At 52.2% G+C, this 68,510-nt stretch overlaps 3 protein-coding genes across 7 annotated transcripts; 1 reads left to right on the forward strand and 2 right to left on the reverse strand.

Annotated features, from left to right (window-relative positions):
* Positions 1 to 1,639: 1,639 nt before the first annotated feature.
* G0S2 (G0/G1 switch 2) lies at positions 1,640 to 2,023 on the reverse strand. Its single transcript, XM_079327328.1, has one exon. It carries the CDS (start codon positions 1,962 to 1,964, stop codon positions 1,650 to 1,652), a length of 315 nt encoding a protein of 104 aa, XP_079183454.1. The 5' UTR covers positions 1,965 to 2,023; the 3' UTR covers positions 1,640 to 1,649.
* A 6,965-nt stretch (positions 2,024 to 8,988) lies between these two features.
* Positions 8,989 to 32,731, forward strand: LAMB3 (laminin subunit beta 3). 2 transcript variants are annotated; one of them, XM_079327270.1, is made up of 23 exons: positions 8,989 to 9,070; positions 9,627 to 9,710; positions 10,485 to 10,639; positions 18,417 to 18,531; positions 18,680 to 18,753; positions 18,858 to 19,037; positions 19,728 to 19,791; positions 20,071 to 20,246; positions 20,879 to 21,002; positions 21,258 to 21,446; positions 21,527 to 21,682; positions 22,114 to 22,316; positions 23,092 to 23,203; positions 23,605 to 23,977; positions 24,889 to 25,049; positions 25,591 to 25,799; positions 26,666 to 26,869; positions 27,426 to 27,570; positions 29,176 to 29,383; positions 30,315 to 30,456; positions 30,584 to 30,760; positions 31,685 to 31,838; positions 32,230 to 32,731. In XM_079327270.1, exons 1-23 carry the CDS (start codon positions 8,992 to 8,994, stop codon positions 32,364 to 32,366), a joined length of 3,621 nt encoding a protein of 1,206 aa, XP_079183396.1. In that variant the 5' UTR covers positions 8,989 to 8,991; the 3' UTR covers positions 32,367 to 32,731. The 2 variants fall into 2 exon arrangements, with proteins under 2 accessions (XP_079183396.1, XP_079183397.1); XM_079327271.1 differs by having other exon boundaries at positions 20,882 to 21,002.
* Positions 32,732 to 32,885: 154 nt separating this feature from the next.
* On the reverse strand, positions 32,886 to 46,200 carry CAMK1G (calcium/calmodulin dependent protein kinase IG). 4 transcript variants are annotated; one of them, XR_013776875.1, is made up of 15 exons: positions 45,850 to 46,200; positions 42,377 to 42,440; positions 42,138 to 42,255; positions 40,537 to 40,665; positions 40,198 to 40,272; positions 39,422 to 39,560; positions 39,227 to 39,350; positions 38,572 to 38,647; positions 38,055 to 38,167; positions 37,353 to 37,431; positions 36,431 to 36,518; positions 35,503 to 35,903; positions 35,017 to 35,437; positions 34,494 to 34,610; positions 32,886 to 33,612 (listed from the first exon to the last, which is right to left on the reverse strand). XR_013776875.1 is itself a non-coding variant. In XM_079327299.1 (14 exons), exons 2-13 carry the CDS (start codon positions 42,227 to 42,229, stop codon positions 34,517 to 34,519), a joined length of 1,620 nt encoding a protein of 539 aa, XP_079183425.1. In that variant the 5' UTR covers positions 42,230 to 42,255; positions 45,850 to 45,919; the 3' UTR covers positions 32,886 to 33,612; positions 34,494 to 34,516. The 4 variants fall into 4 exon arrangements, 2 of the variants coding, with proteins under 2 accessions (XP_079183425.1, XP_079183424.1); XR_013776874.1 differs by lacking the exon at positions 42,377 to 42,440; XM_079327299.1 differs by lacking the exon at positions 42,377 to 42,440 and having other exon boundaries at positions 35,017 to 35,271; positions 35,548 to 35,903; positions 45,850 to 45,919.
* Positions 46,201 to 68,510: the final 22,310 nt, after the last annotated feature.

Below are 68,510 nucleotides of genomic sequence, written 5' to 3' on the forward strand. Positions count from 1 at the left end.
ACATGGAGCTCCCTCTCCTCCCTTTCCAAGGCAGGATGGGACACCTGGGACTTGCAGAGGAGCAAGAGGGGTGATGAACAGCTCCCAGCTCACCTGGACAGGGCTGTGACTCTCACCTGTCCAAGCTGTGACTCTCACCTGCCAGGCTGTGATTCTTACCTGGACAGGACCAAAGGGTTTGTTACAGAGTAAATGAAGTATGTCTCGAAGGCTATTTTAAATTAAACTATAATTTTAATTGAGGAAAAGAAGCTTTAAATTGGATTCAAAGCTTGAGCAGAGTTTTTGTACAGATACTGGATAGGATTCTTTCTCCACTCTATGCTGCTGGGTTTGTTTTGATAACAGAAATAATTGTCAACAAAATGAGTTGTGGGTTATGTATTGTGAAAATGAAATCGTGAACTTCAGCCATATTCTGATATTTTCAGGCCCTGATCTTACCTTGTGCAGCTCAGGGAGGAGCTGTGCATTGGTTACTGAGGTCTGGCAGGGGTTTTTCATTTTCCATAATCCAATGTTTGACTCAATTGTTTTGCTTTTAGCTGGAGACTGGCACACTGCTGGTGCATCTCCCAGATTCTTTGCAAAGTGTGTATCCTGCTGTTCCCCCTGCCCTGCAGGTGTGCCTTTGGGAGATAAATAGAACTTTGTGCCCTGCTCAGCACTGGCAGGGCCTGTTTGCCTCCTCAAGTGTGGTCAGGATCACTCAGCTGTGGCTGGCTGGAGACTCTATTTGACTGACATGACACAGTCCCAAATGCAACAGGCTCTTGCTAAGCCCCAGAACATTTTTTAAATAGGTGAAAGTCCTCTAATGGTCCTGGCAGTGCTCTGAGTAGAGCCTGAAGCCTGGAACAGTTTCCACACCCTCCAGCCTGGCTGTGCCATCTCCGTGTTTTTCCACGTGTGACACCCTGTGACATCGCCAGCCAATATTACCCTGCACAATCAGCTGTCTGTGGTGCCTTTGGGAAAGATCCCAGAAAAGGTAGAAGAGTTTTGTTGGTTTTTTTAAAAGGATTTTTAGCTGTGCAGCAGCTGGAGGCTGCGGGAGGATTGCCAGAGCAAGAATGGGGTTTGGATTTATTTTAAACCAGTTCTGTGCACACATGGCCATGGCAGAGACAAATCTGTGCCATTGAACCCAGATAACCCCAGCTCCAGCTCGGGGCATGTGGCACCCGTGTGACACAAGGGCCACCTCCTCTCCTGCCAGAGGGACAGACAGACAGACAGACAGACCCAGAGCAGCCTCACTGGGCTTTATGGAGAGGGGACAACCCCCTCTGCATTGTCCCCTGGGCCCCCTGCCCCGCAAAAGGAGCCAGAGGTGTGAGCAAAACCTCTTTGCAAACCAGCACGAGGAGCCTTTGAAAATAAATGCAGCGAGAGCGACCACTGGTACCATATAAAATATTTATTGACCTTGCAAAATGGTGTAAAATGCGTCCGTAAGAAAAATAAGAAACCACGCTGTGCATCGTGCACAGGTTCATACCAACAAAAAGGTATTTTTTCCCCACTGCTGCACAGCAGCAAATATAGCCCTTCACTTGTGGCGGGTGTCAGACGTGCAGCCTCCTTCAGCCGAGCCTTGTGTCCGCGCTGGAAGCGCTGTGCGGGCGCAGTCCGGGAGCGCTGCCGGCTCAGGACGCGTGGTGCCGGGTCACCAGCGCCCTGTGCAGCGCCGGCGGAGCTTTGCCCTTGTCCAGCACCAAACCCTCCTGTTTCTGCGGCACCCGCTGCTCCCGGGCTGCCGCGGGTTTCTTCTTGTCCTCCTCCTCCTCCTCCTCCAGCCTGCCCTGCGAGCTGAAGGGGCTGCACACGGTCTCCACCAGCCCGATGACCACCCCAAAAAAGGCCAGCACGCTGCCCAGCATGTACAGCTTGACCATCTTCCTGTTGGGCTTCTGGCTGAGCATTTCTTTGGCGAAGGGGATCAGCTCGTGCATGGTTTCCATTTCTGTTTTGCAGCAGCAGGTTTAGGTGTCAGTTCTGGAAGGGAAGAGAGAGGGACGCGGGTTAAATCCAGCTGCTGTGGTGGCAGAGCTCTCCCGGCTCCCCGCAGACCCCCCGGCTGCGCTTTAAGTGGGGATCGGGGCTTTTTGCTGAAGGTTTGCTTCAGGAAAATGCAGCCACCGTGTCCCCGCGGTGCCTCGGGAGAGAGCAGAGCCTCCCCAGGACAGTGCCACCTTCACCAGGACAGTGACATCCTCCCTAGGACAGTGCCACCCTCCCCAGGCTGCAGTGAGGGGGGCACGCTCTGGTACCCAGCGTTTTGTGCACTGCATCCCTCGCCGCATCTCCATCCCATCCCCATCCCGTCCATCCCTTACCGGCTGTAGCTGCTGTGAGCGCTGCGGTGTTGCTGCGGAGCTGTGCTGGTGCTGTCGCCGGTGCTGTCGCCGGTGCTGTCGCTGTCGCGGCCGCTCCGCTGCAGCTGCTGCCCGGGGCCGCCGCCGCCTCCTCCTTTTATCGCTGCCGGGGCGGGCGGGGCGGGGGCCGGGCCGGGAGCGGGGCCCGGAGCTCGGGCCAGCCTGGCCCCCCCGCCGCTTGGCAGCTCCTGCCACTAATCCGGCCAGACGGAAAAAAAAACCCGCTTTTTTCTTCTTTTTTTTCTTTTCAACCCTTTCGTCCCCTCCTTTGCAAAAAAAAAAAAAAATAAGATTGGTCTTTTTTTTTCTTTTATCTCCTCCCTCCATTCCTCGTTCAATTTCTTTCTTCTTCCATCTCTCCTCGTGTTTTCCCATCCCTCCTTCCATTAATACTTTTTCTCTTAAAAAACTTGTGTTTTTACCCCCTCCAACAAAACCCCCCAAACTTTCTCAAAGTCTAATTCCTGAACCAGAGATCTGATGCCTGTCTCTCTGTTCAGCTCTGTACCTGCTTCTGCAATTATATTTAATAAGTTCATAGAAACTTTGCTGATTCCCTGGGTGGGAGGAGAGGTGTTTGTCCATAGCTCCCAAAACAGGGCAGTGTTTGGATCCAGGGCTTGGGGCAGTGTGAGACAAATTCAGCAAAGTGTCCCTGCCCTGCTGCTCATTCTGGTGGGGAAAGAGGTGAGAAACTGCCCCAGGGAGGCACCGGATCGGTGTCACCAGTGTCACCCAGGCCAAGGTGTTTGTGAAAGGTTCTGCAGGTGCTCATGGCAAAGGGAACAATCAGAGGATTCTGCAGGGTGTGACAGCCCTGATCTCCTGGGAGTGAGAGAAATTCTGGAAACTCCAAAGCTGGAGGAAGTTACGTCAGTTTAAAACCCACTCTTCAGTTTTCCTGCACTTGATGCTGAATCTCTGTCACCCCTGGGTGTCACCCCCTTGTGTCACTCCCTTTGTGTCCCCACTTGTGGCACCTGCAGGACGGTGCTGTTTCCATGCTGGCCAAAAGCAGGAGGCCGTGCTGCTCTGCAGCCAGGGAGTGTTGCACCAATAACCCCCGGCACTACTGATGATGCAAGAACGATTGCATCATCATCATCATCATCATCACCATCATCATCTGCTCGGGCCGCAGGGTCCATCAGAGCACAGACACTGCTCTGGCTGCAGGAATCCTGTGGATTCCATGCACATCTCAGCAGCTGCTGAAGCCACGAGGAGTTGGGATTTCCAGCAGACAATGGACTCTGGGACAGATTTCCTGGCTGATCCTGACTGAGAGGATGGGAATTGCTCTGCTGGGCAGTGTATAGAAATTAAAATACAAGTGATGTTGTAGCAGCAGTTTTAGGGAGAGGTTGGTGCATGTGGAAGGAGATAAAGCCCGAGGGAGCTTTCAAAGGATGCTGTGAAGGAGCCTGGCAGCCCCCAGAGCAGCTGGAGATGAGGGGAGCTTGTCCCCAAACCAGAGAGGGACTCCCTGCCCCCCAGCACATGCAAGACAGGCCCTGTGGCACAGAGGATGTGGCTGTGATGCCCCTGAGCTGCGTTTTACCTCAGCCCACGCAGGGGAAACCTCTGAGTGACGTAAATAAATAACAGGTGATGGAATGGCTGGTGCTGTGTTTGCTCTTCCTGCCCCAGCATCCTGCAGGTGAGGAATGTTCTTCTTTCCTCCATCCAGGTGAGGAATGTCCTCCCTTCCTCCTTTCCTTCCTCCCTTCCCTCCTCCCCAGTCCCTGATGCCTCACACACCGCTCGATTCCCTGCCCATGATATTGTGTGACTGCCGACCCGCCCCAAAAAGGGTCACTGTCCTTGAACTCGTGGGGTTTCCCCCCTGTGCTGAGCAGTGCCTGGGCTGTGTGTGAGTCACCCCCGGCTCCTCACACCCCGCACATCCCGCACATCCCGCACATCCCGCACATCCCGCACGTCCCGGGCTGGCAGCAGGCTGCCCCTGCCCCCGCAGCGCTCCAAGGAAACGCTTCTGCTGAAAACTCGGGTTTTTTTTTTTTTTTTTGCAAGTTTTGAGTCTGCTTAGGAAATTGTATTGCATGACTGGCTGTAAAAGTTGCTAAAGACTTGTCTATCCCTCCTCAGCGTCTGGGGTTTTTTGCTTTAAATAAAGAGTCCTTATCTTCTCTGCCAACTTGGCAGCCGGGGTTGCAGCTGATTCCTGAGTTCGGGCTGTGTTTTTTCTCTTCTGTAGCACTCAAAAAAAAAAAAAAAAAATGGCCATCGGAGAAAAGATAGCTGGAGGAGACAGCGACCAGACAGGGCAAGTTCAAGGTCACGGTTCCTCTCCGAGATCATTTTGCTGACCCTTCCCAGCCCCAGGGAGAGGCGGGGGCTGCCCCGGCCCTGCTCAGTCCCAGCCCCTGGCACAGAGGTCACTGTGGAGTGTTGGAATTGTGACTTTTCACCTAAAAAAGTGATTTTTTTTTTTTTTTTCCAGGCAGGGTTTTTGTTGCCTGCTGAACCTTATGTTTGCAAGCCTTTTCTTGAGGGCTGGCAAGGGCATTTTTGTCCACTAAATACTGATGGAGATGTCCATGCATTCCCAAAGTACTGAGAGCTGGAGCTTCTGGCTAACACAGCTCAGGATAACTTTGAGCATTAACCAGTCAGCTGATAATCATCTCTGGCAAACACTTCTCATAGTAGCACTCAGATTGTGTTGATCTAATTTAACAACATTTAATTAATTTTGGTTTGTATTTCAGCAACAAAGCCTATGCAAGCTCGTTGTGTGGACATTTAAATTGAATTAAGTGTGGATAAAACGATTAATGATTAACACCAAATTACACTAATTTTAGCTGTTCTAAATCTTATTTAGGAGAGTCTGCACAAGGATATTGTCAGGTTTAATCACAACTTTGATTAAACCAGGCTTTGTGGCAGGGGGAACTGCACGGGCTTAACGTCATTGGCAGGGAAGAGCTCTGCCTGAACTTCCAAAGCCACGTCAGCAGCAGTGGCTTAACCTAAATCCTGCAGGGAGGGGAGGCTGGGATGTTTGGCAGCCAGGGGATGATGGTGATGATGATGATGGTGATTATGATGATGATGATGATGATGATGATGATGATGATGGTCCCCAGCACTGGGAGATCTGCTTGGAGCTGCTCTGGAGGAGGCTGAGGTGCTGCTCCTGGCTCTGCACGGGAATATCCTTGGCCACGCTCTGGGGAATGGAGCTTGGGAGTGCTGCCAGCCCTGGGGAGGGCTCCAGGTGCCCCAGCTCCCATTTCAGTGGCCCGGGGCTGGCACACTCCCTGCTGGCCCGGGCAGGGGCTCGGCAGGCGCTGGACACGCTGTGGGTGCGTGCTGGAGCTCGAGAACTGCCCTGAAAGGGGCTGGGAGGGAAAGGGAGCTGCCCCTCCTGCCAGAACACCCCCATAGCGAGCACCAGGACATTTCCAGGACATCTGATCCACTCAGGCACAAGCTGCTGTGGGCAGTGTCACCCTGAAACACTCGAGGGAGCAAGGATGGAAAAAGGAAAGCCTAAAGCCCAGCAAGGCACGTTAAAGGTCCTGTTGAAAATAATGAAATGATGTAGGTTTGGTTCCTTTAGCCCAGAGGAGCCTCCCCCAGGCCGTGATGGACACAGGGTGAGGAGCTCTGGCCACGTGGCTGGGCTGTGGTGACCTGGACACTGTGCTGACCTGCTCTGCTCTGAGGAGCGATTGCTGCCCTGGACAGGGCACAGAGGCACAGCCACAGGTCCCCAGCATTGTCCTGCTCTGTGGAAGGGATTTTGGGACAAAACACTGAGCCAGCCTCAGCCCCTGGGTCCCTGAACATGGCACAACCCCGCACAGAGCTGCACCAGAGCTGCACCAGAGCTGCACCAGAGCTGCACAGAGCTGCACCAGAACTGCACAGAGCTGCACCAGAGCTGCACAGAGCTGCACCAGAGCTGCACAGAGCTGCTGCCTCCTCCCCACATGGGCACTGCTGGGCTCTGTCTGTGACCAGTGTGAGCCCCAGGGGCTGTGCCCACCCCTCAGCCCAGCCTGGGAGGGCAGCAAAGGTGGGATCAGGTTCTGTTTTACCTGAGCTCAAAGCTCATGCACAGCCTTGCTGCAGGTGCAGCATTTTGGGGGGAGCAGGCAGCCAGGAGCAAACAGTGTGTCTGTGTCACACACAGGGACAATCTGTGCCTAAAAGGTGGCTCTAAAATATCCCATTAATTTAAACTTCTGCCCTGGATGCTGCAGGGGGAGGCTGTGGAGGGTTTTCTGGCTGGCACTAGAGGTGCAGAGACCCCTCCTTTCCACCACCTGGAAAAGCCAAAACCCTTCATAGGGGAGCTGGACGCTTTCCTAATGGAATATTTTCCTGTTTAGAAAATGGGGACGTGACAAAAATAACGCTGTTCCCCTGCAAGGATAATTTTATCAAGGTCCTGGTGGAAGCAGGCACAGTGCCAGCCTGTGCCCTGCCAGCTCTGCCCTGTGTCCCTGTGCCCAGCCCCTCCTGCTCCAGGGGGATACTGGGGGTACTGGGGCATTCTGTGCTGACCCCTTGTGGGTCAGGGCACTGGGAGCTTCATGGGGTGGGGAAAGGAGCTGGGGGAAAAGGAAAACCAAATTTAAGGGCAAATCCTGAGCCTTTGCTTTGCTTACAAGTGGTGTTGAAGGGATTTGGGATGAATGCTCTGCTGCAGGTCCTGAGTTCTGTGCTGGGCACAGCTGTCCCTCCATGGCAGCACAGGCCATGGCCCAGCTGTGCCCACAGCTGGAGCTGGGCAGGGGCTGCAGAGCGAGCCTGGGGTCACAGGGTTGCTGCACTTTGGAGCCAGCTCCCAGAGTGATTGGAATCCAAAGCTAAAGTAGGTCAGTGGCGTCTCAGTTCAAAGTTTTATTTGCCTTCAGAGCAGGTTTTCAGAACAGGAATTGGAATTTCGTCAGGAATTCCTGAAATGCTTTTAAAGGAGATCATGGTAATTAGCAAAGCCAGTGATTTAAATCATCTCTGTTGAAATAAGGAGGCAGTTTGTTGATCAGGTTTGAATTAAAATGGGAAATGAAAAGATTAGGTGGAGGAAAACCACTTTCGTTACTGACACCATTAATCTTGCAACTGAGACAGTTGTCAGAAAGTTACAACACGAGACATAATTTCTTATCCCTGACAAAACCCTCCTAAGTTTTCCTGCCTGGCACAGCTCAGTCCTGCAGCAGAGGGCTCCATGTCCTGCTCGTGTGATGTCCCTGGGCATGGGGAGCAGCAGCAGCAGCGCTCACCTGCTCCTGGAGAGAGATTTCTGCACAGCAATGTCCTGGAGAAGAGATTTCTGCACAGCAATGTCCTGGAGAAGAGGATTTCTGCAGAGCAATGTCCCCTCCATGGCGCAGGGGATGTCCCGTGACTCAGCCCGGTTTCCTGCAGGAGTTAATGGTGTTTGTTTTGCAGGGAATGTCTCGCCCAACCCTCTGAGGGCTGTGGGCACAGCCTGGCTCAGGTTAGCTCATGCTGAGCTGGAGAGGAAGTCGAGCCCTGTGAGCATCCCCCTGTCTGTCCCACCGATCCCAGACTGCTCCATGGACATTTCAATTGCTGTGCTGCTATTTTACCATCACTTACAATCTCCACCTGTAACACATTCCCTGCCTGCTGCCCAGGACAAGGCAGCCTGGAGCTGTTCCAGCCCCCTGACTCCCACCAGAGCCCTGGATCAGGGATCTCCAGGCACTGCCACCCGCTCGCAGCTGGTTTTCTCCTTTCCCATTTCCATGGATATTCTGTAAACGAGCCTTCTCCTCGGTTTTGTTCCTGTTAGAACTTGTGGAACTCGCAATCGCAGGTGATGTTTGCTCTGGCAAGCCTGGGCTCGGTGGGAACCGAGGGGTTCTCTCCCCCCCGTGCAGAGCCCTGTGGGCAGCTCGGGGCCCGTCCCATCGCTCCCTTTCCCTTTCAGACATCCCAGGGTTTCTTCTGGCGCCCCCCGAGCCGCCGGGGCGGGGGCTGGGGAAGGAATGCGGCGTTACCGCATTGCCGAGCGCGCCCAGGTGAGCCACACCTCGGCCCGCCTTCCGCACACCGTAGCCTCAGGGACTACATTTATTTTTTATTTTTTCCAGCTCTGTTCGTCCCCCTGCTCGAGCCTGTGTCACTCGGGGTGGGGATGGGAGGGGGTGACACCGACACCAACGCGACAGGAGCAGACACCTGGAGTCACCTGGCTGAGCCCTCACCAGGGTGGGAGGGGAGGTGACTTTGGCGTTATTTCACTCAAGTAAATAAAGTTTTTCTGAGGATGAAAAGCTGTTTTAGCTGAAATTCAGCGTGTGAGCACTGCTGGGGTGGTGGTGGCTGCGCTCTCAGCAGCCCTCACTTCAAGCAGATTTTTAAAAGTTCCTTACTTTGCTGCCGCAATAAAATAATAATAAAGTTATGCTGCGGTTTCCATCAGTCCTTTACACGATGAGCCGCTGAACTCCCGGTGCAAATCCTGCCCGGGCGGGTGGGCGAGCAGAGCCGGCTCCAGGTAGCCCCGCTGGGTTAAACTGGGCTTTCCCCGCTGGGTTAAACTGGGCTTTCCCCGCTGGGTTAAACTGGGCTCTCCCCGCTGCTGTGCCCGTCTGGAGCTGGCATGAGCTATGCGCTAGCAGGGTGTGGATGTCTGGGGATCCCTGAATCACTCCTTTATCATCACTGCACCTTCTCCGCAGGTGAGGCAGCGCGTTTAAAGCCTGCGAGGCTCCGTCGAGCTCAGAGGCTCTCGGGGCTGCCGGGGGGACAGCGGGGCACAGGGTAGGTGAGGTTTGGGGCTGGTGCTGGTGCTGGTGCTGGCAGCATTTCCTCTCCTGGGCTGTCCCTTGGGCTCCTTTCCCTGTAGGAGACACTCACGGGAGGGTTTTATGGATTTCTCGTCTTCCGGGCATGAGGCGAGTGTGGGTGCGGGATCGAGTCTGAAAGAGCGAAGCGAGGGTGGGGCTGGAGCACAGGGAAGGAAGGGGTGGCTGGGGCTGGACGGGCTGTGTGTGCTCACGCCATCCCTTCCCTTCCAGCCCCGCATTTCCTCCTGCCACCAGCGGGGCTGGGGCAGGGGCTGGTTGCCTCACAGGCAAATTCAGTTTGAGCGCCTGATTTTCCTCTTTATTATTCTTGATCCCCCCGCCCCGGCATGTTATTCTGTGTAGATTAATTAAAAGTATCTCCCTGCCAAGTGAGAAGGAAGGAGGACCTGGACTGAGCTTTTGAACTGATGTTTCCTGTCCTTTTCAGTCTCTGCAAACTTCCCCAGGTGTGTCTGTGGCCGAATGGAGCCTCTGTGCCAGCTGTGGCCGTGGGCAGTGCTTGTCCTGCTGGGTAAGGCTCACTCACAGTGCTCCAGAAGAGCAGGGGTGCAGCTGCTAAACAGCAACGCTGCTGCTGGGAGATTGGTCATAGTGCTGGGGGTTGGCAGGAGGCTGCAGCTCTCTGTCCTGAGCAGCAGGGATGGCTCTGGGGACAGGGACACCAGCCTGGGCTGGCTCTGGGGACAGGGACACCAACCTGAGCTGGCTCTGGGGACAGGAGACATCACCAGGACTGGCTTTGGGGACAGGGACACCAACCTGAGCTGGCTCTGGGGACAGGAGACATCACCAGGACTGGCTTTGGGGACAGGGACACCAACCTGAGCTGGCTCTGGGGACAGGAGACATCACCAGGACTGGCTTTGGGGACAGGGACACCAACCTGGGCTGACTCTGGGGACAGGAGACATCAGTCTGGGCTGGCTCTGGGGCAGGGGACACCAACCTGAGCTGGCTCTGGGGACAGGAGACATCACCAGGGCTGGCTCAGGGGACAGAGACACCAATCTGGGCTGGTCAGTTTGATGGCCAAAGCACAGAGCACCCCTGCAGCCCCAAACCTGGGGCCAGGGCAAGGAAGTGCTTTGGAAGTAAGTCTTAGTACAAAGCACTGTTATTAAAATAAAGGTACCTCGGGGTGAAACTCCCTTCTCTTTGTTGGCACAGGCTCTGGGGGGTTGTCCAGGTATGGCCTCATGGTTTGGTGCAGCAAACAGTTCTGGGGGGCTGGTTGGTGCCTGTGCCTCCCTGGCACCAGCCCTGATCCCTTTTCCTGCCGTTGCAGCTGCCCCACAGCTGCTGGGAGCACAGAGAGCCTGTTCCCAGGGAGCCTGCTACCCTGCCCCCGGGGACCTGCTGCTGGGACGAGCCCCTCACCTGAGAGCCTCCTCCACCTGCGGCCTCAGCCAGCCTGAGACCTACTGCACACCCCATGGACAGGTACAGCCCTGCTCACCCTGCACCCCAAACCTCCCCAGGGGATGGGAATGCCTTCATCCCTCCCATCCTCACCCACTGGCAGGGATGTGCCCAGGCTGGGGGGCTCTGAGCTGGGAGCTGTCCCTGCTCGTGGCAGGCGGGTGGAATGGGAGGAGATTTAAGGTGCTTTCCAACCCAAATCATTTTGTGTGGCTGAGATTTGTCCCCCCACAGCCCTGCAGGGCCATTGCTCCACCTGGGAGAGGAACTGAGCATGCAAGCAGGGACAGCAAGGTTCTGCCATGAGCAGTGTGTGAAATGTCCCAAACCCTCGTGGACATTTTAGTTATAAACTAAACTCATATTTTACTTGTCATAAATGGGAACATCTCAGGCCTTTCACAAAGACTTGGAAAAGCTGCTGAAGTGAACAACTGTTTGCAATCACTGCTGTGTGGGGGCAGGAGATCCTGCTGGGGGACAATGCTGCATCCAGCTGCAGACTCCCAGAGCTGCCAGCGAGGCACAGGAAGAGTTTGAGGATAAATCTGCCTGAGCACAGAGCTGAGAGCTGCAGGGGTGAAGTGTCCCTGGTGGGAGAACTTCCTACAGCCTTGCTGGGGCTGCTGTTAACCCCAAAGTGCCTTGGGAGGAGCCTGAGGGTTCAGTGCAGGACAGGCAGAAAGGGTCCTGGAAGAGATGCTCCAGAGGAAAGGAGGTGGCAGCTCTCCAGTGGAGCTCTGTTTTCTGGAGCAGTGAGTCAGCGTCCTGCTTTTAATTCCCCTGCAAACTGAAGGCCAAGATGTGGCTGTGAGTGGATTTGTTGTGGAGCCAGTGGTGTTCTGGCTGGGCTGGAGAGGTTTCCACTCATCCCTGAGCTCAGGGATGGCCCAGAGGGGTGTGAGCATCAAATCCTCCTGAATGCTGGGCTGGCTGCAGCATCTCTCCTCCCTCAGGTCCATTTCTAGGCTGACAGTCACAGTCAGGCATTTCCTCCACTCCCTTTCTCTGGAGCTCTTCTGCTGCTCTCAGGGATCAGGATTTGTGCTCACCACACAAAGAAACTGTTTCCCGTGGCTTAATTAGTTTTTCCTTCCGAATTTCTGCTTATAGATGAGGAAAATTTCTCATAAATGTGCCTCTGATGAGGCACTGACTTGTGGCAGTGGCTTTTATTTGAAAAGGGGGCATGGGGGCCTTGTGCTTGGGAAGTGAGTGTGGACAAAACCCTGATTAAGCTGCTCATCCCAACAGCAGCTGGAATGGGATGCTGACCCCCTTTGCTGACCCTGGGAGCTCTTTTAAAGGCATCACTGTGATCTCTGCATCATTTGGAATCTTTGAAGTGGAGCCTGGCCATGTCTGCTGGCTGTGCTACCCCAGGAGCAGGAGTGACCTGCTGGGTGCAGGGTTAGGCAGTGGGGGCTCCTGGAGGAAGGCAGGGAGCGAGGCTGCAGTTTTCTTTTCCAGGCTACAAGTCCCCAAACTACTTGGTTTTCATATCCCCCATCCCTTACAAGTACCAGGGTTAAGGGGATATAGATCATTAACATAATTAACATTATGTTGAGTTGGATTCTCCAGTTCTTGCTCTGGGAATGGGATCTTTGCTTCCTTACATTTTGCTCCTTTCCTTTATTGAAAAGACAGATTCAGAGTTACAGATAGCAAATCCCCCAATTTCTGTTCTGCAGCTGTAATTGCTGATGGAGGTTTGATTATAGCAACTCTCAACTTGGGAGAAATCCCCACGGGTTCAACATTTCCTAATTTTCCCCTCCCTTTCCCTACTTCCCTAATTTAAGCAAAACTGAACTCGATTTCCCTATTCCCATCCTATAAAAAGCAAGCAGGTTTAATTTATAGACTCCTAGGACCCTTTTTTGGTTGCAAGCCTTGCTCTTGTTCCGCTGCCAAATAGGTACAAATCTGGAGGTGGTTTTGCAACCTCAGCAGAGGGCATGAGATGAGGGGTTGCTGTGGCTGCTGCAGTGCCCTGCTGGCCCCAGGGCCCTCTTTTGCAACTCTGGTGGTCACTCATCAACTTCAGCCTCTGCTCCATTGTCTGCCCCAGCTGCAGATCCCTCTAACCTTTATACTTTGCACTCCTGATTGCTCCATCGCTGGCGGGGGGCTCGGTGAAATGCAGAAAGGACACTCAGCACTGCCATTTATAGCACAGGGCAGCGAGCAGGGCAGGGGGGGAGTGGGAGCAGGCAGGCCAATGGTCTGCTCTGGAAATCACTCAGTGCTTGGGAGGTGCTGCTGGAGCCAGCTGGGCAGGGAAACTGAAAATAAAACAGGAAAGGAAGCGAGGGTGGGTTTGAAGACAGGGAGGTGCTGAGGGAAAGGCTCGGTGTGAAAGACTGTGATGGACTGAGGTGTGAGTCAAGCCAGTCAACACTTCTCTCCTTTAATTATAGGACATAACTTATGTAAATATGCGTGTTACATATGTAAATATGTGTGTTGTATATTTAAATATGTATGTACATATGTAAATGTATGCACAGCACTGAGGAGCAGGGAGCAGCTCCCAATGGAACCTCCAGCTAAAGGGAGGCACGGGGGGCTCTCCTATTCACCCTGAGCATCCCTGTGAGATCCTGGAGAGCAGGAGGGGAGCAGAGCTCTGTCCCTGAGCTGCTGGTGTGGAGCAGGCTGGGGGTGAGACTGGGGCTCCTCACCCTCCAGCCCTGGGACACTTTTGATATTTAAAATGTTGTTTGCATAGGATTTTCTGCCTTCTGATCTTTGTGGGCACTCGGTGGATGTGGAGGGTGGGTGGTCACTCTATCAGCTCTGGTGTCAGGGTGACATGACGATGGGGGATTGAGAGGAGAGCTTCCAGGGGAGCCTGTGGGAGCCAGAGGAAGGAGATGTGAGCCCTCTGGAGCTCCTGGCACAGCACAGGGGTCCCTGCTGCTGATGGATGGTGGCAGCTGCTCTGCAGCATCTCTGGAGCCTCAGCACCAGCTCCTCTTTGGCTGCTCCCAAAAATACCAGCCAATGTCTGCCAGGAGGGAAGTGCCAGACAGGTTTGGAGCCTGGCTAGTGCCTGCATCTGCTGGGCCACCTGCCTGAGTCACTCAGGGAGCTCGGAGCCCACCCCACAGGCTGTGCTGCCCACTCACCTTGTTCCACACCCAGCAAGGTTTACAGGGACACTGCACCCACATGGGACAGCTGGGGCTGGATGGGACCGAAGCATGGCTTCCAGTTGGGGTTTTTGTTCATAAAGTCAGGGGTTTGCACTGAGTAATTAGTGCTCCTGATGTGCTGAAGGTAATACAACCACCACGGCTGCTGCTCAGTGCTTATCTCATCAGGCACGCCCTGCTCTTTGCTGCACGGATCTGCCCCTACCTGCTGAAGAAAAATCCTATTTCCCATGATTTTTTTCCCCTCCTCCCTTCCCTGTATCTCATTTTTTTGGCTGCAGATTGACACATGCTGGAGACATCTCGTCAGTGCCTGGCAGCCGAGCTGCAGAGGCAGCAGGACCCGGGTGGGGTGTGGGATAAGCTGGTGCAGTTTGGGGTTTGCAGCCTGTCAAACCATCCTGGCAGATTTCAGATGAAATTCTGCTGATGTGAGAACAGATGGGGTGAGGAAAACAGCACCCACGTGCTTGCTTAAAGGAACTTCATTTCCTTGAGCCTCATCCCTGGGATGTTTGTCCAGCTCGTGTTTTTACCCATCTCTGCTGCCCCCTCTGAATCTGGGCTAAAGCCAAGCTGGGGGGCAGAGCCTCTCTGTGTTTTGAGCATAACCTCACTGATTTTGGGTGGCATTTCCACCCAGCCAGGCAAGCAAGTGACACTGGTGTCATGGCAAAGAGAACCTCTTTGGGCCAGGCTGGGATTTTGGGGTGTCCTTGTGGGAACTGGACTCAGTGATCCCATGGCTCCCCAGATCTGTGTTCCAAAACTGAATCCCAGTCCAGTTTAGTGAATACCAGTTGCTCACTGGGAGGTTTAACCATGATGACAGAGCCATGGGAACTTCTGCTGCCTTTTCCCATGGCAGATGTATGAATTTCATCCCAGGCATGACAAGCCCTGCTCCACGAGCCTGGCACAGCCATGTCCTGCAGATAACACTGCTGGAATAGAGACTGTCCTGCAGAAAATGGGTTGGGATAGGGAATTACATAACTTGGCTTTGCAGCTGCCTTTGTCCCCCATGTAACTTACAGCTGGTCTCACCCCATTGTTTAATAACCCGAAATCTCAGTGTATGTATAAATTTCAGATTGTTCCCTGATAAAATTGGAATGGCAATTGCTGTCCCCATGGAATATTGGTTGTGCAAGAGCTGCCTGGTGGGAGGCTGAGTGCCAGGAGCCTGACAGACAGTGCTGAATCCCTGCCACCAGCTGGGACCCCCGAGGTCTCTGTTCCATGGCTCAGCTTCCCTTCCTGCTGGTGAATTAGTGCAGTTTATTTTGGGCCAAGCTCCTGTGCCAGGAGGTTTTTATTTCAAGGGCTCTCTGCTCATGCTAAAATGGCAGCAGGAGCTCCTGAAATAACTTGGGTCAGGTTGAAATCGTGTGAGATCTGCTGCCCTGCACGAGCAGAGAGGCTGCTCAGGAGCTGGGTCACAAGGCCAGGCCAGGAGTAGAGCAGAACTGTCACCTGGGCATTTCCAAGCTGCTCTTTGTGGACTTTTCCCCCTTTCCATTTATTTCTGAGACATGACTCTATTTATTCTGAGCTCAGTAGTCTTCCCTCCCACAGAACTGTGAATTATCTTTCAAAAGTCTGGAATTAATTTCCCTTAATCCCTGAAGCTCCAAACCCCATATTTTGGGTGACTGGTGTAGCTTGGAGGCACAGAGGGTGAGAAGTGATTTCCTGGCAGACCCACAAGCTCTCTTACCTTCCTAAAATGGCCCTGGCAGCCCTTCCCCAGCACAGTTCTGTGCCTGGCAGGGAGGCAGCACTGCCCCGGGGTGGCTGACCCACAGTAGATCCCAAAATCTTCCTTGCCGTTTATCACATAATTGCCATTTATCACATAATTTCCATTTATCACATAGTGCTGCAGCACTGTGTGCTCCTGGCCCAGCTCCCAGGGATCCACTGAGCCTGGTTAAAAAAATAAAAATGGAAAAGAGCTGGGAAAAGGTACATGCTGGTAAATCTCTCCTCATTTTGGGCTGTCATTTTTGGTAATTCCCTCTGTCCCAAGGAACTTTGAGACACATAGTCACAGCTGGTAAGAGCAAATCCTGCTATTGTGCAATACAGGAGTTTCACAATTTACTCCGAGGAGGCAAAACGAATTTGGCTTCCAGCGTTAATTTTAGTCTTAATTAAAAAAAAAAACTGAGAAAAAAGTGGGGGAAAAAAAGGCGATTTTTGCACCCAGCCAGCCCTGGGCTGCCTGGGAAGGGTTTGTCTCACACAGTTGAAGCCACATCTTGATTTAGCACCACGTTGGAAGTGGGGCTGCAGCTGCATTGTGCCTCTGTCCTGCCTGTGTGAATGATCTCATAAGTATGCACGAGTCACTGCTAATGAATAATTTAACCGAGATTAACCTTTCCCCTCGCAGAAAACCTTCCTTTCTCCTTTGCTAAGCACAGTCAGAACTGTGGGAAGTTTAATCACCGTTGGCAATTGTTCAGTAGATTATTTCTGTGGATAATTCCTGCAGCTCCCTGACAATTTGCTGCTCGTGGCCATTATCTGAAATGAGCTCTGCCTAGACCTGATTAAATTATTTGTGATTTTCACTGGTAGAGCCAGGGAAATTGCATGATTATGTATTTTCAGTGCTATGTTTGCTTACTTTGTGATATTGTTATAAATATTGTAGTTTGCCAAGTCCTGTGCTGGGGTATTTATAGACAGAGAACATAAAGATTGTGGAAAATATGGAAACAGATGGGTTTCAAGGGAGTATCTCACTGTGCACCCAGATGGGGAAGGGTTCCCAGGCCTGGGACAGAGCAGATTCAGGTCTGGGCTGAGTTAGGAATGACAGCACAGACTAATTTTTATAAACCTCAAATTAATTTTTAAAGGGGAAACCAGAAATTGTGGTGTCACAGTGGCCCAGTGGCTGCCACCTCCTGCTGCTCTCCTGAGCACAGACCTGTCCCTTCCCAGGCCCTGCTCAGGGATTTGGCTCCTCTTTTAGCACAGGGTGACTGTGAGGTGCTGCTCGTCACTTGTCACCTCCCATGTCCCTGCTGTCACTGAAAGCTGATTCCTCTCTGGGCTCCCAAACCTGCCCGTGGCCCTGCTGTCACTGCAGCCCTGCCAGCCCTGCCAGGGGATCTCATTGCCCTCGCTGTGCCAGCTGTGCCCCTGCCAGGCCCTGTCCCCTCCTGTCCCCCAGACCCACTCTGCACCCAGGGTGACCTTTCTGAGCCGCCAGGGCTGGCTCCTGCCATCTCTGCAAGCTCTGCTCCATGCTCCCTAATCCCCCAGGCTCTGGGATGTGTCAGTGTGACAGACGTGTCCCACTGCTCCATTTGGGAGGCTCCTCTGCTGCTCAGGCCACTGACAGCTCAGAATCCCAAAAGGTTTGGGTTGGAGGAGAGGATGCAGTTCCAGTGCCCTGTCACGGACACCTTCCAATATCGCAGGGTGCTCCAAGCCCTATCCAACCTGGTCTTGGACACTTCCAGGGATGGGGCAGCCACAGTTTCTTGGGATAACCTGTTTCCCACCAGGCTGGAGGTGCTGAGCCCTTCATTTCATGCCCTGAGCAGAATATTTCCCCTCCCAGTGGCCTCTGCAATCTCTGGAGTTTGTTCCACTCCAGGTGCTTCAGTTGGGCCTCCTTGTGTCCCCCAGGGATAATACTGTGGGATCTGGCACTACCTCCTAATTCCCCACCACCTCCCAATTCCCCACCTCCTAATTCCCCACCACCTCCCAATTCCCCACCACCTCCCAATTCCCCATCATCTCCTAATTCCCCATTCCCAGGCCCTTCCCTTCCCCACCTCGGTCTCACCTGGGTCTCCATCCCAGTTTCCCGGTGGTCCTCGCCCATCCTGCTCTCCCACCCTGTGCTGCCTGTCCCCTTGGCTGCTGCCCAGCCCTTCCCCACTCCCGGCTCCTGCTCAACCCCTCCCCTGCTCTCTGCCCGTTCCTGAGCTGGCTCAGGAGCCCCGCGGTGGTGGCTGCTGGTGCCTGCAGGGAGCGTTGCCTGGTTAGTGACATTTTTGGGTAATTGTTTGCTCCCCGGGGACCGTTTTCTCCCATCTCCACATTCCCCGCGCTAAATCTCTGTTTATTCCTTGGATTACTTGCACAAGTGAAGGGCTGAACTTTGAGCCACTCGACTTCCACCCCCTGGCCTCTCACCCACTGCTCGCTCCTGCTCTGCTCCCCGGGGAGAGCCCTGGGGGCCGAGCATCACCCGGAGCCCTGGATAGGAGAGAAAGGCTCCTCTGTCCCCCAGACAGCTCTGCTGTGTGGAAAGGGCAAACCAATCCTGAAAAGCTGCAAAGGGCTTTCTATCGAGTGTTGGCCTTGTGGAAACCAGGGGGGTTGCTTAAAAAAACAGCAATTTTGATGGTTCGTCAACAATTTGTGTTAGTCAAAAGCATTTTGGGTTTATAGTCCATAAAACCTTGAGATGTGGTTTTTACCAAGGTGTGGAGGGGAGCACTTGAGGCCTGTGTTGGCAGTCTTGTCATCGTGATCTTCATCTCTTTCTAACTGAGCTGTGCTGATGCTCCTTGGTCCTTACCACATCCACCCTGCCCTTCCTGCTCATCCCTGGGATCACATTTGGGATGTTGGGATGGTCACTCCTGCTGTCCTTTCTTTTGCAGTGGAGCATGAAATGCTGCAGGTGTGACTCGAGGCTGCCCCACAGCTACAACGGGCACCGTGTGGAGAACGTGCTGTCCTCGGCCGGCCGCGCGCGCTGGTGGCAGTCCCAGAACGGTGAGGGACACAAACAGTGACATGCCCAAGGGGAAGAGGGAATGGTGTTGAGTTCTGTGGATGGGGAGGAAAGAGGAAATGGCTGACCTGACTGGTTGTTATTGTCCCCACGTCCCCAGAGTGTCCCTGAGACTGTCTGTGCCCGCAGGTGTTGAGCGCGTGTCCCTGCAGCTGGACCTGGAGCAGATGTTCCAGTTGGACAGCGTCGTGCTGCACTTCAGGGTTGGTGTCTGTGGGCAGCTCCTCTGCCCGTGAGGTGTCACCCGGTGGTCCCAGCCCGTGATGCCAGCCTGTGTGTCTGTCTGTGTGTCTGTCCATGCCTGCAGTCGCCACCTGCAGCGATGCTGATCGAGCGCTCCGTGGACGCTGGCAGGACCTGGCAGGTGCTGCAGTACCTGGCCTCTGACTGTGCCACCGCCTTCCCCCGCGTGCCCCATGGACCCCCCGAGGGCTGGCAGGACCCCCGGTGCCAGGAGCTGCGGGGGCACCCCGTGCATGGGGGCACGGTACGGACTGGGGGTGGCAGGGACCCCACTGTGGCCCTGGAGCTGGGGTGGGTGGAAACCTCGAACACCTTGTGTGGGATGGAGGGAATGGAAACCTCGTACACCTGGTGTGGGATGGGGGGAATGGAAACCTTGTACACCTGGTGTGGGATGGAGGGAATGGAAACCTCGTACACCTGGTGTGGGACTGGGGGGATGGAAACCTTGTACACCTGGTGTGGGATGGGGGGAATGGAAACCTCGTACACCTGGTGTGGGATGGGGGGAATGGAAACCTGGTATACCTGGTGAGGGATGGGGGGGATGGAAGCTTTGCACACCTGGTGAGGGATAGGGGGGATGGAAGCTTTGCACACCTGGTGAGGGATAGGGGGGATGGAAGCTTTGAACACCTGATGAGGGGTGGGGGGGGATGGAAGCCTGGCACACCTAGTGAGGGATGGGGCCTGTGGCACCCAGCATTGCTCAGGGCAGTCCTTGGGAAGGTTCCTGCTCCTCTGGCAGGAAAGCCCTCCCTGCTCTGTGATGGGTGAGCTGTTGTGTTGGACTTACTGTAAAATCCTTTGCAGTTCTAAAGGCTGTCCCTGTGCTTAGTGGCAAAGGCAAGTCCAGAGCACACAGTGCCCAGAGCAGGAGCAGAGAGCAGCTCGAGTTTCCTGCTTTTTAACCTCTGTTTTTTTCCCCTCTAAGGTGAAATTCAGTGTCCAAGACCTGGGGTCTACAATCAGCTCGTCATACAGCCAAGCCATAGAGAGTAAGCAATGGGCCTCATCCAGAGTGGAGAGGGGAGAGGGGAATGAGGCTCCTTGTGGTTCTCCCTGCAGGATGGGGAGTGCTGAGCTGGAGTAACCCCTGGGGGACCCTCAGCTGCACGTCTGGGCTCTCAAGGAGCATCATTTGGTCACTGCTGCTGGCTCAGCTGCTGCTCTTTGTGCCAATTCCTCCTTCCCTCGCTCCAAACCCTCCCCATCAATTGCAAGGAGCTTCTGCTGGGCACCTGCTGCCCCTCACACCCACCCCCTGTCCCCAACAGAGCTGGGGCCCTTCACCAACCTGCGTATCAACTTCACGGAGCTGCCCCACATCCCCCGCCAGGGCTACCACTCACCCAGCACCTTCTACGCCGTGACAGAGATGCAGGTGCTGGGGAGCTGCTTCTGCCATGGCCATGCTGAGCGCTGCACCCCTGCAGGGAACCAGCACAGTGTGGTGAGTGTGGGCTGCAGGGACATGGGCACTGCTGGGATGGCTCCATGGGCTGCAGGGGCACTGCTGGGATGGCTCCATGGGCTGCAGGGACATGGGCACTGCTGGGATGGCTCCATGGGCTGCCAGGGGCACTGCAGGGATGGCTCCATGGGCTGCCAGGGGTATGGGCACTGCTGGGATGGCTCCATGGGCTGCAGGGACATGGGCATGGCTGGGATGGCTCCATGGGCTGCAGGGACATGGGTACTGCTGGGATGGCTCCATGGGCTGCCAGGGGCATGGGCACAGCTGGGATGGCTCCATGGGCTGCAGGGGCATGGGCACTGCTGGGATGGCTCCATGGGCTGCAGGGGCATGGGCATGGCTGGGATGGCTCCATGGGCTGCCAGGGGTCTGGGGACCATGAGGATGTCTCTGCTGTGGGCTGCCAGCAGTCTGGGCATGACTGGCATGGCTCCACTGCCTGTCTGGGGTGCTCCTGGGGATATAGTGACCATATGGTCACCAGTCATAGTGACCATATGTGGCTGTGGGAGGCTCTTCCATGGGCAAGAGCTGGAGGGGCAGCGGGAGGGTGAGGGTTTATCCTGATCACTGTCCCCAGGGTGGGTGACAGGGTGTCTGTCACACAGCAGGTGCCTGGGCACTGCGTGTGCCAGCACAACACGGCCGGGCCGCACTGTGAGCGCTGCTCTGCCCTGTTCAACGCCCGGCCCTGGGCACCCGCCGAGGACAGCGACCCCCACGAGTGCCAGCGTACGGCCAGCGCTGCCCCCGCCCCAAATCCTGCCCAGCCCGCAGCTCCCAGCCCCTTCCTGGGACTCTGTGGGGCTGGGGGGGTGGCACGGTGCCTCTCCTGGGCTGCAGCAGTGCCCTGACCCTGGCGCCACTCTGTCACCGTGTCACTGTGTCACACAGGAGCCTTGGGCACCCTCTAGTGCCACTGCTGCTGCTGCCAGAGGGGCTTGCACGGTTCCAGCTCCCATTGAGCCATTTTCTGGGTTTTTTTAGGATGCGACTGCAATGGTCACTCGTCCTCGTGCCACTTTGACCCCGAGCTGTACCAGGCCAGTGGCGGGGCCAGCGGGGGGGTGTGTGACCACTGCCAGCACAACACCGAGGGCAACAACTGCGAGCGCTGCAAAACCAACTATTTCCGTAACCCGCGGCAGGAGCTGAGCCACCCCGAGGCCTGCCTGCGTGAGTGACACCCCAAAACCCCCCATCACCTCCCCCAGGACCTGCCCCCCTCAGCTGGGATATCTCTTGCCCATTTGCAGCCTGTGAGTGTGACCCGGATGGCACCGTGCCCGGCTCTGCCTGTGACCCGGGGACAGGGCGCTGTGTCTGCAAGGACAATGTGCAGGGGGACCACTGCCACCTCTGCAAGCCAGGCTTTGCCCAGCTGGCTGCTGCCAACCCCGCTGGGTGCCGCAGTGAGTACCCCCAGGACATCCCCTGCCCCCGGGGTGCCCCCTCCAAAAGGAACCCGGGTCCTGCCCAGCTTTGCTTTGGGGTTTTCAAGCCAAGGGTCTGGTTTGTTAAGGTTTATAAAAGCTCCTTGTTCAGTCTGGGGGTGGTTTCAGGTGTAAATTTAGCAAAAGCACAGGGCAGGTGGGGTTTGGGAGTGTCCCCAGGGCTCAGGAGGTGATGCCATGCAGAGCATGGGTCAGGTCACTCCTGTGACCCCTGGGCTGGGGGATGCTGAGGCCCCTCGGGCTCCAATTCCTGCTGCAGCACTTGGGGGGCTGTCAAAGTGACATGCAGATCTCCTCGGGTGGGAAGGGAGAGAGGCAGAGCCCCTCTTTGTGGGGCTGTGGCTCCTCCAAAGGCTGCTCCTGCCACAGCCAACCCCTCCCTGTTGCAGGATGCACCTGCAATGCCCTGGGGACGCGGCAGGACACGGTGTCACCCTGTGACGGTGACAGTGGCAGCTGCTTCTGCCTGCCCAACGTGGTGGGCAGTGACTGCGGGCAGTGCGCGGCCGGGCACTGGGGGCTGGCCAGCGGGCAGGGCTGCCAGCCCTGTGCCTGCCACCCCCACGGCTCCCACAGCCCCCACTGCAACCAGGTACCCCCAGCCCACCTGGGCATTCCCTTCCCTTCCCTTCCCTTCCCTTCCCTTCCCTTCCCTTCCCTTCCCTTCCCTTCCCTTCCCTTCCCTTCCCTTCCCTTCCCTTCCCTTCCCTTCCCTTCCCTTCCCTTCCCTTCCCTTCCCTTCCCTGTCCCATCCATAGGAACCTTGACAAAAACAGCCGTGTGCTCCCCAGTGCATCCCACTCCTATTTTCCTTCTCCTAATTCTTAGAAAACACCACAGCAGATTATTAAGGAAAATGAAAGAAGGTGGTAATTATTGAGGCAAGATTAAGTCACTTTAACAAGCTTGATATTTATCAAGGAAGTGCTAATAAGACATCTTCATACAGGCGAGGGAAGTTAATTACGCTCATTTGTCAATGAAAAGCATGTGTGCCACTTCAGGCATAAGAGGCAACTGGGAAAATTAAAGTTAAATGTAAAAAAGCTCCAAACATGACAAATTCTAAGAGCCTAAGATAGGTTCCAAACAAGCTCAGCGTGGGGAGGAGACCTGAGATGGCAAAGCAGCTGCTCGTGGGCGATCGCTTTGTTTTTGAAACAAGGCTGAGCACCCTCCTCGTGGTGCTGGGGCTGTTTGGAGCCTGTTTGCATCCTGTGCCTGAGCTGCAGCCTGGCACGGGCACCTCGGGCACAGACCCAGAGGAGGACATGGCCCATGGGCTGGTTGTGGTGGCAGGAGCAGCTGGGGGAGGGCTCTGCCAGGGAAGTGTCCGGCAGGGGTGTCCTTGATGTGTCCCCTCTCAGTTCACAGGACAGTGCCCATGCAGGGATGGCTTCACAGGACAGACATGCTCGGCCCTGGGGCAGCAGCAGTGCCCAGCCAGGCACTACAGGGATGCACGGGGAGGGTGCACAGGTATGCCTTTGGTGTTTCCTGGGGGACACCATGGATTACTGGGGAAAAGGAGCAGCTGGCCCATGTGCTGGCATCCCTATCCCTGTGCTGCTTGGTGAGAGAGATTTCCTCTCTGGAACAGCCTCCCAGTTCATCTCCAGTATCCACCAGCGCCCTCCCAGCAGCTTTGGGCAAGTCCTGGGCCATGCTGGGCTGGCCCTGTAGGGTCAGGGGCTGTGCCAGCTCTGGGACCTGGGGCTCTTCCCATTCCTCTACCTGTGCCACCTTGGTCCCAGCAGCTGGGAGGGGATGGATGTCAGCTTGGGTTGGGACCTCATTAACCCTAATTAAGGCATTGGTTTTATACAGACACAAAGTTAATCACCACCACCTTCTCTCTCCCTGCCCCTCTCCCATCCCAGAGTGCGACTGCGACTTCCAGGGCACGGAGGAGCCGGGCTGTGACAGGGCCACGGGCCGGTGCCTGTGCCGGGCTGGGGTCAGCGGGCCCCGCTGTGACCAGTGCCAGCCGGGCCACTGTGGCTCCTACCCCGGCTGCCAGCTGTGCCACCCCTGCTTCCACACCCACAGCGGGGACATGCAGCGCCTGCGCCAGCGCCAGGCCGGGCTGGCCAACGCCACGGCGCGGCTGCCGCCGGCCACGGGCGAATCCCGGCTCGGCCCCCGCCTCTCGCGGGCGCTGCAGAACCTGCAGCAGGCACAGGCCATGCTGGAGCGCCCCGCTGGCACCCTGCAGGGGCTGCAGCAGGCGGGCAGCACGCTCGCTGCCATCAGGTGAGGGATGGGCGCGTGTCCCTGCTCCGAGGAGCTGCGGGGGTTTCTCTGTGAGCCACTTGCACGGGTTCTGCTCTGGTCCTGCTCTGGTTCTGCTTTGGTTCTGCTTTGGTGCTGCTTTGGTCCTGCTTTGGTCTGGCTTTGGTCTGGTTTGGGTCCTGCTCTGGTCCTGCTCTGGTCCTGCTCTGGTCCTCCTTTGGTCCTGCTCTGGTCCTGCTCTGGTCCTGCTCTGGTCCTGCTTTGGTTCTGCTTTGGTCCTGCTCTGGTCCTGCTCTGGTCCTGCTCTGGTCCTGCTTTGGTTCTGCTTTGGTTCTGCTCTGGTCCTGCTTTGGTCCTGCTTTGGTTCTGCTTTGGTTCTGCTTTGGTTCTGCTCTGGTTCTGCCCCTGCCAAGCCTGGCTGTGTTCACAAGGGCAGCAGGGAAGCAGCAGAGAAGCGATTTGCCGTGTGCCTGTCCTGTGCACAGTGTCCCTGAGGCAGGGGAAGTGTGTGCAGTGCATGGTGGCACTCAAGGCTGTGTGGTGGCACTCAGGGTGGCACGGTGGCATACAGGGTGTCATGGTGGTTCTCAGGGCTGTGTGGTGGCTCTCAGGGCTTTGTGGTGGCATTCAGGGTGGCATGGTGGCTCTCAGGGCTGTGTGGTGGCTCTCAGGGATGAGTGGTGGCTCTCCCAGGGCACATCCAGCATTCTGGTCCCTGTGTGGACATGGCCCTGCTGTGGAGGGTCTGCAGCCCAGCTCCTCCCTCTGCAAACCTGTGAGGCCCTGGCTGTCCTCGCTGTCTCTGGGCTCAGAAGTGTCCCTTTGCCAGGTGCTGGCAGTGCCCCAGCATGGGTGGCCCTCTCAGCCCTGCTCTCTGTCTGCAGGTATTTTGCTCTCTACCTAATTCACGTTTTGTTCTTTTTCTCTCCCAGAGAGCAGGTCCGAGGCATAAATCCCGACCTTCATTTCCTGGATGACACTGCCTCGTTATCCAGGGAGCTCCAAGTCCTCAACAGCAGCTTGATTGCCACCAGCTCCCAGTACCAGAGCAAGAAGACCCAGTTTGAAAGCAGCCGCAGCACGGACCTGGCAGGTACAGCTCTGCAGCATCTCTTAATTTGCAGTCATTAATTTACCTCAGCCTGGCTGCCTGGGGTTTCCCCCTGGTGGATGAGAAGGGTTTTTTTACCCCGAACAGCCTCAGAACAGCAAACAGATCTCCTGTCCCAGTGACAGGGATGCTCCCTGCTACATGACCTGCCTTTCACACTCCGGGGATTTGCTCTGGTGTTTAGGGGCTGGCAGCTCATTCTGTGTTCCTGCTCCCCACCAGCACAATCTCTGCTGCCAGGGAGGGGTGGGAAGGGGCCAGCCCTGCTGGGAGAGTGTCACTGGATCCACGAGGCACCAAGAGCACAGAGGTTGTGCACAGATGGAAGGGACTTTTACCCCCAGCCCTGTGTTCAGTCCTTCAGGAGACCTCGAGCTCGCTGAGGGCATGGCTGAAAGGTGTTTGGAATGAAAAGGAGTTTTTGGTGACTCATCCCTGGCTGCACCCTCTCCCGTGCAGGGCAGAGAGCCTCCCCGAGGGGCTGCACTGCATTTCTGAGTCATTTGTGCCATTTATCCCACAGGAGCCTTCCAGACCATCCGCTCTGCCTACCAGAGCTCCAGCAGTGCCAGCAGCCTGGCGCAGGGTGCCCAGGGGCTGCTGGCCCAGGCCAGGGAGAGCCGCCGGAGCGCCGCGGGGCTGGAGCGGGACCTGGCTGCAGACACGGCCCAGCTGGTGGCCCTGCAGGGCCAGCTGGCCTCAGCCCCCGACCTCACCCCTGCCATCAACCAGGTGAAGATGCAAAGAAGGTTTTTCGCTGCTCCTGCTTTCCAAGGGGTCCTGCAGAGCTCAGCAGGCAGGAGTCTCATCCTCTCCTCAGGCGTGGCAGGACACATCTCTGCCCACACTCAGCTGGAGAATTGGCTGAGCACCCCTTGCCCGGGGATCCCAAAGAACTGCCCCCCACCCCCTCCCAGCCCTGCTCTGGCGACTCTCTCCTGTCACTTCTTGTATTCCAAGGCCCACTTTAATTCTGGATGAGGTTTCTCTTATTTCTCCTTCTCTGCTTTGTCATTGCCATGGAGATCCATCCATCCTGGTGTTGGTTGCTGTGGAGACCACCAGCCTCCCCTCTCTGCTGCTGGGGGCACCAGCACGTTCTGAGCCACCAGCCTGGCCTGGTCCTGCTGCTCTGTGGGTTTGGGGGCAGCTCTGCCAGATGCTGCAGTCAGAGCTGCTGCTGCTTCTCGTCCAGTTCTCTCCCAAACCATGCAGGGCAGATGGGTTTTCTGCAGAGATGTTTGCTCCACACATTGCTGTTACACATCGTGAGCCAATGGGGCTTGGCTCCTGCTTTGCTCCTTTTTGTGCTCCAGTTTGGGCTGGTGAGGCTGTGCTGAGCTGGTGTCACTGGCTCAGATGAGGACATCCAGCTCTGGCTGCCCTTCTCTGATGGTGGCACATCTGCAGTGTGGCTGTGCCACCTGTGTCACTGCCAGCCCGCTGGGCTCCCTCCTGTGCTCACAGAGCTCCTGCAGTGTGAGCTCAGCAGTTCCCAGCTCTCTGGGAACAGAGAACATCCCTTAGGGCTGTGCTGGCTCTCTGCAGTCACCGAGCTGTGCCCAGCTGTTCTCTCCAGCTGTTCTCTCCCTGCCCAGGTGTGCGGAGGAGCCCGAGTGGAGCCGTGCACCCCTGCCCGCTGCCCGGGGCTGCTGTGCCCTCGGGACAACAGCTCTGTCTGTGGGGCTGGCCAGCCCTGCCACGGCCTCTTCCCCCTGGCCAGTGGGGCCCTGGCTGCAGCCGGGCAAGCGGCCAAGGAGTTCAGCAGCCTGAGCACCCGGCTCCAGGACACGGCACAGCTGGTGAGTGTGGGCACTGCCTGTCCCCTGTCAGACAGCACAGAGGGAGGGGTACCCACCTCACACTCAGTGTGAGGCTTGATGCCTTGGGCATCTTCAGAAATGCTGGGATTTTGGAGTAGGAGGCTCCTTGCTGGGTGTGTGGGTCCTGCCTCCCCAGCTGAAGGCATCTGAGGGGAACTGGACACACCGCAAGGAATTCTCTCTCCCTCATATGGCAGAAGGGCTGGGAATTTGGAAAACTCTCTGCAGGTTTGGTGCATTTGATAGAGTGTTCAAGAAGATTTTGCAGCTTCTTTCTGTGCATTGCAAAGAGAAAGTGAGATTTCAAAGTAATTCAAAATCCATCTCAAAGGCATTTTTAAAAGCTAAATGGTGCTGTCCCTCTTTGAGAGCTTCCTTTGCAGATCCAACCCTCAGCCTTTAACATTTACAGTGCTCTAAAGCTCTGGCACGGTGAAAACAGGGATCAGCATCGTGCCTGGCCCAGGCCAGAGCTGAGGCAGAGCTGTGGGCTCTGGATCCAGCAGAGGCACCACCAGGCTGTTGCTGTGTGCAGGTCAAGACCACGGAGCTGTCGGCGAGTCAGATCCAGAGCAGCACGCGGCGGCTGGCGGAGCAGCTGGCGGGGACCAGGACGCAGATCCAGGGGGATGTGGGGCGCGTGCGGCAGCTCCTGCAGCGCCTGCGCGGCTTCCTGGCAGGTACCTGGAGGAGCTGGAACAGAGACTACACAGAGTTAAGGGGAATAAAATGGGTATTTACTGAGAGGCCTTCGAAAGCCACACCCTGCAGTACCAGAGCCAGTATCCTGTCTGTGATGCCAGTTTAATGTCACGATCTGCTCAACCCCAGTGGGAGTCGTGATGGTTTGTTCAACCCCAGGGTGAAAAAGACAAAAGCAAGAGACTCAGGTTTTGATCAGCAGAAAGCAGCAATGCAGTTTATTGTGTGAAAACAATTCAGTTTTGTGATAGGAGAGAGAGAGAGAGAGGTAAAGGAAACGAAGTAAAATGGGAGAGTGAGAGAGAGAAAGAATGGGATGTAGCTTCCAACAGAAGGGACGCATCCTCGTGGTCGTCTGACAATAGACTCGTCTTCAATCCATTGGGGAGAAAGAGATCTCGAAGTTTCTTTAGGAAAGTCACTTTTTATAGTCCTTTTCCAAAGTGAGTGACCTCATGGGAAGATTTATAGACTATTGTATGCAGAGATTGTCACTCCTTGAAGCAAGTGCAAGAACAGGGTGCCGTAACCAGCACCCTGCTTGAGAGCAGCGCCATGGCAGCACCAGGCACAGCTACAGACAGTCCTGGGCAGCATCCACCTGGGCCAAGCCAGAACTCAGGTCAGAGTGAGCGACAGGGTTCCAGGGTCTCAGTCTCTGATGATGGTTGTGTTTGAAGAAACTGTCCTTGAGTCAATAGCTGGAATTGGACTATTTTGTCTTAATCACCCCAAGCACAATGGAAAAGCATACCCAGGCAGAACAGAAAACTCAGAACTTAAGGCATCACCTGTGGCACTGCAGGGCTTGGGCAGCTCTGGGCATGGACACAGCCAGTGTGAGCAGTGAGCAGGGAAGCACTGAGCTTGGGAAACAGCTCCAAGGTCACCGAGTCCAAGCTGTGCCAAATCCCCACATTGTCACCAGTGCAGAGCACTGAGTGCCACGTCCAGGTGTTCCCTGGGCACTGCAGGGATGGGCATTGGCAGCCAGCAGGGACCTGATGCAGAGAGGTTTTCTGGCCACACTTGCAGATGCAGACAGACAGACAGATGACCCTTCTCTGGAGCAGGCTGTTAATCAGATGAGAATTCCTTGTTGTTCTGCAAAGTGATGGGATGACTTATTGTTCACAGACAGATTGTAATAACATAATGAGCCTCCTGAGCATTAGCTGAATAAGAAAATCAGGTCATTTGGTGCTGACTGGTGTTAATGATGAGTGAAGATATTTCTGAGCTAATCGCTGGGCTAATGTCCCTTGGGCTCTGCCTGCCTCTGATTTATTAATTTGTATTTGTGAAATGAAAAAAGGTTTGTCTTGAATCACACTCTCATCTGCTCAGTGAGAGCTGCCTGGTTGCTCTGGGCTCAGCCATGGTGTTATCATTGCCAAATCCAAGGTATCACTTCAGCTGCTTCCTGAAAGTTTTGCTGGTGTGAATGAGAAGTGAATGGAATTCAAAGATTAATTCAGAAGGGATCCTGGCAGCTGGAATGTGGAGATGTGTGTGGGATGTGCATGGGTGGCTGCCCTCCTCCTCCCACCTTCCCTGATGCCATGTGTGTGCTGGCTCTGCAGACAAGGACACGGATCCTGCCTCTATCCAGGAAATCAGCGAGTCAGTTCTGTCCCTGCGCCTCCCCACGGACGCTGCTGCAGTCCGGAGGAGAATGGCCGAGATCCAGAGGCTGGCGACGGCGCTGCAGTGCCCGGAGGACATCCTTGCCCAGACGGCCGAGGACATCGCCAGGGCCAAGAGGCTGCAGCAGGAGGCAGAGCAGGCCAGGTCGGTGGGGGTTCAAGGCTCCTGGCAGCTGAGGGTGCCTTGGCTGGGTGGAACTGGTGGTTCTCAGCTGGGGTCAAATCTCACTCTGCCCGAGCTGTCCTGACTTGCACAATCTGAAGTTTTAGGCCAGGATCTTCTGTGTCCATCCAGCACTTAAAAGAATGAATCTGCAATCTTCAGATGCCTTCCTGGGGCCCCAGGGTGAATAAATCTCCCAAGAATAGATCCCAATATAGATACCAGGACAAGAAGGGCTTTATCAAATGCAGTGGAGGCTCTTCTCTTATCTTGAGTGCCTGTGCTGGGAGCTGACAGCGTTGCCCTTGTATTAGTTGGTTTGGGTGACCTACATCCTAATTGCACAAGAGAGCACGGGGAGAGTCAGTGGGCTATTTGTTTTCTGGGTGAAAGTTGGGAGAATTATTCCACGGTCCCTTAAAAAGTAATTACAGGGTGTCCTTGCCAATTTGGAGCATCTGCTTTATCACAAGTTGACTTGCAGCAATACTCCAGCAAGAAGATGAGCAGGATAAATCTGTAAACTCCCTGGCAGTGTCTGGCACCTGCTTAACCTGCTGGAAGTGATGAGACAGGGGAGCCTGGCTTTCTCCAGAGCTCTGTCACCCAGAGCAGTCCCACCATGAGCAGAACACTGGTCATTGGAACTGCCTCCCTTTGATACCTTGTCATGCACCATGAAATAAACTCCCCTTCTTAGCTGGTCTCCTCTGCCTGAGGCTGTGAGATGGAGCTGATGTTCCTCTCACAAGGAAACCTGCTGGAGTGCAGACCTGTGGGTTTTGGGGGTGGGACATCGCAACCTCCCCCGCAACAATCCTCTTGCTTCCCAAGCTCCCTGATTTTACCTCTGTGCCCTCGACTCTGTGCCCTTATCCACGCTCACTCCTGGCTGCTTCCCACCTGTCCCCAGGAACCGTGCGAAGGCCGTGGAGGGCAGCGTGGAGGAGGTGCTGGGGACCCTGCAGCGAGCCAGCACCGTGCTGCTGGAGGCCCAGGGGGCCCTCAGGGGCTCGGGCTCCTCGCTGCGCTTCATCCAGGAGCGCCTGGACGAGGTGAGGGATGCAGCTCCCAAAAACCATCCCGAGCCGCCGTTCCCGTCCCGTGCTGCAGCCAGCAGAGCTGTCCCTGCACAGGGAGGGTTTGGATGTGGAAACACCACGGGGATTCGTGTGCCTGCAGATCGAGGCTGTCCTTGGGCCGGCTGAGAAGAACGTGGTGGCCATGGGGGCCGGGCTGGCCGGGCTGGCCGAGCGGCTCTCGCAGCTGCAGCGGGGCACGGAGCAGAACCGCCTGCGGGCCGGGGACACGCGGGACACGGCGGGGACAGCGGCACAGCGGGCCAGCAGCGCCCAGCAGGTACCAGCCCACTGGGACATGATGGGGACAGCAGCACAGAGGGCCAGCTGTGCCCAGCAGGTACCAGCCCACTGGGACATGATGGGGACAGCAGCACAGAGGGCCAGCTGTGCCCAGCAGGTACCAGCCCACTGGGACATGGCAGGGCCAGCAGCACCCAGCAGGTACCAGCCCACTGGGACATGGCAGGGCCAGCAGCGCCCAGCAGGTACCAGCCCAATGGGACATGGCAGGGCCAGCAGCGCCCAGCAGGTACCAGCCCACTGGGACATGGCAGGGCCAGCAGCTCCCAGCAGGTACAAGCCTAATGGGACATGATGGGGACAGCAGCACAGAGGGCCAGCTGTGCCCAGCAGGTACCAGCCCACTGGGACATGGTGGGGACAGTGGCACAGAGGACCAGCAGTGCCCAGCAGGTACCAGCTCGGGGTGTGCCCAATGGGACACAGCAGGGCCAGCAGTGCCCAGCAGGTACCAGCCCACTGGGACATGGCAGGGCCAGCAGTGCCCAGCAGGTACCAGCTCACTGTGACGTGGCAGGGCCAGCAGTGCCCAGCAGGTAGCAGCTCGGGCTGTGCCCGCTGCCAGCACAGCACTGCCAGCTGTGCCCTGCTCTGAGCAAGGCCAGACCTTCCTGTGCAGGTCCTGTCTGCTGTGCTGGCACACCACAGCATCGTCCCACTGCTGTATTCTCCAGAGTCATTTCCTAATGCCCTTTGCAGGGAACTCTGGGCTGTCCTGCCTGAGGTAGAGCAGCTCGTGGAGCTGTGTCAGTCCTTGAGTGCATCATAAACTGTCACACATTGCTAACAGAGACAAAGCTCTGGTGCTGTTCCATTTAATATCCAAACAGGGCTCATCGCTGGAAATGCCCCTTGTGCACAGCCTGGATCTCACCTGCAGTGTTTGTTTGCTTTTGTCCAGGCTTTTGCCCAGGTGAAGGAGCTGTACCTGGAGCTGCAGAGCAGGATGGGGCAGGGCCCAGCGCTGGGGGAGCAGGGCAAGAGGGTGCAGAGCATCAGCCAGGAGGCACAGGCTCTCCTCCAGGACACCATGGGCATCATGCTCAGGATGGAAAGTAAGGCTCTCACAAACTCAGTCGCACCCTGGAGGAGAGCTTGGACTGCTGTGGGGTGAGGGGAAGGAGTGAGGAGGCAGACAATGTGTTTTGGGCTGTGAGGGAGGGATTTGGGCTGTAGCTGGTGGTGCTGGGCCAGGAAATGGGGAGTTTTCACAGGTGCCACCATGAAGGGAAGCCCTGCCTGCAGTGCCACTGTGCTCCCTTTTTCTTCCACTCGCTCACTTGCATTTTTGGCACTCAGAACTAATGGGAGTGGTGTTTTAGGGGTGTTTAGAGGTGGGAAGCAGAGGGAGTGCAGGATGTTGGTTTTCTGTCAGAGCTGTGTAGGAGTGAGGTGGAGGCTCAGCCCAAACCCACCTCTTAACCCTTCCCTGCCCTCTCTCCTCAGCTTTAGAGTCAGAAATTCAGGAAGGCAACGAGGCTCTGGTGTCCAGGATGTCACGACTGTCGGGGCTGGAGGAGCAGGTGGGGAGGATCCGGGACAGCATCAAGAGCAAAGTCGCCTACTACGAGAGCTGCTCCTGAGCAGCCCCTGCCCCAGGGCACACACACACTGCTGCAGCATCCCCATTCCCCACTGCAGCTCTCCTGTGCCCAGTATCCCTATTTTTAGCTAGTTAATTTTCCAAACCTCTGGAAAATAGCTGCACTGAACCAAAGGAGCAGCCCCATGGAGTGAGTTGGACTGGCCAAAGCTGCCCAGTGGTTGGAGGAAAAAGGGGGGAGAGACATTAGGCTCCCATGGCAAATAAACACATCCACAGGTTGTTATTTCCAGAGGGCTTTATACACCAGGACATTATATTCTTTCTTCTTTTAGCCAATTCAAGCTCTTTAAGCTGAATTTCACTGTTCAAATTAAAGCCCTCCTGTGGGGTCTTCTAAAGCTTTTTATCTGTGCTGCAGTTAATTCTTCAAACATGCCGTGGCTTCAGTACTTCCCTCTGAGATCTTCCTTCAAATAAGCAGATCAGAGAAATGGAGAATTTTATCTCCCTCTGTACAAAATACCTATATTTATGCAAATTAGAGAAACACAGGCTCACAGTCAAAGGTGAAGTCAGATGTCTTGTTTGATTTTCTGCCACAATCTGCTTATTTACCACAGAACAGTTTGCCAGAAAAACACCAGCGGGAGCAGATCTGGGATGCACAGGGAAAGCTTTAGGAGGGACTTAACAGACCATTTCCACATCAGATTTCTATGAATAACCAAGAGGCACTTTACAAAACAAATCTCAGCTTTATTAAGCAAGTGTTCATTGTGCAATTACAGCCTTGGAAGGGGAGCTCAGACCTTGCTGTGTTACTGTCAGACACAGGGAGGTTTCTAGCAGGTTCTCTCCTGTTGCAGCTGCAGTGGGGGCTGAGCAGCCTGGGCAGCTGAACTCCAGAGTGCCAAAGCCTGGGGTGAGGGCTGTAAAAATAAATGGAGCTGCCATGGGAGTAAAGCTCTGCCTGGCTTTGGTTTGTGGGGTGGGTGTTGTGCATTTGTGCATTGACAACTAAACGGGGTACAGCAAACAGAAGCTGGTAGCACTGGTGATGCCCTATGGTAATGTACACTGGTGTGGGAGCAGGAGCTTCCCGAGCCTCCTCCCAGCTGCAATGGTCAGAAACAGCCCGAGCTCGCTGCAGGGATGGATCCTGGCCCTGCTGTGCCCCTGTCCCCAGCTGGGCACTGCTCTCAGAGCTGCTGGCCTCCAGTCCTGCTCACACTGGCGCTGCCTGGCTCTGAAGTGCAGGAAAGAGTGAAAGAGCCCTTCGGGTTCTGCAAGAGAGAGAATTCCAGGTGAGGATTGGGCTTTGTTTCACTGCCCTGCAGAAGTGCTGCTAACGAGCTGCAGTGAGGCAGGGGACAGCTGGGTTCCCTCTGATGGCTCCTACAAAGCACTGATTGTTGGAATGGGCTCTTTGGAGTCTGCACTGGCTCTGACTCGCATTTGTCTCTGCTGTTAATCCTTTGTGCGTGGCAGTCCTGGTCAAACAGCCTCATCAGCAGAGACTGGCACAGGACATGAGAGGAGGGAGCTCACTTGATGTCGCCTTTGAGGAGAGCTCTGCCAGCAGGAGCTCACCTTGGGGACGTTCCTTGGAGCAGGATCTAACAGCGAGGCTCCTCACTGCTCACCCTCAAAGTGGTGCAAATGATGACAGGATCAAACCTGCATTATTTTACTCTGCTTTTCAAAAGGAGCCTCTCTGGGCTCTGCTCACAAAGGCATTCAAGCCTGTCTGGGCCAAATCTGGGAAAGAGATGTGCTGAGCCCTGGAGTTGCAGCTCTGTCAGCCCTTTGCTCTTGGCCACAGCTGAACAGCCCCAGTCCCTGCTGAGGGACACGTTTGCATCAGCGTTTTTCCCAGTGAATAGCTTGAAATCATTGTAGAGTTTGGTATGACAAACCCATGCTTGGCTTCCTCTCTCATGTTCCTCATGGTGCTGTGAAATTTGGACTCTGAGTCCTGGCCCTGATGGAAGCTGAGAGCTGAGCCATTGCTGGAGGGGTGCTTTGGGGAAAGAGTTTTTTTCCCTTGCAAAAATGTGTGTTCATTTATTTCATGTACAGTCACTGTGCTATCTGTGCCTTTCCCTTTTTCCTGCCTAACTGGGTTAATTAAGAGCAGTTGATGACCAAGTTGCAGGGCACTCACCTCTGAACAAGTGTCGACCTCCATCACATGATCAAACAAACTCCAGTTTGCCCAGTGCCACAGTGAGACGAGTGTTTGCCGGTTTTCATTGGGACAAGAACCTCTGACTTGAAGTGACTGGTTGGGAATGGGTGAGAGGGAACAGAAAGAAGAGAAACAGCAATTATTTCAGATTGTTCTGCAGGGGCATTGTGGTGTCAGTGCACAGAACATCAGCTGTGAGAGCAGAGCAGGGCTGGGTGCAGTCCCTGCAGACCAGGCAGGGTCTGAACCATTGGTCACTGTTCTGGAAAACCAGAGTGCTCCAGTCCCTGGGGGCTGTGCCCCCCAGCCTGGGCACCCTGCTAATACCAGGGACACCCAGGAGAGCCTGGGCTGGGCACAGCCTCCAGCCAAAAAAAGCATTGGCTCATCCCTCCCCTTGTCCTCCCCCTGGGCACAGCTCCTGTGCCAGTGCCAGTGCCAGGGATGGCTGTTCCCACACAATTCACTGGAAGTTAATGGGAATGACCTGGATACCTACTGGGATTTTGAAGACTTTTTGACCAGCACTGTCTCAGAGCAGGAGGGAGCCTTTGTCTTCTCGTGGCCCACACAGGAGGGGCTGCAGCCACAGGAGCTCCTGCCCGGGGGGCTGTGGGTGTCTGGCAGGGCCAGGCTGCTGTTCCTGGGCAGGGGTCCCTCCTCTGGGGGGCTGGAGGTGTCTGGAAGGGCCAGGCTGCTGTTCCTGGGCAGGGGTCCCTCCTCTGGGGGGCTGGGGGTGTGTGGCAGGGCCAGGCTGCTGTTCTTGGGCTGGGGTCCCTCCTCTGGGGGGCTGTGGGATTCTGGCAGGGCCTGGCTGCTGTTCTTGGGCTGGGGTCCCTCCTCTGGGGGGCTGTGGGATTCTGGCAGGGTCTGGCTGCTGTTCTTGGGCTGGGGTCCCTCCTCTGGGGGGCTGTGGGATTCTGGCAGGGTCTGGCTGCTGTTCTTGGGCTGGGGTCCCTCCTCTGGGGGGCTGTGGGATTCTGGCAGGGTCTGGCTGCTGTTCTTGGGCTGGGGTCCCTCCTCTGGGGGGCTGGGGGTGTCTGGAAGGGCCAGGCTGCTGTTCCTGGACTGGGGTCCCTCCTCTGGGGGGCTGGGGGTGTCTGGCAGGGCCTGGCTGCTGTCCTTGGGCTGGGGTCCCTCCTCTGGGGGGTGTGGCAGCTTTTCCCCCCCCACTGCCATGTCCTGAGCGGGTCTGGGTGGGTTTGGGTGCCCCCGTGCCGTGTCCTTGTCATTGGTTGGCGCTGCTGGCAGGGGGGTCCCCGTGGGGCTGCTGGCCCTGGGGGGCTCTGAGCTCTCTGGGGCAGGGACAGAGCCCTCAGCTGCCCCGTGGCCACTCATGTGCAGCTTCTTCATGTGGTGCACGACGGCTGCGGCGTTGAAGGCTTGCTGGGGAAGGAGACAAAACCTCCAGTGAGGTGCTGATGCCAGGACACTGTCCCCCCCGTCCCCCTCCCCAGGTGACACCAGGCACAGCCCTGCCAGCACAGTTTGGGACAGACACTGTCCCCCCAGGTGACACCAAGCACAGCTCTGATTTTGGGATGGACACATTCCTGCCACAAACACCACGTTTTCCACCGACTGCAAGCTGCTGAAGCTTTTGGAGTTCACAGCTGCTTCCAGCCCTGGAAAACGGGCACAGCTGGAAATGACCCCCTGCCCTCTACTCTCCTGGGGAGGCCCCTGCAGCTCCATGCTTGTGCTGAATCCCCCAGCTCACTCTGCAGCAGGAATATTGCTCCAAACATCCTGTGACCATCGAGTGCAGGCAATTCCAGCTTTGGAGGATCCAGCTTTGGAGGATCCAGCTTTGGGGTGCTTACCCTCCCCTCTGAAGCCCTGCTCAGTGCTGGCTGACAGCAACTGGTGCTTGTTGGTGAAATGGCTGTGGGCTCCAGGCAGCAGCCACTTACCCTCCATTTGCTCTTTGCAAAGTTTTTCTGGATCTGAGCACTGACAGATGGGTAGATGTCACGGTGAAGGGCTGTATTTCCATTAATCCTGCAGATGGAAGAGAAGAAAATGGGCTCGTAGGCAGATGGCATTTGTAAGGCATTCCACATTCTGGAGGCACTGAACTGCTTTGTACGTTCAATCAGCAATAATTAAACCCAAAGGAAAAACAGCAACAAAATGTAACACAAACACACACTTCAAAGCCTGGGAAAGCTCAGGGTGGGATTTCTCCTCTGCCTCTGTTTGTGGAGGCAAATATGCACAAATTGCATCTTTAATTATTCATGGTTTGCTTTCTTTGCACACAAGAAGGAGGCAGCCAGGAGCGCGGGGGAGGCGATGACGTTAATGATGGGGTGGGGGACACTCCTGTTCTGGGGACAATCCTGTTCTGGGGACACTCCTGATTGTGGGGACATTCCTGTTCTGGTGACAGTCCTGATTGTGGGGACAATCCTGTTCTGGGGACACTCCTGGTCCTCGGGACACTCCTGATTGTGGGGACACTCCTGTTCTGGTGACAGTCCTGTTCTGGGGACAATCCTGTTCTGAGGTCACTCCTGATTGTGGGGTCACTCCTATTCTGGGGACACTCCTGTTCTTGGGATATTTCTGTTCTGGGGACATTTCTGTTCCTGGGGACAATCCTTTTCTAGGGACAATCCTGTTCTGGGGACAATCCTGATTGTGGGGACAATCCTGTTCCCAGGGACAATCCTGTCCTGGAGATAATCCTGTTCAGGGGACACTCCTGATCCTGGGGACAATCCCGATCCTGGGGACAATCCTGGGACACTCCTGTCCCTGTCCCACGGAGCACAGGGAGCACACAGAGCAGACCTGGGGCTGCAGAATCCCCGTGGCCACCCCGACCCTCACCACGGGTGCCGCAGCGCCTCCTCGCACGTGAACCTGGCGCTCGGGTTCTTCTCCAGCAAATGTCGGATGAAGTCCTTGGCTGTTTGGGAGAGGGGAAAAGCAGAGACAAGGTCAGCTTCTGTTTCAGCTCTGGATGGAGCAAACTTCACTCTTAGCTTGTGCAAATTGGAGTTGAATTATTCACCTAAAAAATAACGCTAAAAACCATGAAGTGCAAACTGAGCAGATTTAGAAGTTGCCCTGAAGAGCTCTTACATCTCTCCCCTTTTCTCCCCCTTGTTTTTCTTGCAGGAAGGATCGTGATGTTTGTTATTAAACCCCAGCACACCCCCTGCTAGGTCTGTTTGTTTGTATAAAAGATTGATGTTGAAATAAGCTGTGAGGATGCTGCCTGCAGTGAGCTGTGCACGGGGGAGCTCCACGAGCAGCTTGGGCTGGTGAAGTGGTGGCTGAAGGACAGAGGAAAAAAGTGGGGAAGAAATCCCCAGAGTTTCCCTTCTTACAGAATCACAGAGTGGTTTGAGTTGGAAGGAGCCTTAAAGCTAATCCAATGCCATCCCTGTCATGGCAGGGACACCTCCCACTGTCCCAGGTGGCTCCAGTCTGGCCTTGGACACCTCCAAGGGAAGTCTGAGCCCACTCAGAGCTCAGCAATCATTTGTAAAAATCAGGTTTACATTGACCCCAGCCCCAGAGCTTTACCTGACTCGGAGATGTCATCCCAGAAGGGAGACTCGAACTCGTAGTAGCCTTCCTTAATCTTTTCAAAGAGTTTGGATTCAGTCTCTTCATAGAAAGGAGGGTACCCACAGAGCCTGAAACAGAGCACAGAGCCAGGGGCCCTTCAGTGCCACCACAAAGTGGGCACAGCCTCTCTGCAGCCCATGGAGGGCACAGCAGTGAGGAGTGACAGGGGAGCTGCTCTCCCTCAAAAGAGTTAAAAACTTCACTGCAGCAGCGAGAGGACAAAGCCACAGCTGGTACCGAGCTGAGCAGTGTGGGAGGAAATGAAACAAAAAGTACCCGGGAAGATGGGGATGGTATTTGTAGGGAACTGGTGAAAAACAAAGCATAGGATGAGGCACGGAATAGAGCAAATATGATTCCTTTCATCTCCACTCCTGCACTGCATTCCCACATCCCTTCAATTGCTGCCTTTGGGAGGAATTCAGTGCAGGGGGAGTGGGGAGAGCACGGGGATGCTGCTGCTGCTACTCACAGGATGTAGGTGATGACCCCGATGGACCAGCAGTCCACGGCTTTGCTGTAGGGCTTCTGGGCCAGCACTTCGGGGGCTGCAGGACAGCAAAACCATAGGGGAATTCTGAGCAATAATGGATTATCCAGCACTGGGGAAAGCGGGAGTTTCAGCCAGGAGCAGCCCCATCTCCCAGCTGAATTGCTCTGTGGTTTTTGTGTGTGTTTTATGCCACTATATAGAAAGAACCACAGACAATCTCTGCCTGCATGCTGAGGTTTAACCAGGGAGCTGCATCCAGCCAATGCAGTCTGGTGGGAATTAAATAAAATCCCATTGCATTAAAATTATTTTAATTTTCCAATAAATATATTATATTAATATTAATATATATTTTATATATTTTTATTTATATTATATATTTTTTAATTTCTATATTAATTACTAATACATATATTTTGCCCTCAAAATTACCCTTTTCTTTTCATCTTTAAAATATTGAGATTTTTCAGTCTCTGCACTCGTTTATAAGGTCTGTGCAGTGCATCTGTGAGTCCCAGGTTGTTATCAACATATTGACATATTTCTTTCCCTTCTCCCAGGGAATGTTCTGGATGTGCACAACCTTTTTTCCAGGAAATCCACCAGCCAAGCCCACTGCTTCCCTTTGGCTCACCCACATATCCTGGAGTCCCACAGGCCGTGGACATGATCCCGTTCTGCTCCATTTTCGACAAGCCAAAATCCGTGATCATGATTTTGGAGTTCTCCTCGGGGGTGAGGTACAGGAGGTTCTCAGGCTGGGAACACAGAGGGGTGAAATTCGGGGTAGGAAATGGCAAAGAGGAGCAGGAGGTGGGGCAGGGCTCACCTTCAGGTCCCGGTGCACGATGCCGTTCTCGTGCAGGTATTTCACAGCTGTCAGCACCTGGTGGATCACCAGGCTCGCGTCCTTCTCCGTGTACACACCCCGCTCCAAGATCCTGTCAAACAGCTCTCCCCCAGACACCCTGTGGAGAGGGCAGCTTAGAAAGAAAAGGACTGGGAAAAACGTGAACAGCACCTTTGTGTTAGCTCAGCTGTGATCCTGCTCCTTTTGCAGGAGATTTTGGGAGGCTGAGGCTGGTGGAGGCTCCAGGCTGCCAGTGAGGGTTGCTGGTGAATCTGGGTGATTTGGGAGAGGTTGTGAGGCAAATCCTGGTAAGGCTGAGCTGCAGGTATCCAGCCCTGCCTCGGGCTCCACTCCACAGGTGGTTTTGTTCTTTACAAGGGTTTTGTTCTTTACTGAATTTGCAGTTTAGCAGCAGCAGCTCAGAGCTCTTCCCCTGCTGCTGACACGGTGCCCAGTTCCATTTCTAGAAACCCTGCGTGGCACAGCTTTAATTAGAAATACTTCTGTCTCTGCCCTGCTAAACTGTGAGGAATTAATTTGCATAAATCGATCCAAACCATGGTTCAGAAAGTTGCTGTTAGAGTGGGGATGGGCCCAGGTGCCCCAAGGAGCCTCAGGGTCAGGTCCAGCCTTGGCAATGAGGGTGTTTGAAGAGGGACTCTGGTGCTGAAATCCCACACATCCCCCTGCTCCTGCCCTGTCCCTCTGTGTGAATTTCCTGAATTTCCCAAGGAAATGGCTCTGCTGGTACTCACAGCTGCATCACCAGGTAGAAGTGGGTTGTGCTCTCATAAATATCTTCTAAAGTCACGATGTTTTCGTGCTTTATTCTGCAAAGGGAAATGTGGGTCAGAAACAGATCCTGGCAAGGACAGAAGGGGTTCTGAGGTGGAGAATCCAGCAGTGATCCTGCTTTGATCTACAGGGAAAATTCACTGGGGTGTTCTGGGGTTGCTGTGCCCCCCTGCATGGCAGAGCATCACTGATGCCCATCCAATTCCCTTTGGAGCACCAGGCACCATCAGTTGGTGGACCAAACCCTTTATTTAAAGTACTCAACACATCAGGAATGTTCCTTGGACTGTCACACTCACTTTTTCAGCACTGCTATTTCATTCTCCAAGCTGCTGTCCCTGTTGAGAGGAGACTTCTTGATGCATTTCAGAGCAAAGAGCTTGCCAGTGCTTTTCTGCTTCACCAGGAAAACTTCTGAGAAGGCTCCTCTGCAGAGAGGGGGAGAATCTGCATTTCAGTGGGTGCTGCTTTGGGGACAGGGAGGGACTGACAGAGAGGGGAAATAGCACAGGAAAACTGTGTGGTGGGGACTTCAAGTGGATGCTGATTCTAAAGCTGGAGCTGCACTGGAGCAGCCCCAAAGCTAGGGAAAGGTTATGCAGTGTAAATAAAACCTCAAAGTTTTTTTCTGTGGAGAAATTATTCTGCACAGTCCACCAGGGAGCTGGGTTGGTGTCACCCAACATTCTGCACCTCTGAAATGAAAAACAGCAGGATAACCTCAGTTAATCTTTAAATTCAGCCTCTGGTTGCTCTCCTGTCTGCAGAGGCTGCTGCTCCCTGTGTCCCCTTGGTGACAGAGTGACAGTGAGCCCTGAGCAGTGGGAGCAGGTATTTATAACCTGCCTAAAGCCCCCAATCCTGTTACAGCTCTGTCCTGGGGAGCTGAGCACGAGGCTGGGGCAGTGACAGTGACACTGTGTCTCACTAATCCTCATCAATCCAGCAGCTCCTTAACTGGGGCCATGAAATGGGGCTTGCTCTGAGCCTGCAAAGCCCTGCAGGGAGCTGAGGGCAGGCAAGGAAGGGCAGTGCTGGGGACCCTGGGGGACAGTGATAACAACTCTGAGGTGGTTTTAAGTCCCAGATCTTCATTTCAGTTCTTCAGAGAGCTGAAGTGATGCATGTGGGAAAAAAAAAATCCCAATTTCTAATGCTACATTTTCCTATTAAAGCAATAGTAGGAAATCAACAACCTACAAACCAGCTGCTGGGGCATCTGTTCTACATCTCTGTCCCAAACAGTTTATAATAATTATGCCCCTTATTAAAAATGATGAATCAACAAGTGGATTAGGAGAGAATAAAGCTTTTTCTAACCTCATTCCTTTAGTGAAAGCTGCTGGATAATTCAATTAATCTCTGAGGCTGACAAGGCATGGAATTTGGAGTAGCTGCTTCTTTGGGAGCTTTGTCATAGGCCCAGAAGTCACAGAAAATTTGCCCATGACAGAACTTGCTGGTGGAGGTAATTCAATTCCTCCCCCACCACCTTGGAAATGTTTTGTTGTCTCATCCCCATGAATAGGCAAATTAAGCTGTTAAGGCACAGGGAAGGATTGTACAACTCCAACATCCTTGTTTTTGTTTCATTCCCCAACTGAGTCAGGCTTCCCGAGCTAAATATACAACGTGTTATTGCAATTCCTCTGACCTTGCAGCAGCAGGAGAGGGGCAAAAACCTTCTGGTGCAAGAATCCATTGGGGTCAGAGGGGCTGGAGGGGAGGGCAGGGGGCACCTGGAGCTGTGCCTGGGGGATTTGGGGCTGTTTGGGAAGGGTGAGCCAGGAATGGCAGCAGCAGCATCCTGGGCAGGGGGTCCCTGGGATATTGGCCAGGGGTCCCTGGGACATTGGCCAGGGCCAGGAGGGTCTGGGGGGCCAGGACTGGGGGCACTCACGATCCCAGGGCCTCCATGAAGATGAAGGTTTTGCGGATGTTGCTGGTCTGCTTCTTCCAGGAGCCGCTGCCATCCTCTTCCTTGCGCCCCATCTCCTCCAGAGTGGAAGCAGGGGATGCTGTGAGGAGCAGGAGGAGAGGTCACTGCTGTGGTTTGTGTCTGCAGGAAGCCCAGGACTCCCCAGTTCCATTAGAATTAGAGCTGGCCAAGGTCTGGGAGGTGCAAAACGCTCCACAAACCTCTTAGAGCTCGTAATGAGATCGGCTCTAAGGGCTGGAGGGACACTGGAAGGTGAGAGAGAACCTGGAGACAGGGGAAAATGGGATCTAAAAATGACCCTGGGCTGCAGGGGAGCATCCCTGGGAGTGAGGATCATCCCTGGACACGTGGAGCATCCCTGGGATTGGGGAGCATCCCTGGACATGTGGAGCATCCCTGGGATTGGGGAGCATCCCTGGACATGTGGAGCATCCCTGGGATTGGGGAGCATCCCTGGACATGTGGAGCATCCTGGACATGTGGAGCATCCCCCAAGCAGGATCAGAGCCAAAGGCTGTGGGGCACAGCTGAGCCTCCAGAAGACACAGCCAAAGCTTTCATGGGTGTTTTTCATCCTTTTGGAAAAGGCAGAAGTATTAAAGTACAGAAAAAGCTGAAAGGTCTCTTTTCATGAGAGACAGCTTAGATATTGGATTCCTCCTGAACCTACTTTATCTCCTTAATTAGCACGTTTGCAGGGTTTTCAGCTCCTTGACACAATTTTTAAAGGTTAATTTAACATTATTGAAACAAAAATTGACTTGATTGTAAACAGTTGAAGGCTTCAGTCCATAAAATCACTAAAGGCCTCCTGAACTTGACCTTTATTTACCTCCTGGTTTGTGATGCCTGTGTAACTCACAGAAACACAGCTCCTTCTAGAACCCAGAACCCAGCCTTATCTTGCTGTTTGAAAGCAGGGAAGTTGAAAAGTCCTACACAAAAGTGCTGATCAATCATCAGAAACATTTCTGACAATTATTTTAAATCCCTAAACAATATTCTCTTTGCAGTCATCTGCCCATCCCAAATCTATAGATCTGGAATATTACAGAAAGTGAATTTGCTGGCAGAGGCATTCAGCTGGTGATGGCAGGTGAGTTTTATCCACTCTAAATAAAGATCAGAGCTGGGCTGGCAGGGTGGTGCTGAGTGACAGGGAGCACTGGGAGGAACTCTCCATTCCTCTCCCAGGCTGCTGTCAACCAGAGAACATGAGATGAAAAAAGAGGAAAAAAACCCAAGTAGGTCAGCCTGGCCCTGGGGACAAGTGGCATTTTGGGCTCCTGTGCTGAAGTTTGTCCTGGTTGGGATCAGCTCTGTGGGACAGAGGGGACAGGGCACAGAAACCCTCCTGCACTGGGCAGAGGTGACTGTCCCCACCACTGGGGGACAGGGGGGTGATGCACACTCAGTACTGAGAATTTGGCCCATCCAAGCCCAAGGGTTAAATTTTCCCAATCCTGACTCGTTTCATCTCCATCCCCAGAGTATTTTGATGTTTAACTCCTTGTGAATTCAACAAGTTCCTTATTTTAAAGCGAATTTTGCTCCCAAGGGAAGGTAGTACCATGTTTTCTTCGCTCTCCTGTGAATCATCTGCCTGTCTCAGAGTTGCTCCTGCTGTCACTCTGTGTGGCAGTTGGTGCTGGGGACAGGCTGCATGAGCAGCCCTCACTCCCTACACGTGGATTTGATTTCCTGCTTTCTCAGATTTTCTGTGCCATCATCAGCAAGTCATTTCCTGCCTGCCCTCGCCTCTCTGCGAGGAAGGGGAGTAAATGCTGCTATTCTGAGAGCAAAATAATGCAATGTTTGAGTTCCTGAGACGTAAAGCTGCATATGGCAGGGGGTGGAATGGTCTCTAAGGTCCCTTCCAGCCCCAGTGCTGTGATTCTGTGTGTGCTCAGGTGATGGACACTGTCCCACTCTGCTCCTGCTGGGTCACACCCTTCCCATGGTTTCGGCTCTTTTTGGGGAAGAGTTTGCCAAGGGGTTGGTGCAGGGCACAGCTGCCTCTGGGTCCTGCCACGATGATGGGATCAGGAGAATGTGAATTCCCTGAGTCTCTGGGAGCTCATTTTTGTCTCTCACTCTGCTTAAATCACCTGTTGCACTTCACAGCAGTTGGTCACAATGCAATGTTTGATCTTTTTGTTGTTCATCTTTTATTTGTTCAAGCTCTGGTGCAACAAATCCCAAAACCCCAAAATGGTTTTGGGTGGGAAGGGACCTCAAAGCTCATCCAGTGCCACCCCTGCCATGGCAGGGACATCTCCCACTGTCCCAGGTGTTCCAGCCTGGCCTTGGGCACTGCCAGGGACTCAGAGGCACCTGTGCCCTCACCTTTCCTTCTGCTGGTGCCCAAACCTGCATTTCTGGATGGGCACTCTCAGCTGGAGGGGCTTCCCACAGGAGTGAGCACATGGCAGAGCTGGGCAGACCCCTCATGCTGAGGCTGGCAGCTTTTCCTGCCCTGCCCTGTGCCCATCTCACCCTGCTGAGCCCTCCTTGCCCTGGCAGCTCCACCTGGCACTGTCCAGGTGTGCCTGGGGACAGACCCAGCCCAGCAGGGGGATGCACACTGACAGCACCCGTGGGCACTGGGAATTCCCATTATTTCAATTCCCAACAAGGGCTGTGGTGCCCTTTGCCCATTCACCCCTTGGCAGTGCAAGCACACCTTGTGCTGTGGTTGTGTAATGAGGTTGAAAAGCTCATTAACTAATGCAGGTGACAACCTGAGCTGAGGATTGAGTGCACAGCACAGCTTTAATCTGTGGAGCTTCCCCCTACCCCAGTATAACAAACACAGCAACACCCAGGGCTTCAGCTGAGTTTATATCAGAGATAGAAGATAATAAACAAGTCTGATATGAATGTCTGACCTTTGGGCTCTCCCACAGCCCGAGCCAACAAAGTGCTCTGCTCTGTCTGAGCCAGCACGACACTGCTCAGAGTGCAGGGATGTTATTATGACCTTGCTTAAATCTTTCCTGAGGAAATTTGTTCTGCTTCCACATCCCACAGCAACAAATCCATCTGCAGGCAGACCCTGCTCCTGAATGGATGCTCTGCATTAGCAGAATGATTGTAAGTCATGATTAATGGTCTCGTGACAAACTTCCATGTGCAGGGTGAACAGACATGCAGCTTTCAGGGGTTCGCCTTAGGAATTAGAAGTTTATAGGAAAAAAAAAGGAGAATACAAATTCAAAGAGCTTTGATTAAAAAAAAAAAATACAGCAAAGCAAACAAACCTGCATGTGAATGAATGAATGAATGAAGTGCAGGGCAGCCTCTGTGTTCAGGGACAAAAGAAGAAGAAATTGAAACCACGAGCTCGCCATTAAAAACAAACCCACGTCAAAGCTCCTGTGTTGCCCCCACCACACCATCCATTCCAAGGCAACTTGGGGAGCACTTGCAAAATCTCCATTTTCATTATAAACATCCCAGGTTCTCTAATATACTTTGGATGTAAAATGTAAATGAAAGGCAGCTTTCTACGAAATACAAGCTGCAGGATACCACAGAGGAGAAGTCCTCTGGTATTTTCCTGTTACAAGATCAAACCCATTTTAAAGCCAAGCAGGTGAGCAGGGATCCCACCTGCTTCACTGCGAGAGAAGGAACAGCAAATGGCTCATAAGGAAAGAATATTTTTGCTTACCCAAGTCAGCACAGACAAAGCAACTCCTGTTGGCTGCCGGCGCTCAGCTCCGAGTCTGCGGGGATTAGAGCTCGGTGAGGAGGAGGAGGAGGAGGAGATGGAGCCGAGCTGGTAGGCAGGGAGTCAGCAGGGGCACGGGGACGGTGCAGCAGGGCTGGGAGCAGGGCTGGGAGTCCCGGATCCCAGCAGGCTCAGGATGGAGCTGGGCGTGCAGCAGCCGCTCCTCGCCGCCGCTACCGCTTGGTGGCTGGCACATCCCCGCTGGGATGCAAAAGAGGATTTGCCTCCCTCACACCAACCCCGAGTGCTCAGGGCGTGGAAACCACCCTGTCTGCCTTGGGATGGCTCTGTTGGATTGGCAGTTCTGTGGGGCTGCCCTGGGACAGGGCTGTCCCAGCCCTGGGACAGTGGGGATGCTCCTCATTCACCGCCTGCAAACAGCACAAAGCCCTGCAGAACAATCACTGAGCCAGGTTCATCTCCATGCCCCGAATTCAGGGTTATTTCACCCCACACAATGGCTCTGTTTTAACATTCAAAACCTCCCTGTGACTGCCTGCTCAAGCACAGCACACATGAATAGAGGAAATATTAATAATTCTTTGAATCTTTTCTCTAGTGTGGGAGTTTTAGAGCTGGCAATAACAACTTTACTGACTGCATTCTCAGTTGATTTACACTGCCATCTAGAATAATGCATGGAAAAAGTCCATATCATTGGGAAGTTTAGTTTTATGTCAGGAATAAATCAGCTCTGAGGCAATACTTGAAAATCACATTATTTTCCTCAGTATATTTTCCCTCAGCAGCTTGGTTCCAAGGCAGAGTCTCTTTGCTGGTCGGGCTCCATCTCTGGGAACTCCACTGGGATTTTGGCCAGGATTCCTGGGTGTGAGTTTGAACATGCAGGTTTCCTTTAATGCAAGGTTTGGGTGGAATTTACATGGATTTTACCAAGAAAGTAAAGTCACTGTAAGGCCTCTCTAAAGCTGGGGAGTGAGGAGGAGCCATTCCCAGTGCTGGGGGAGACACCAGAGGCAGAGTGATGTGAGGAGTTTTATTAGGGGGTTAATTAGGGGGTTTATTAGGTTTATTAGAGGGGTTTATTAGTGGATTTTTAGGGGGTTATTGGGGGGTTTATTTGGTTTAATGGAGGTTTATTTGAGTTTCTTAGGGGTTTTTTGGGATAGGTTATTTGATTTTTAGAGGGATTTACTGAGGGTATATTAGAGGGGTTCATTGTGGGGTTTATTTGGTTTATTGGAGGGATATTTTTAGATTTATTAGTTTGGTTTTTTTTTTTGTGGGCAGGTTATTTGGCTTATTAAAGGGGTTTATTTGGTTTATTAGGAGGTTTGGGGGTTTATTAGAGGGGTTTATTGAAGGTTTTAGGGGGGGTTTACTGAGGAGTTTATTAAGGGGGTTCATTGGGGGGTTTATTTGGTTTATTGGGGGGTTTACTAGAAGGGTTTATTGAGGAGTTTATTAGGGGGTTTTGGGGGGTTTATGATGTTTTTTTGGGGGGTTTGTTAGGGGTTCACATCCACCCTGGGATGGTTTGGAGGAGCCCAGGGCACAGTGAGGAGCACAAAGGGGAGCTCTGCCCCTGGAGCAGTTTGCAGGGCAGGTGGCTGGACAGAGCTGGGTGCCCAAGCCTTGCCTTGCTCTGCCAGAACTCACTGTGAACATCTCAGAAACCCACAGCAAGAGCCCCAGTGCAGCAGGGCCCTGCTGGGGATGCTCAGCAGCCAGAGGAGGAAGAAACATTGCTGAGGAAAGGGAGGGAGAGCAGAACTCTTCAGCTGCAGCATTCCCAGAGCCTGGCCTTCAGAAACACTGAGAGAAAAACACCAACAACCTGCAGGAGAGAGGGGGGAGAGCTGCCTGAGGCTCAGCTGAGCAGGAATCGATGGAGATGGTGGCTCCTGACCTTGCCTGGTGGAAATCTGGGACAGCAGCAAGGCAGTTCAGGGACTCGTGCAGAGCTCTCTGTGGGCTCGAGCTAAAATAGCAGTTATTAACCAAAGGCAGCAGAACCTGAGCACTGCTGGCTGTGCTGGTGTGAATCACTCTGAGGGGGTGTAGGGAACAGCAGAAGGTTCAACACAGCAGCCCCTGTGCACTGGGGAAGGTGCTGGTGTCCCCATCCCCTGGGAGAAACACCTGCAACACGCAAAGAATGAGGAAAGAAAAAAAAATATCTCCTGGGTGTCATAAAAAAGATGGAGAGGGACTTTTTACAGAGGCAGCTGGTGAGAGGACAAGGAGGAGTGGTTTGAAAGTAAGAGGGAAGATTTAGAGTGGGTGTTGGGAGGGAATTCCTCCCTGGGAGGGTGTAGAGCCCTGGCTGCCCCTGGATCCCTGGAAGGGTCCAAGGCCAGGACATTGGGGCTGGAGCCTGGGACAGTGGAAATGGGAAACAGAAGATCTTTAACATCCCTCCCCACCCAAACTCTCTGTGAGAGGGGAACAGGGCCCTTAGGCAAGGCCTGTGTGTCCAGGGTGGGTTCTGGGGGAGGATTTTGAACACCCTGAATGGAAACACACCCTCAGCAAGCAAACCCAGAGAGCCAGGGCTGGCTGGAGCTGTAAACCTTGGCTCTGGCTGAGCACAGGGGCAGTGCCAGGTGTACCCTGGGGACATGAGCTGCTGGTGGCTGTGGCACTGCTGGATTCCATGTTCCTGAGGGTCTTTCCCAGCCTAAAGCTTTCTGTGATTGTGTGGTGGGGTCTGGGACAGCCCTGCCCAGCTGGAGCATCCCAGGAGCTCCGGGCTGGTGCCAGCAGAGAGCACTGCAGCACAGCCAATGGAGCCACCTGGCCTTTGGAGCAAAAGCAAACGGGAGGAAAAGTCCCTCTTGAAAGAAAAGTTGTAAGAACACGAGTGGTGCAGTTGGGATTTTGAACAGTTGGCCAGGGGAAGGAGTTGTAGCAGAACTCCTGGAAATAATGTGCAATTCCATTCTTCTCAGTCTGGGAGCATTATTTGCTTTTCTTGTTGCCTTCAAACAGGGATTCTGTAAAGCAGGGAGGCTTCTCCATCCATGGCATGACTGGGAATGGGTTGAGGTGGGTCTGGATGCTGATTCTTTGAGTTTCAGTTGGAAAGAGCTGCTCTTTTTTTCCAGGCTTTATTTTTTTTTAATTCAATGGATAAATTGGTGAATGAGTTACCCAAAGAACTCAGACTCAGGTTTTGCACGTTCTCCTTAACCTGGGAATTCTGGTCCTGGAAACTACATGGTAACTATTCATTTAAAAATGGCAAAGAATCATGTAACTAGCTCCTGATGAGCATTACTGTTAATTACCCTGTTCAGTGGCACATTTACTGCACAGCTTCATTATCTGTCCCTAAATAATTCCATCCATCTTCTGCATCCCCATCATTTCCATAGAAAACTGGTTTTTTTGGGACACATCCCAACCCCCTGTAAAAACCACCACCCCAAAATTTACCCACCAATCAGAGCTGGGGGGTTTGGGGCTGTGTTTCCCCAACCTGAGTGACATTTGGTGTGAGAGTCCCCACGAGGAGAGGTTGGCTGGGCACCCTTGGCCGTCCTGTGTGGAATTCCAGCCTCACATTCCCAATCCACACAAACAGTTCATACCCAGAGCTGATGAAGAGGAAGCCAATTAGGGACCTAAAAGGGCCTTTCATTGGCCTTTTGAAAAATTCAGTGCTAATTATGCAGGTTTGAATAGATGTTTACTCAAGGGGTTAATTATGCATCCGTGAAGAGCAAAACTTCATTTATTTCATCTGGGGAGGCTCAGGGAGCTGTGGCTGCTGCAGGCTCTGGTGCTGGGGTGCCTTGGGAAGTTCAAACCCTGCAGTTCCTGCTCAGCCAGGCTGGGAAGGTGGAGAGCTGCTCTAGGGCAGTCTGGGCTGGGCTTTATTTCATATCTTGCCCTCTGGGCTGCTGCGACACCAGAGCTGTCCCCAGGTTTTGGGATTCCCTGGAAGCTTCACCTGGGAGCAGAGCACAGTGGGAATGGGAGATCACACCCTCCAGTGCCTGCTCTGACACCTCCCTGCTCTGTGCCCCACTGGGGAGAAGCTTCAACACCTCAGTCCTCACAAAAAAAGCAACAGGAGCAATGGAATTCAGAATTTCCAGAGCCATTCCTTTCACACTTTGTGATTGCTGTTAAAACCCAGACCTATTAAGGCATTCCCAGCAAAAGAAATCTTTCAGGATGCTGAAATCTGCCTGAAAGACTTTTCCAGGAGCAATTTTTCTTTGTCAGCTTATTATTGTGAGCAGTAAATAATCAAGGAGATAACTGTAGTGTAGAATTTGGTTTGGGGAAGAATCCAATTAGATTTCTCTGGGCTTGTCTCATACAGGATTATGCATGTTTCAGTTCAGGTTTTTTTCCTCCCGGGCCACATAACAGCTTTAAAACACTTTTTCTATTTTATCAGTGATTACAGGCTTAAGAACATGAGGAAAAAAAAAAAAACCCTCCTGTAAGTGAAACACCAACACCATCTTGATGTCTGTTGCTTCTCAGCAGGTTCTGAAGAATTTGGGACAAGTACAGAGAGGAGCTCATCCCCAGGGAGGAGGAGCAGGCACAGAGCAGGACACCAGGGCTCCTTTCTGCACCAGCACAAGTGTTTGTTTTCCTTTCTGAGTGATGACAAGCGAGGAAACAAGAGCTGAATCTCACATCTGCTCCAAAGACTCCTCTTACTCTCTGCAAGTAGCCAAAACATATCAGGAGCTGGGAAGACAACACGTCGGAGGGATTTGTGCTTTTTTTTCGTCAGCTTGCGGGGAAGTGGAAGAGAGATGACAAAACATTTCAGGAGCAGCCTCAGAGTCCATCTCAGCATGTGGAAGGGCTGAGAAAGGCAGGGGACACTGGGGACTGCACTCCAGCAGCCCTGGCTGGAGCTCTGGATGTCACCCCCATGTCTGTCCTGAGTCCTGGGGACCACCAGCACTGGGAATGTCACCTGGGACACTGGAAATGTCACCTGGGACACTGAAAATGTCACCTGGGACACTGAGAATGTCACCTGCTCCTGAGATGGATGAGATGTGGAGAAGAGGAAATTGCAAGGAGCAATTCCAGCTCTGGAAGGGCTGCAGGGACCCCAGAGAGGGACCCTTGAAGGACCCTTGAGGGACCTGCAGGGACAGGACAAGGGGGAACAGCTTCACACTGACCAAAGGGAAATTGAGGTTGGAGATGGGGAAGAAATCCTTGCCTGGGAGGGTGGGCAGGCCCTGGCTGCCCCTGGGTTCCTGGCAGTGCCCAAGGCCAGGCTGGACAGTGAGTTTGGAGCAGCCTGGGACAGTGGGAGGTGTCCCTGCACCCCACAGCAGCTCAGGCTGTGCACAGGACTCTGTGCTGTTCTCCTGCTCAAACCCTTCACAGGATCTGATGCTGCTCTGCCTCTCCCCTGGGGAGTTGGATTTCTCCAGGGCAGAGTCCTGCTGCAGCCAGAGTGGCCATTATAGACCATAAACCTCAGGTTGGCTGCAAAATATTGACTCTCTGAGCAGAGGATTTGCCACAGGATGGCTTTTGGTGGGGAGGATGAGGGAGGGTCTCCTGGGATGTTGTGGGGACAGAGCAGAGCTGGGCTGTCTTCATGCTCACCCCCAGCCCTCTGTGCATCACGTCCTGCCCATGAAATCCTGTTTATCAGCAAAAGTTCATTGGAACATTCATAATCTCAGTGTTTGTTTGCTTCTCTCCCCACACTGCACAAACCCACACTCGCTCTTCCCCTCAGGAAAAACGAATTAAACAAGAAGGAAGAGAAAACCAGACCATTTTCCCGAGGCCACAGAATTGCTCAGATATCCATTTCAAGGTGTTTATTGCAGCCTTTCATCCCCTTCCCCGATTGTTGAGGCTGAATTCCTTGCCTGGCAACAGATGGGATACCAATTTATTTTTAGCAATTTGTTTACTTTGATTGAACCCTTAAACACCACCCTGCTTTTAAGTCCTGGAATCACCTCAGGGGTTGGCAAGGTGGGCTGAGCTCTGCACGAGGAAATTCAGGAAAGGAGCTCCTGGTGGTGGGGAACCATCCCAGCTCCATGAAAACCATGTTTGACTTCTCATCCTGGGCTGTGTTAGAGCCATGCCCTGCCATGAGCTCTGAGTTATTAATCTGATTTTACAGGAGGAGCATCCTTAGCCTGGCTTCTCCATGAATCCCACACAAGTCATGAAAATGCCTCAAACAGCCCCAATTTCAAATCTTTGCTAAAATTACTCTTCGAGGCACAGGGAGCTGCTTTAGACCTCCCCTTTTGTGTCTCCCCACAAATGGCTTTTAATAATTAAGTGTAATGGAGGAGCTCTGATTGGATTCCTCAGTCAGATGGTTAATTAGGTATTTCTAAATAAGTTACAAAATGTGTTCCTCTGGACTCAATTCCTTTTGCTTTATCCAAACTAAAATGCACTGTTCTCCAGAGAGTTCTTGTTTGAGAATTGACTGAAGATAATTATTTCAGATAATTAAGATGACTGAGCAAAGTAATTTAATTTTCTTCCCTGCCTCTCCCTCCCTCAAAGAAATGTAAATGTCTGCAGAACATCTGATCGATAAAAGAACCTTTCCAAAGGTTAACTTGGCCAAGTGTGTTGTTAAGCTGGGGAGACCAGCATGGAGTGAAATCCAGCAGAGATATTTGGAAAAGTACTGAAATTTCCAATGGAATTATTCCACCCACCAAAATGGTTTTTTTCGGAGTTGATTTTTTTCCCCTAATTTTTCATCTTGGCCAAGGGCAGAGCAAGGACCAAGAGCTGAACGTCTATGGCCAAATGATTCTGTTGAAATCTGCTCTGGGCAGACCCAGCAGGTGAAGGAGATGCAGATGAGGAGGCAAAGGTGAATTGTGTTCAAACAGGGAGTTCCCTGCAGCAAACCTCCTTTGGCAAAGCCTGTGCTGGGACAGAAAATGGATCTTGGGGCTCGTGGAGAACTGGATAAGCTCCGTGAGGAAATGCACTTGAGGCTTTTCCTTTCTTTTCCTGTCTTGTTTTCTTGCTCTTTTACTCTCTCTGAGAGTCTGGCTGCTGCACAGATGGAAGGGGTGGGTAGGGAGGTCTGGCCTCCCAGTGCCCCAAGGTATTTGTGCAGGGGGTTGGGGATATTTACACCAAACCCATTTTTACTGTTCCCTTTCCCTGGAACTGTGGTTCTTGAGCTGCAAGTGGAGAAAGTGCTCAGCCTCTCATTGCAGACATCAAAAAATAGCAATGCTAAGTCCTAAGCAGCTTTTGGGATTTCAGTTTTATCCAATCCTGTGCGCTGGGCTGTGCCCTAAGCTCAGAGCTGCTCTCAGCTGGGTCAGACCTGCCTGAGCTGGGGCTGCAGGGGGAGCTCAGAGGGACCAGCCCTGCCCAGGGCCCTGAGCTGTGAGCAGGGGAGGAACCTCTCACTGCTGCAAACCTTGCTGAGAAGTGGCTCTAAATGTTACATACTGAATGCTAGATACTAGAAACTAAATACTAATTATTAAATACTAAATAGTAGATACTAAATACTAAATAGTAGATACTAAATACTAAATGCTAAATGCTAAACATTAAATACTAAGTGCAAAATGCTAAATGCTAGACACTAAATAATAGATATTAAATACTAAATATGAGATACTAAATACTAAACATGAGATACCAGATTTACAAATAGTAAACGCTACATACTAAATACTAAATACTAGATATTAAATTGTTAATACTAGATACTAAATACTAAATGCTAGATACAAGTACTAGATACTAGATACTAGATACTAGATACTAAACAGATACTAGACAGTAAATACCAAATGCTAGATACTAAATACTAGGTACTAGATACTAAATAATAGATACTAGATACTAAATGCTAAATACTAGATATTAAATTCTAAATACTAGATACTAAATAGTAGCTATTAAACACTAAATACTAAATCATGGTGTCTGTGTCCATGTGAAATCCTCCCAGACCCCCTGCAGCTCCAGGAGGGCAGAATCCCTCTCCTGAGTTATCCTGGCCCTGCTGTGGTCCCCAGGCTCTCCTGGCAGCCCCTGCTGCTCCTCAGGCAGTTTGGGATGAGCAGAAATTGGGGTTGTGTCAGTGGCTCTGCTCTGTGGGGAGGGCAGAGCTGGACAGAGCACCCCAAGCTCTGCAGAGTGTTTGGGAACAGTGCCTGGCCCCCCATAGCACCAGCTTGGGAATTTCCCAGAGCTGAACTGGGTTTTTTCAGTCCAAATCCACTCACTAATGGCTGCACACTCCTATTAAAGCTTCCTGTGGTGTGTTCATTATCATTTCTGTTCTACAAGGGCCACTCACCAAAGCACAAACACTTCAGTGCCCTGGCAGTGCTCGGCTTTGAAGCTGCTGGGGAGGTGAATTCCAAAGATCTGCTGTCTTAATTAGAACAAGAGGTTACAGAGATGTTAATACCTGATCTTGCAGGGCTGGCAGAAAGGATTAAAGTTTGTGGAATCAGATGCCTGTAAAGCAGAGGGTTCTGGATGCTGTGGGGTTTTTTTCCTGAGCTCACATTCACAGATTGTGGCTGAAGGAGCTCCCTGGTGCTGGGCTGTGCTGGGGACCGGGTGGGAGCAGCCAGGAGGGCCTGGATCCCCCCAGCCCAGAGCAGCCAGGAGGTTCTGCCTGACTCTTTCAGGGGATCTGTGTGTGACAAGTCACGCTCAGCCTGTCTCAAGGTGGTAAAAATCTTGCAGCAATTAATTAACTTATTGTATTTTATGATGTTTGCTGTGCCTCCTTGGCACCCAGAGGATCTCAGCTCTTTGATCCGGAGGGTGTGATTTATTGGGCAATTACACATCCCCACACCATCACTCATGCTGGGAAGAGGTGCTGTGATCTCATCAGTCTGGGGAAACGTGACATGGGAGGACTTTTATCAAATGGAGGGGGGCTGATGGATGGAGGAGTCAGGGAAGTATTGATTCCAGCCAATATATTATTTTCTACATTAATATCGTGCAGACAGTGGCAGATAGAGACCCTGCACTGGTGCTGGTGCTCCCTCCATGATGAGGAATTACCCTTCTGTGCAGTTTCACTGCAGTGAGGGATGGTGTTCTGGGACACTCAATGAGTTCTGAGGGCAATGTTTGTCCTTTAATTATGAAAGAAAGAGGCAAAACGCACACAATAGTTTTTCTTGTGCTATCAGGCAGAGAGAACGTGAGGGGAATCCTGTGGGAATGTGGAGCTCCCTGGGAGTGCTGCTGGGATGGCTCAGGATCTGTGCTCAGGAGTTTCCTGGGATGGGTGTGGGATGGCAGAGTGAGCACAGCCAGGGCAGCCTGTGGCTTTTTGTCTCTCCAATTCCAGGAGCTCCCATGAGCTTCTCCAGGGGCTTTAAAAGCAGCAGTGGCTGGGGCAGCCACCTGTAGATAAACATCATTGCAGGTCTTGGTGAAAGCTGAGATCAGAAGATTTTTAGTCTTGGTTTGGTTTAGTCTTGATTTGGTTTAGCCTCTCCTGACTCAGATCCAGAACAGGATGTGGGTTTTCCTTCTGTCACAGTTTCCTTTAATTCAAGGTCATCCCTGTGAGTTGAGCAGAGCTCTGCTGTGTGTGACTGATGTGTTCCCCCTGCTATCAGTTCTACCGTGTAATTCTGCATTTATTAACGGAGCTCCAGAGTTCTGCCCGTATTCATCAGCACCAGATGGTGATAAGAAGGATTTGTGGTTTAAAAATTACCATCCTCCTTTTCTTCCCTAGCCCCCAACAACAACAGGAAAGGGGGGGGATTAATCTTAGACTAAAAGTCTTTGGTTCTTGGCTGGCTCGGAAGTCATTAGGAGATAACCAGGAATGAGACTGAGCTGAGAGCCCTTGACTTGTGCTGGCTGATGAAAAGGTGAAGGATCTGCAGAATTCTGGGGTTGGTTGGGCTCAGGCAGCTTTGTCCAAGGTCCTGTTGTCCAAACAGGGAAGATTTTCACCCGAGTTTCTGTGTCGGAGGGGTGGGGGTGAGTTTGAGCTCTTTGAATAAAACACAAAGGAGGTTTTCTCAGAGCCCTCGTTCTGTTTGTCCGTCTGGGGCAGGACAGACAGCCCTGCGGGAGGATCCCTTGTCCTGCCCGGGTTCTGCAGCACAGCCCAGGGTCGCTGTATTCTCCCCGCTCCCCACTGGAGGTCACTGGAACATTGTTCACCATTGTCCCCTAGAACAAAGGAGCTGAGAAGCTGACGTTTGGCGAAATCAATGTTCGAAAATTTCGGAGATTTTTATCAGTTTCACGTATGAAAATAAATCTCCAAATTGCTCATAATCCCCGTGTGTAATGGGTATTTTATAAACACTTCTTATGCCCCGAGGAGACATCAACAGAGGCTTTATTTTACAAAAGTATGACTCAACTGCCAGGAATTTTGAGAAAAGCTCCTCTAATGGGTTCTCTGTGTCCCAGCTCTCTTTGTCATGCCCTGATGGATGTGTCAGAAGTTCTAAAATGCACCTGAAGCCATTCTGTGGTTACCAGCAGGAAACCTAAAAGTTGCCATTGCCAGTCCCAGCATCGCGTTTGTGTTAGAAATGCTGGGGAGAGGATGAGCAGCTTGAGTTTTGCAAAGGTCATTTTATAAAAATTAGTTCAGATTATGGAAGCAACTTTATTTATTTTTTCCCCTCTGTCCTGGTGCAAGCAGCTGTCCCTGCCCACTCAGATTTTTTGGAAGCCTGCTCAGATCCCTCCAGTCTCAGAACTTCCCAGGCATGACAGCACTCAGCACTCAGTGCTGGAGCAGGAGCAGCTGATGAACGAACAGCAGCTAATTATCAATAATAAAAAAAGTTTGGCAACTCGTCACAGACCCATCAGTGCAAACCAAAGCTGCTTCTCAACCCGTCTATCAAAGCACAGTTGCTGTTAATGATAGACTGAATAATAATTAGTATTAACTCAAAGGATCCCTTTCTATTTCCCAGTGATATTTAAAGCCAAGCAACAGACTCCTGGCTTTGGGTGAGCTCCAGCTTCAATATAGCTCTGGGATTTATATTTCAGTCTTTAGATGTAAAGAGAATTTGTGAAATGTAGCAGCTTATGGCAAAGCCGGTGCCATTTGCTGGAAGTGCAGCCGGTGCTCAGAGCCCGGGCTCGTGGGAGGAGCTGGGGATTTCCATGGCACATGTGGGGGCTCCCTGGGAATGCTCCCACACACAGCTGATGGATCCTACTGGAGCAGTGCTGAGACACCCATGGAAATGGGAGGGATCTGGGGATGTAACACTCTGCACTCACATTTCCATCAGGGAATCACGATTCCATGGAATCATCACTCGTGGAGTGGCCTGGGTTGGTGTCACAGTGTGACTAGAGGGTTTACCAATTTTAAATATTTGATTTCCTTTAGAGATAGGATTTAGGAGTAAAGACAACGCAAGCTTAACACTTAAAAAGGTACAAGAAGAAATTTATTAATAACACAAAAAAAAAAAAAAAATTCAGAATAAGATTCCTAGATTATTCCCTCCTCCCTTCATTCCATATTTCTTACCAACCACATACAGAGAACACTTCAGTCAGTTGTCCACTCAAATAATCATTTCAGTTCACTTAAGAGAGAAAAGTTCCTTTTTCTGCTTTAGACTTGGGAGTGTCTTCACCTTCACTGTCTGCATCCGACAGGGACTTACAGAACAATGAATTTTCCTCTCATTCTCACAGTCCTTCCAGAGCCATGTTATGGGTTACAATGCACACATGGGGTACTACTATTAAAGGCAGGCTGCTGAAAAACAAAATCCTCTTCATCATCTTCTCTATCAAATGTCTCTGTTCATATTCCAGTCCCAAAACAGAGAGCTCAATTTCCCGAGGCACAAAAAGTTTTCATCTCAAGCACCCATCCTCCCCAAGTATATTTCCCAGTTTAAAGGAATTTTAGTGAAGTCACAATTCCCTCATAGCCCCACAAAAAAGAAAAAAAAAAGGTTTCAGCTCCTTATCAGTTGCATCTTTTCAATCTTTTCCCATCAGGAACTTTATCTTCATTCCGCTGACTTCTGTGGACTCCATGCTTTATTCCTTCTCATTAAGGGGGTTCAGGAGATCGAGATTCTTATCCAGGCATTAAGAAGTTAAAATTGTACCTAGATCTTTAAGAGGAAAGCATGGAGGGGGCCGGGGACAGCCTCCTCCATTCCCAGGCCACCCCTTCCCTCAAGCACATGACACCAACACAGTTGGTTAAGGATTATTCAGTCCGTGGGCAGGGACACCTCCCACTGTCCCAGGGTGCCCCAAGCCCTGTCCAAGCTGTGCAGGAGGGCTTTGAAGGAGCCTCTAGTGGACCAAAAATGCTAAAGTTGCTCTGCTGGCCTGCCTGGAGGGTCCATCTGAAATTAAATCTCTTGGGACACCCCCTGGCCCTGGCCCAGCTGCAGGAGCTGCCTGGGGACTCTGCCAGGTCTCCTCAGACAGGACCCTGGTGCCAGGGAGAATCAACAGAAGAACCTCAGTTCTGTTTGGTGAGGCTCTCCTGGAACGGCTTCATCTCTCACTGATGTGAACACAGTGTGAGCTCAGCCCTGGGCAGGAGATTTAATTAATGCATCAAAGTGCTGAGGGGCTCGGGGAACGAGGATGTCCCTGGCTGGGGAAATGCAGGATCTGTGTTAGACTGGGGTTTGTGCCTTCCCCCAGGGCAGGAGATGCTGTTCGTGGGTGTTCAGTCCTAGAGATGATGGTGCTGCTCTCCTTGGAAGCTTTTGGCAGATGTGGGGGACAATGAAGGTATCTTGATGTGAATGGGTTATCCCAAAATATGTCCCAAACAATCCATTATTTGTCCAGGAGGTTTCAAATGTCCTCGTGGGATGTGCAGGTGTCTGAGCCAGCCTGGAGAGGAGCCTGGCCTGAGTTGCAGCAGAACTGCCTCATTTCAAAGCTTATCCTTAAATGTTTGCTCTAAAGCCCTGGAGCCCCAAGAAAAGAAGATGCAAATAACTTGACTCTTTTCCCATGGAAGCAATTAAGGAACTGTGTTAATAAGAAATGAAGTTGTTTGTAAATTTTAATGGTTTAAAAGATGCCCCAGGGAAATCACAGACAAATAGGAGCTGTTTGGTGCAGACCCTTTCTAGCCAAGCTCCACCTCCGTGGTGGATGTGATCAATTAAAAATTATCAGGAGAAAATGACACATTCTTTTTAATTTAATGCCTTTGGCCAGAAGGATTTTCTAACATAATGATTTGTGCTAGGAGGAGAGTGTTGCTTTATTTCCTCCCCATTTAATAAAAAAATAGCCCCAAAGGAAAAAAAAAAAAGCAAAGAAAAACAACAAAAACCAAGCAAAACCAAAGCAACCGCTACAAAATCCCCAAGACAACCCTGTGAAAATGTCTAAATAGATGGATTTTTAAAAAAATCTGTGACTGAAAAGCCCATGCCATGGCTCTGAGGCCCAAGCCCAGCTCTCGGCACTATGGGCATTGGCAGCATTGCCTCTGCTGGTTTTTGGGGCAGGGCTGGTTTTGGGCTGGTTTTTGGGACAGGGCTGGTTTGGGGCCATCTGGGGTTTAGGGCAGAGCTGTTTTTTGGGGGCAGGGCTGTTTTGGAGCTGTTTTTGGGGTGGGGCTGGGTTGGGGCAGGGGTTTGGAGCTGTTTTGGGGGCAGGGGTTTGGAGCTGGTTTTTGGGGCAGGGCTGGTTTAGGGCAGGGGTTTGGAGCTGTTTTGGGGGCAGGGCTGGTTTGGAGCTGTTTTTGGGGCAGGGCTATTTTGCAGCAGTGACCCCCGATGACCCTGGCACGTGCTGTGTGCATGGAGGGGTTCCCAAGGCTGGAGCATTCCCGAGGAATCCCGGGATGTTGCGGTGCTCGGGAGATTTGTGGTGAGTGCAGAACATCAAGCGCTGCTGTGACAGCCCCTCCTGTGATTAGCGCAATTTGTTTCCCCCGGAATTCCTGTAAGAATTGACAAGACACCAAAGTTCTGGGGAGTTACACAAAGGCCTCCTTTGCATATTAAAGACTCTGTGTTGTCACTTGACTAAATTTGGGAGAAACATCCACCACTGTGAGTGTCATTAGAGCTGAGATGAATTCCAGGGCTCATTACGGGGTGCTGTGACAAAGAGGTGGAGGAAGGACTAGAAAGTGGCGCTGTGCTTTTTTCTCCAAGCCCTGTCGAGGCTCATTTTCCCTCTTTCCATCTCCAGCACTCTCAATCCCTTGATAATAAATGCAGCTCACATAGGAACTACCCCCCGGACTGATTTCTTTCCACTGCAAGAAGTGATTTAAAAGAAGACGAAAAAAGACATTGAATGTGTTCATTATTGATAATCTTAAAGATTTACTGCAGGCTTTCAGAAAAGCTGCTGCCTTAAAGCAAACTGCTTTTATCTCCTTTTTGTTTGCTTAGTTGGCTTTTGTGGGTTTTGTGTCTTTTCCTTCACTAGCTCATGTAGGTAGAAGCTTGAATTTATGTTATTTTTTTTTCCTGAGGGGGAATTTGCCATCCCTGGCAGCAGTGGAAAGCTCAGTGGGAGCTGCAGGAGGAGGTTCCTGGCTGGTGCAGCACTGTGTGGGCTGCAGCACATCTGGTTAGGGGGTTGTGGCCTCTGAGAGCTGCAGTTTTGACCATTTTGGGGAAGTTGGGGTGTTCCAGTGCTGCTGTAGGGCTAGGAAGTGGCAAAAGAACACAGCAACACAGCTTCTTAGCAAGAAAGAGTGTTTATTGAAAAGCCATGGCATTTATAGAAGGGAGATAGTCAAAAACAAAGTAGAAAAGACTCATTGGTCCAAGAAGGCAACACCTCTTTGAAAACATGCTTCATGCAAAACATCATGAGACATTCACATGGCTCTGTGCTCAACACCAGGTGTCCATCTGTGTTTCCTTTCTACCTTTCCTTGTTTTGTCTTTGAGAAAGATCCCCAGCCTGAGAAAAATCCTGGCTGGAGCTGAGAAAAGTCAAAACAGCCTGGGAAAAAAAACAGATTGGATTTCTCCATGAGCCTTCAGCAGTGCCCACAGGACAGCACAGCAGCAGATCCTGGATCCTGTTACAGACCCTGGATCTCTGGAGAGAGCTGGATCCTACCCTTAGGCACTGGCATTCTTTAGAGCATTTTGAAATAGAAATTAATGGTAAATATTTAGAAAACAAACAAAAGAGCCCCACTTGGAGCAGATTTCTCCATGATTCTGCCAGCAACTGCAGCTGTTTCCAGTCTCTTCCTCCTGAGCCTGATCCTTGTTCTTGTTGTGCTCTCCTGGCCCATTTCAGAGTGCTGGGCTTGGGATCAAAATGTTCTTTTGGGTTGGGATAAATTCCCTCCTGCTCCTTTGGGCTGGAAAAGGCAAAGGATGGGATGGGATTGGATGGGATGGGATGGGGCAGGATGTGCTCCCTCCCACTTTTCATGCAGCTCCTCTGCCTTCCCATCCTGGCATTTGCTTCTGGAGCAGGAGATTCTCCGGAGCATGAACAGCTGTATTTCACTCCCAGAGTTCACTCCACAGCAAGCAGAACACAGAGTACCAGAAAACACTTTCCCAACGTTCACAAAGCTCCAACCCTGTCATCAGCTCACAGGGTTTAACAACATCACCCTGCACCAATCAGAATAATTAAACAGCCTCATTATTTCAAATATTCATTGAGTCCAGATTCCATGTTTGGCTTTTTTGGTCAATTTGATTCTTGCTAATCTGGGGGAAGGAAAAAAAAAATGTTCTCTAGTGCTTAATTTGCATTAAAAACACTATAATTTGTAAGTAAATTGGAAAGCTTTTAAGTGAAGAGGGAACATCAGTGACTTGACAGTCAAAGCTCTCCTTTGTTTTTCAAGCATAATGTTCCAGAAAGATGCTCTTCCTTTCTTGGAATTACATGGCAGTGAGAATGAAGCCTTGTAATTGTTCATTAATCCACGGTCATTAGGAGACTCAGGGAAGGAGGCACCAGAAATGAAAAACAAATCCCAAGTAGGCAGTGTTCTACCAGAAAAGGGATTGTAAATCTCTGGAGTTGCTGGAGGGGGTGAATCCTCAGGAGAGCTGAGGCTGGGGAGGTGCAGAGATGCTGCTGCCCCTCTCCAAAGGGATTTCCAGAGGAAAATCTCCCCTGTCTGGCCCTGGGCTGGACCTGCAGCCTCGGGGCTTGGCTCTGGGTCTCTCCTGTGCTCAGCTCCCAGGGCTGAGCTGAGTGAGGTTCCCCTTCCTGGAGAGCTGAGCTGGGCCCCAAGGAGTGACCACTGAAACCTGGCCCAGGATGTTGGAGAGGATGTGAAGATCCACCACTGTGGCTCAACTGGGGACTTTAATTCTTATTTGACCACGTGACACAAAGAGCCCAACTCAACTGGTTTGGTTTTTAAAAGATGGCCAAGGACCAAGGCTCTTCTTTTCTTCCTTTTTTTTTGGAGTATCTGATTATGTGGATATTCCTTAAATACCCCTTTTCTCTCTTGTACTCAAGATGTTGCTTTCTTTGTTGCTTCCACCTCTTTATTTAGGAGGAGGAGGAGGGGAGAGGAGGGATAAAGGCAGCAGAGAAGCTGATTTCAATGCAAATCTATTGTTCATAATTGCAGTTTTAAAATCTTCTCAACCTTCATCTGAACAATGATAAAAGAATAATGGCTGTGAATTATTAGCTGTTCCACTTCCCTTCAAAATAGTTCTTACACTGTTGTGATACTTGGGTATATTTATTATTGTACTTCTTTCTTTTTCCTTTTGTAATGATCTTGTGCTTCCTACGGCCTTAATTTTCTTTTCGGACTTCTGCTCATCCTGCATCTGCATTTTTGTTAGGGATATACAGGGCCAAAACAAATTAAAAATCCCTTCCATACTTCCAGAGTAATTAGATCCATTTCTCCATTATTCTGTTTCCAGGCCTGCCTGGTTAAGGTAACAAATATTAATATAAAAATGGAGCAAGGCAGTGGAATAGGAGAATTTTGTATTGCTCTGCTGGAGGTGTGTGCACACAGGTGGGCTCGACCCTGAGCTGAGAAGTTCCTGGTGGCACTGAAATCCAAATTTCTGCCAGCTGTGAGCACAGAGAGAGCTGGACTGGGGGGCAGTGTTTTATCCCCTTTGTGCAGCATTTCACCCTCTCAATGTGTTTTCTGCACAGCAATGGCCCCAGGTATGGGATGACAGGGAATCCATCCCCAGGGATTCTCACCTTATGTATGCAAATGTCTGAGAGTCTGGATAAACTCTCAATGCAGAGGGAATTCTTCATTTTTATTTGGTTTTATTTTATTTTATTTTACTTTTTTTTGGAAGCGCTTCAGGATTTAAAGGCAGCTATGAAAACCTCTCAGAAGGAAAAGGAGAGATTTCAATTGCAGTCAATAATAACAGAGAGAGCTGAGGCTACTAAATCTGCTTAAACCCAGCAAGCCCCAGGCTTTACTTTCCTGCAGGCTCAGTGTTGAACACCTCTCCCTGCTGAAGTGATGCTTGTGTTTATCTGCCGTGCCACAAATCGGGATGGATCTGCCTGCACCTGTCCAAAGTGACAATTTATCTCCCTAATTCCTGATGGATCAGACGCTGGCTGGGAGTGGGGGAGCGTTGGGATGTGAAGGTGGCTTTGTGCTCTGAGGGATTTAGGAGGTGCAACGTCTCATGATGCTAATTCCTGTCGTGTTTGTGCATGTCCTGTGAGTGTGACAGCCTGGGGACCCTGGCAGGGGCTGCTGAGCCTGACACCAGGGAGTGCCCAGCCCTGGAGGAGTCACTGCTACAGAGACCCTGGGAGCAGAACAGCCAGGTTAAAAGAACTCAGTACCCAAGGAGAAAAAGAATCTTGGAGGTGCTCCATGTAAACCATGGAATTATGGCCCAGGATATTCAGCACTGCCTGGTTTAAGTGTGGGAATTATCCCTTTATTATCTATCCCTAACAAAGGCTTTGTGGGTTTTCTTCTGGAAGTACAAGAGGAGAAGGAAGCAGAGTTTTCCTCAGCAATAAGAAGAGCCCCAATGTTCTTAATATCACTGGGGACAGAGACGTGTCATTAATGAGTCATTAGCATAATTAATAACTGGAGAGTGGCATTAAGGACACACTTTCAGCACTTTCAGCACTTCCCAAAGGAGCAGAGCAAATTCTCATCCCGAGGGCAGCACCAGACTGCTCAGGGGTCAAGAGGGAGGAATTTATCCATGTGTGCAGCAGGATCCTCTCCTGCAACCGCGTGGTTTGACTGGTTCTCCTCACCAAAATCTTTAACCAGCCCAGGATGGGCTTAGGCTGGGGCAGAGGGAGAAAAGCCTGGCTCATCCCAGAGGGAGGATCCCACACCCAGGAAATCCCTGCACCTCTGCAGGGAAGCTGCTGCCACATCTGTTATCCATGGCTGTTGAACACACATTGGATTCTGAGGACAAACATGGGGCTGTCAAGGATTTGATTGCTCTTCCTCAGCTGCCTGAGGAGTGTTAGAACCTATTGGTTTTGACAATGCACCTCAATTAGGTCTTAAAATCAGCACTACACGCTCTGTGAAACTGGAGGAGTGTGGTGGATTCCTTGGAGGACTGAGCTGCTCGATTTCAGCTTAAGGATGATGTTTCTCCACAAGGGAGTCACCAGTCACAATAATTACATTGCTGTCTTCTCATAATATGATTTATTTAGATGTTGCCGTATGAATTAATTCTCTCTAATTGCTGCTCTTCTCACTGTAAATCAAGGTTTCTTGCTTTCTGGAGAGTAGTGAACATGATCCTACACTGAAGTAATTAGTCCAATTAGAAAGGAAAGCAGATGTGGAAAACCAATTACTTTCAGGAATATGTCTGCTCCTCTGTAGTCCAAATGCTGTTCAATCAAAATGTAATAGTAGTTTGATAAAACATTGTTTTATTCATAGACTCCATCCATTGGGGAGACTCCACCTGCTCTTTTGGAGGAGACACTTTGGGGCAGCTTTGAGGCTGGGGAGCTTTCCTCAGACCTGCTCCTGATTTACACAGCTCCAGGGAGAGAACAAAGTGGTCAGCAAAAGATTATGGCCTGATCCAAATAATTTAAGAGCTGCTGTTAAAAGAGAAAGCAGAAGAGGAATTGTTTTGCTGGTATATATCAGCAGGGATTGTTCCAATTACAAACAGCAGCAGCAAGGTTCCCCCTGTCGCTCCTGCTCAGAGGAGCTGTGAAATCAGCCCTTGTGCCCAGCCCTGAGGAGCTCCCTGCTTGTTTCTGACAAGGAATGGCCATGGACTGCAGTGATTCAACCAAGCAGCTCTGCAAAACTTTGTTCCAGCAGATTCCCACCAGGCTCTTTTGAGGCCAGCAGAGGTTCTGTGCTCTTCTTGTCCCAGTCTGGGAGCTGGATTTGGTGTCCAGAGGATGCTCTTTGTCAGCAGAGAGAAGGGATGGATCAAAGCCCAAGTGCAAGCCCTGGTGCTGAGCACTGTTCTCTGTATTTATATCTTGGGTTGTAATACAGGATGTGGCCAGCAATGTGAATTCTGTCCCCATCTGTTGCAGCCGGGTGTGGCAGTGCCCCTGATCTCCTGGCACACATTATCTACTAATGGGCCATCTTTAAATCAGCTGGGGAAATCATCCTGATCTTTCCACAGCCCATCCTCCCTCCAGGAGATATCTCCTGTTAATGACCAGTGAGTCCCAGTGCATGACTGATAAAATTCCATCATCCCACTGGGAGATGCTCCACCCAGGGGAGGAGCCAAGCCTTTCCTACCTAGATAAAAACTGAGATTTGGAACACCAGAGCACCTTTCCCACTGGATTCCAGAGGAAAGCCAGACCTTTCCACATCATCCCTGGACCTTCAGAGGAAACTGCACCTTCTCCAGGAGCACTGCTCCAGCTGAACCACATCTGCCACTGCAGGAGGACGCAGCCACCATTGAATGGGACTGTGCCACCACCCTGACTGACTGACAGGGTCTCAGGTTGTTGTCTTTGCCTGAGAGCCCCTTAATTTCAAAATCATAATAATCTGGTGGGAGGCGGTTACATTCTTCATTTCAAAGAGAAGCTTCTGTCTTTATTCTGTCTTAATTGTCCTTCAGACCAGGATAATTTAACTTCCCAGCACTGCTGATGGAGAGGTGGCTGTGCCAGCCAGGAGGGCCAGGGCTGGACACACTCAGCTCTTGTGACATCAAACCACCTCCCAGCTGCCTCTTGGGGTTTGTTTTCTGAGTTCTTCATTCAAATACCTGCAGAGGATTTTGCATTGGAGATTCACCCATCTATTTTCCTCTATCTGCTGCACGGAAGACAAGTGTTCTCATAATTGGGCCATTAAAGGAGGTGTTGAAATGTTACTAATTGTCAAAGGCAATTAAGTATAGCAACATGTCACAGGTAAATTAACGAGGCTCCAGGTGTTTTGAGAAAATCGCAGTTCTATGGCTGTAAAACAATTCCAGTCTTCTCTGCTGCTTGTCTGTGGAGTTTTGGTGTGCTCTTATTGTTGGGTTTTGCCTTCACTCAAACACTCATTTTGCTGTTGAAAAGTAGAAGAACACTCACAAAGCTCCTGCAGGCACAAGCAAGGATCACTGTCACCTCTCCTCTCACCTGTAGTGTCTCCAAAGTGCTGCTGAGAACCTCCAGGGTTTTCCAGGTGAGTTCTCCAGGTGAGAACCCCAAATTGAACGCCGTGGGTTGTTCCTTGTTGTGCTGCCACCCTGATCAATGGCACCGTGCCCTCCCTCCCTCCCTGCCAGGGATGCTCACAGGGACACGAGGGGTGACACTGTCACATGGGCCCATAATTACCCCTCTTTGTTCCTCTTCTCCTTTCCCAGAGGAGATCTGGGATTGTGTGCATGTGCATGTTTGAGGGTGGGCGGAACCCTAATTGTATATTATTAAAATATTATGATTTTTTTTCCCCCTTCCAAGCTGTGACACGTCCCTGATGTCTTGTGCAGCTGGCTCCGACTGGCACTTGCAAGGTTGTCCTCCAGGTGCTGCATCAGAAATCTTTTGACACAGTGTCAGTAATTAAGTGTACAATTAAGAGAATGTCTGCAATTAAGTTCAATCAGTCAGTCAATCAAATCTACATTTGTAAAGGGTTTCTAAAGGGCCTCTCATCCAAACCTCCCCTCTGCTTCTGAGCTCGGCAAAGTTAACACCAGGCAAGGCAGCGTTTATTTGAAGCAGCTCTAAGAGCTGGAAGGTTTATATTGAAATGCTGTTTGAGGCTTGGCTGTCTCCTGAATAAAAACTGGCTTTCAGTGAGGCATTTCGGGACAACATGGAAATGTAACCGTTAAAAAAGCTGAAAACTCATGGCTTTTCCAGCAGTGTGCCTCCCTGGGCTTAGCAGTATAATTCCTCCCCTTGTTTCCTTTGGGGGATATTCAGAAAGGACAGATCTCCTGTTGGAATAAGCCTGGTTTTGTGCTGTTTCAGGCACCTTTCAGCTCCTGACAGTTCAGTTTTTGCCAGGAGGTTGCAGTGGGGAAGCACTCACTGCTTTTATGCTGCCCAGTCATGAACCTGGGATTATTTCCCCAGTACACCAGGGGTACCTGAGCCTGAAGGCTTTAGGGCACCTCAGAATAATGCAAAGAACTTGTACACACAGCCTTCCGAAGAAATGTGTCCCAAATCCACCCCGTCCACCTGGATTCTCCTGTTCTCCCTCACCAAGCTGCAGTGACAGGAACCATCCGGGGTCTGGTGCTCACAAAGGGCAGCAGGAGAGTTCTGTTGGGTTGATGCGGCCAGAAACATGGATTCTGTCACCATCTGTTGGAGCCTGGTGGGGCAGTGACCCTGATCTCCTGGCACATATTCTCTGCTAATGGGCCAGCTTTAAACCAGCTGGAGCAATCATCTTCACCTTTCCCAAGACCCACCCTTCATCCAGGAGGTATCACCTGTTAATGGGCCATTGTTTAAAACTGGGTGTGGCAGCGATTCTTATCCCTGTGGGAGATATCTCCTGTTAATGGGCCATTGTAAGAAACTGGGTGTGGCAGTGATCTTTATCTCCTGGCACACATTCTCTGCTAATGGGCCATCTTTAAACCAGCTGGGGCAATCATCTTTACCTTTCTCATGACCCACCCTTCATCCAGAAGCTATCACCTGTTAATGGGCCATTGTTTAAAACTCGGTGTGGCAGCGATTCTTATCCCTGTGGGAGATATCTCCTGTTAATGGGCCATTGTTTAAAACTGGGTGTGGCAGTGATCTTTATCTCCTGGCACACATTATCTGCTAATGGGCCATCTTTAAATCAGCTGGGGCAATCATCACAGCCCATCCTCCCTCCAGGAGATATCTCCTGTTAATGACCAGTGAGTCCCAGTGCATGACTGATAAAATTCCATCATCCCACTGGGAGATGCTCCAGCCAGGGGAGGAGCCAAGCCTTTCCTACCCAGATAAAAACTGAGATTTGGAACACCAGAGCACCTTTTCCACTGGATTTCAGAGGAAAGCCGGACCTTTCCACATCATCCCTGGACCTTCAGAGGAAACTGCACCTTCTCCAGGAGCACTGCTCCAGCTGAACCACATCTGCCACTGCAGGAGGATGCAGCCACCATTGAATGGGACTGCTGCCACCACCCTGACTGACTGATGGGTGTCAGCTTGGATTCTGACTCTGGCATTGTTTTGGGATTGTTCTTTGTAATACTGCATTTCTATTTTAATTTTCC

Source organism: Erithacus rubecula, assembly GCF_903797595.1.
Source record: "Erithacus rubecula genome assembly, chromosome: 26".
NCBI classification, from domain to species: domain Eukaryota; kingdom Metazoa; phylum Chordata; class Aves; order Passeriformes; family Muscicapidae; genus Erithacus; species Erithacus rubecula.

Coding starts and splice junctions, on each gene's coding strand:
- G0S2 (XM_079327328.1), bottom strand. CDS start 1,964: ATGGAAACCATGCACGAGCTGATCCCCTTCGCCAAAGAAATGCTCAGC.
- LAMB3 (XM_079327270.1), top strand. CDS start 8,992: ATGAGCTATGCGCTAGCAGGGTGTGGATGTCTGGGGATCCCTGAATCA. Junction 21,003..21,257: donor CGACCCCCACGAGTGCCAGC/GTACGGCCAGCG, acceptor GGGTTTTTTTAG/GATGCGACTGCAATGGTCAC. Junction 31,839..32,229: donor CATCATGCTCAGGATGGAAA/GTAAGGCTCTCA, acceptor CTCTCTCCTCAG/CTTTAGAGTCAGAAATTCAG.
- CAMK1G (XM_079327298.1), bottom strand. CDS start 42,229: ATGGGGCGCAAGGAAGAGGATGGCAGCGGCTCCTGGAAGAAGCAGACC. Junction 38,648..39,226: donor TGGGACTCCAGGATATGTGG/GTGAGCCAAAGG, acceptor GCTGTCCTGCAG/CCCCCGAAGTGCTGGCCCAG. Junction 37,432..38,054: donor GGATGACATCTCCGAGTCAG/GTAAAGCTCTGG, acceptor TCTCCCAAACAG/CCAAGGACTTCATCCGACAT.